Here is a 71106-nt window from a genome sequence, read left to right as displayed (position 1 = left end):
TTTCATAACTCCACCTGGAAGCAGCACAGCCCAGGAGCTCAGGCTGCAGCTCTTGGCCAGGCTGGCTCACCTCGCTGTGGGGAGGGTGATTCGGGGGGCCAGGGTGGGCACTGGCACCCACTTGCTGTGGGAGCACCTCCTGGGGCTCCTCGGAGTGTAAGAGGTGGCTGTGGAAGGCCATGGGAAGGGATATTCTCCTCCTGTACAACTTTTAACACCAGGCAGCCACTTCTCCACATAACAAACAACCCACTGCTCACTGGAGGCCAAAGAACTAGTTTGAAGAATGGGCTGGAAACAGGGATGTTCCAGTCTGGGATGATAATGACCCTTTGTCCATGGAGCTGGGAAATAAATGGAGCCCTGGGTGCCCGTGCAGGAACTGCCTTGTGCCCTGCAGTAAATAACTGGCCTGAGCTCAGAGGATCTTCCCTCATGTGAACACTCCAGCCGGGATACAGCGGCCCAGGGAATGGATTTTCCATCTTCCCTGATCTATGGAGTGCCCCAGACGACGGCAACGACTGCACACCTCAGCCAAAGGCTTCCAAAGGCTCTGCAAACCGACAGCCGGGCTCCAGGAAGCTCATCCCGAAAGTGCTGGGGCCGTGGGAGGGGCCGTGGGATCCATCCCGGGTGGGATCCATCCCATATCCCGTCCCCGTGGCTGTGCTGGCCACCCGCCTGGCACAAAAACCGCGTGCCGGGATCCGGCGGTGGCACGTGGGAGCGCTGAATTCATTTCCATTTATGATCTGTTATGATGATACCCCTGAAGGATAAAAGTCTATACATAATAATCTCCCTCTTCAGCTTTGTTAACAACTTCAATTAACAGGGAGCTGTGTAATGCTTCATCAGCCGCTCGGATTACAGATGAAATTAAGCCATCATATTTATGAACTGCGCAGCGAGTTCGAGGAGGACTCCACATATTTTACATTTAATAACTTGCCCTCTCATTTTATTTATAACGTTAATAATGATTTGGTGGCTGCTTTGGGGGGAAAAACAGAAACGATGGAGGCGGCTGGGCGGGAGGGAAGCGGCGCTGGGCTCTCTGGGCAGCGCTGCCCCTGCCCGGCCATGCACCTCCTGCCTCGGCTCCCTCCTCTTTGATTTTCCATTAAAGCCCCCTCTGAACACCGGGAGTTCTCCGTGGGATTGCTTTCCACTCAGCACTTTTAAACCTAGGATGAGGATTAATGATTGAATCCTGCAACCATCAGCTGCAGCATCGACAGTGGGCACACGCCAGCAAGCCCTGCATCCAGGGTGGCACCAGGTTTTGGGGGCATTCCACAGAGACACGAAGGAGGAGGGATGTCCAGTGCTTCAGATGAAGGGACAGTGCTTAACCATGGGAAAAAATAGGAATATCATCCTCTAAATTGGGGAGAGGCAGCGAGAGCTGGTGGGAGAGCTCCTCCTGCACACTCTGCTTCTTCCCATCCTCCCCATCCCACCAGGCTGCAGGCTGGTTTCGGGGTGCAGCTCCCTGCCACCCTTCTCTGATTGACCTGCAGGCTGGAAACACAGCCCTGGCTGGAGCCCCAGCACAGTGAGGCTGAGCAAGGTTAATTAATTTGAGCAAAAGCTGAAGGCCCAAAGATGGGGAGCAGCACGTTGAAAGATGATGGCTGGCAAAAATCATTAGAAGCATCTTTCAACAATCTATACACCGTTATCGATCCTGTTATAGATCATGTTCCTTTCCCCTTTTTTGCAGGATCTTCTGGATCGATACAGCAAGTGCATTGAGACTGTAGCAACACATTTAAAACCTTATAAAAGGTTATTTAGTTGCTAACAGTGCAGCAGTTTCTGCAAAGCCTGCCAAAAGGTTACAGCTTTTTGGGCATCATAAATTACAGACGACAGGGAAAAAAAGTAAGTGCGGTTTTCTTTATTGTCTGGGTGATGGATGGGCTCCTGAACAAGACACAAAATACATCATATCACCTTTAATGGGACCACATTTCTGTAGCCATAACTCACAATTTTAAAATAGAAAATGGTGAAATATGGCGTTGTATATTCCAGTCCTGACATATTTATGAGTCCTTCCCTTCTTATAAATACAGTGATTGCTATTTCAAAGCAGCACGTCAGGTATGAGCAGAGCACAAACAGCTGGTGCGAGTGAAAAATTATGGCCAGAGTTGGACATTTTCAAAAACTCTCTCTAGCAGCAGTAAATTTACAATGTTTGCACTAACTGTTATTAAAACCAAATCCATATCTTGGCAACAGGACTCCAGCTGGAGTGACGGTGCCGCTGACAGCTGGGGCGAGCCCGGGGGCTGCTCCTGGGGAAGCATTAAAGGGCACCTGGAGGGCTGGGGGTCCCCAGGGGAAAAACCTGTGATGGGTGTGCAGGGCTGGAGCTGGGTTTGACCCCGGCTCTGAACGGTGTGGAGAGGTGGGGAAGCAAGGGTGGAGCTGGGGATGGAGCTGGGGATGGAGCTGGGGATGGAGGTGAGGTTGGAGCTGAGAATGGAGAGGATGGAGCTGAGGATGGAGAGGATGGAGGTGAGGATGGAGGTGAGGATGGAAGTGAGGATGGAGCATCCTCACTCCCAGCACGGCCGCCCCTCGCTCTCCCCGCTCTCCCCGTGGCATGGACGTGGCGGGTCAGCTGCACCCGAGACCATCGCCCTCCAGCTCCGGCCTCTCTCAGTTTATCCTTCAGTTTGATGCGAGTCCAACCCACTCCTGGGCTCCGCGGCCGTTCCTGGATCATTATTTCCATTCACTCGGCGAGAGCCTTTCACTAACAAATACCTCGCGAAGAACTAATCCTGCCAAGAGCCCTCCCGAGCACCCCTCACCCCTGGGAGCAGGGGGAACTCCCCGGCCTCATTTAGGCACACAAAAGGCCTCTAATTAGCTTTTTGTTTAGTCCGATTATGACTGTGAGTTTTGACCTTTCAAAGTGATTAGCTTTTGAGGCGAACTCATTTGCATAACATCGGTTTCCAAACTACATCTACAATCTGGGATCAGACTTTTTGTTGTTGCTGTTCCGTTGTTCACTCATTTTTCCTCTTTTTTTTTTTTTTTTTTAAGCAGCAGCCAGGCCCCGGATGAGGTTCTGCTCCTGCCCTTCGGCATCTCCAGCGCTCCACGGGGCTCCGGTGCACCCAGTTTTAGGTCACATGAGCTTTCCCCAGCCCTTTTCCAAAGCTCTGGCTCTGCCATCGCTGGAAAATCGCGTCCTCCTGGAAGATGTCCACCTGCATCCTGCTGCCACCACCCAAGCACGGCTCACCCCAGCTTCCTGGGACCCCCAAGGAAAGCCTGGAGTCCCTCCAGTTGAGAAGCCAAGCCATCCTGGCACAGACACGGCCAAGGTCACCGGCAGAGCCCGGGGGGAACAAAGGGCTTTAAACACGTTCTTTGTGGCAGCTAAATTCAAAACTCTTTATCACCATAAACATTCCTTTATCTGGGCAAAGCCCTCCAGAGGTGCGTTTTATTACCCAGGGTTATTCAACAAAAACTTTCCGATAATGAGGCACGTTGATCTCCGCGTTTGCCTTCGGCGGGGGAGACCCAACGTGCCGGTTTATCGGCTCTGGACGGGGCTGCCTCTATCTCTGCCGGTGATTAACCTGTCCCGCTGAGAGGGTTTGCATCTCCCCGGCCCATGAATAATACAAATTGTTGCTTCGGATGAGTCTTCTTGGAAAGCGTCTCCTGGCACGATAGCTCAGGGCCTGGGGGGCTTCATGAGGATCAAAGGTTTTGGAGGTAACAGCCCCTCCTCACCTTTCCTCGCCTTGCAGAGAGGGGAACAAGGGCTCAATGCAGGTCTAAGACCAGGGAAACCCTGACTTTACCCTGGGAGAAACCCCCGTGTGATTGGAGACTGGGCTGTATCCCCTCTGCCCATTTTGGTGCAGCTGCCCCTGCCAGACCCCCCCAAACCCACCTCCCCCCTCCTGCCCAGGCTGCAGCACCCCGGGCAGCAGCTGAGCACCCCCAATTCCCCCTCCACATCCCTGTGGGACACAGACACACCACCCCCAGTGCTGGCACACGAGCCCCCTTCCCCCTCCTTTCCCCCCTTCCCAAACCAGGTCTGTAATATTTTGTTCCCTGCTCACAGACGAGGAGCTCTGCGCTGGCTGCTTGGCTTTATAACATCCCTGTTTCCTGGCCTGGCTTTATTACATCTGTTCTTTGGGGTATGGGGTTATAAATTGGGCATGTGATGACGTGTAATCACTAACTGCAAAGCCAATACATTTTCGCTGCAACAGCAGCAAGACAAATAAAGGTGAACAGGAGAGGCTGGCGAGGCTCTGACAAAGGGAGAGACACAGCTGAGAGCTTGAAAACCTGACTGGGGATTGAATGTTGTCCTAATGGAGCTGGTTTTGCTTCCTGGGAGAACCTCCTTAGTGTTTGGGAAGGGGGTTGACTTTCACTGTGCAGCCCAGCTGCACCTCCTGCTCGTTTTTGGGATGCTTGGGGCCTGGCACTGGGAATGCCCCCCACCCATCCTGCTCCAGCAGCAAGTTCCTGGGGGCATTTCTTGGGCAAGAGCCAAAGCCAAATGAAGGCAGTTTCATGTCCATACCAACCCAGCTGCTGTGGGTGGGATCCCAGGAAAAATTCCTGCATGGAAAGGTTGGTCTGGCGCTGGCACAGGGTGCCCAGGGCAGCAGTGGAGCACCATCCCTGGGAGTGGCCAAAGAATGTGTGGCACCTGGGGACATGGTTTACTGGTGAAGATGGCAGTGCTGGGTTAGTGGTTGGGCTTGGTGATCTTAGAGGGCTTTTCCAACCTAAATGATTCCATGATTCCACGATCTCCAGAGGGAAGAGGCCTGCCTGCAGCAATGGGAGCAGTCAGGCATCCTCGCTCACCAAGCTCTGCTAGGAAGGACTAGGAGGGACCTGGCCCATCCCTGCCCCTTCCCCTGGCACAGCAGGACCCTCCAGCTCCTCACCCGTGTCCAGCTCAGCTGCTCCAGGCACTTCATCCGGGGAGGTTTCTCCAGCACCCGGGGCTGGGATGTGGCTTAAACCAACTCAGCCCCAGCCTGTTTTTTGATCTGCAATTTGGAGGTACTTTGTGTCCACCCAGACATAGTTTCCACGGCTCAGGAGCCTGACTGTGCTTGGTGAGCCACGAGCCTCCTCACCCTCCCACTGCAGCTGGGGCCTGAGCCAGGGCAGGGTGAGAGGCAAACCCAGCCCCGACCTCGCTCAGAGGGAGCTGAAACCGGCCCCAGGACTGTTGTCCTGAGCAGCAACAGCCACTTGTGCAACTGTGCAAATGTGGCCAGCAAAGATGGGAAGGGTGATAAATGGGAGGGAGTCAACCAGCTGCAGCTTAAGATGTGCCTGTATGCTGCTGTACCGGTTTATCATGATAAATGTCATCGGAAAATCAATTCTCTGTGTACTTTTGGGAATTACAACTATCATTTTGGGGTGATTTATTTGCTGTATAACATGGACAAGGGCTCTTTGTTCATCATTTTGAAAGTTCATTTAAAATTGCTCTGAGTTCTCGGTTTTCCGCCGTGACACGGCCGATGGGTATCTGCTCTCCTGTGAAATATGGGCTGGGGTACAGGGAGGCTGGGCTGGGAGCTCTGCCCCTCCTTGTCCTGCTCCTGTGGCCATGGGGGTCATGGAGAGCCCTGCCAGAAAGCGATGCCTCTGGGGACAGAGCAGAGGATGGCTGGTGATCGCCCCAGTGCTGGGCTGGGACTCTCTTATCCAACCTTCCCTATTTCTTTTCCATGCCACCCACCAAACCTGTTTGTCCTGCCATGCTGCTGCTTGTTGGGGAGGCTGAGAGACTTCCCATGCTCCGAGCATGGAACTTCCCATCTCCCTCCTGTCTGTCTTTGTGCCAGTGCTCGCAGTGGTAGGAGCCAGCACAGCCCTCCTGGGTGTCCTTCCCACCCCAAACCTGTCCCCCCTTTGCTGCTGGAGCCAGAGGGATGAGGGCTGGAGGCCCAGGAGATGCAGAGATGGGGTCTTGTCCCACGTCAGGGTGGTGGGGCTGGAGGTGGGATCAGCAGGGCTGGGGGCAGCAGGACAGTGGCTGCCAGTGCCAGGAAAAGAGCAACTGCAAATCATCCAAGCTCAGGTTGTTTATCTGTGAGCACAGAGGCTGAGCAGGGAAATGATGGCTCCTATAAACACATGGGGGTAAACAACAGGCATGGGATGAGCTGTTTAAGTTAAAGGACAATGCTGGCACAAGGACAAAGGGGGTAAATTAGCCATGAAAAAGATTTAGGCTGGAAATGAGAAGAAAGCTGAAGATCACCAGAGGAGGGGTTCTGGAAGAGTCTCCTGAGCAGGGGGATGAAGGGATGGAGCTGCCAGTGCTTCCAGGATGGAGCCTGGTTCCTTTACAGATGGGTGACCTGCACCCCCAGAGCTGCCACTCTCCTTCTCTACAACCACCCAACTGAGGGGCTTTCACCATCCCTGGGCTCTTCCCCTCCATCCCCACTGTGGCTCCTCAGCGAGGGGTTCTCACTGATCCAACAACATGTGCTTTAGTATTCCCACTGCCTTCACCCCGTGGTATTTGGGTAAAGTTCAGGGAAACCATTGCTGTGTAAATCTCCCAACCACGGGGCAGTTCAAACCTCTCAGACATTAATCATTTGTCTTTAAAGCCCGGAACTGAGCCCTGGAATTATTGCCCTTCGAGGAAAATATCCCTGGGATGTCCAGGAGGGATGGGTGAGGAAGGGCTCCCTATTTCTGCCTGAAAATGCATCCCAGAAACCCTGGGGAAACGGGAACTCAGCTTTGAAGGCTGCACAGGGTCCGACCCGGCCGTGTCCCCGCTGTGTCCCCAGCCCCCAGCCCGGCACTGCAGATGTGTTTTTATGGCTCTTTGTACCAGGTGTGCAGCTTTGGCAGGGTGGGGGTGGAACTATGAGGAGGAAGAAATGTGCTCCGTGGTTTTGCCTTACAGATTGGAGCCAAAACCTCCCATAAATCACACGGAAGCAGCTGACAGGGAGCAGAGGCTGCGGGCGGGGGGAACTCGGGCCACGGCAGCTTCCCCACAGATCTGGGGGGGTGGTGTGGGGGTCCCACGTCCCTCATGCTGCAAGTGCCCAGGGTGGAGGGTTCTCTTGCCACCAGGAGCTCCCACTGGAGCATGGAGGGGAGGAGAGGAGCAGTGCCACCGTGTCCTTGCATGCTGGACCCCCCCAGCAGCACGGCCTGAGGGGTGTCCCTGCGCCCTGTGCACACCCGGGGTCCTCCAGTGCCAAGCTCTCCCTACTCCCTTCTGGTTTTCATTACCTTCCTCCAAGCCCAACACCAACAGCCTAATTTGGAATAACAGGCGAGTGAGTGTGAAGGGGAAAAATCCTGCACTCTGTTCCTAAGTTAATCCCCTGACAAGTTCTGCAGCCCTGGCCAGTGGTCTGGTTCCAGAGATGCTCCTGATTGAAATGGAAATACTCCCCGCTCCTCTCCCTTAAAGGAGAAGCTTCCCTCTGTTTATAAACCCTTCCAGAGGGGGTTTTATGACTCTCTTTTACTGGCTGGCCGGCCCAAGGAATGTGGCAGCCTCAATAGCTGCAGGAAACATCGCTGCCCATAAACCCCCCCAGCCAGAGCCACGGGCTGACATTGTCATGAAACAAAAATATTCCTGATGCTTATCAGGGGCCCATATCAAAGGCGCCCTGGCCATAAATCTCCAGGGGACTGTGCCATGGAGCCCAAATAAATGAGCTCTCTGGGCTAATGGGTGTCCAGAGAGGGTTTCCTGACCCCCGTAGGAAGGGCAGGGGGGCTCAGGCTGGGGTCATCCCCCAGCACAAACCAGCACAGGGCAGCCAGTGAAGGTTTTTGGGTGTGGGGAGAGCCCCAAGCTCGTTTCTTGGTGCAGATTTGTAAGAAATCTTGGAAATGCTTTTGGGGTGCTCCATCTCCTCCTGCCTTCCCTCTCCTACCAAGACTTCATCCCTGGGCAAAACTTCATTGGTTCTTTGCTTGGCATATACAAGGAGACAGATCCCACCTGTCCAGGCTGCCTCCAGGCTCCCAGAATTCAGAGGTGGCAGCAGACAACCCAGCTCTTCCCGGCGCTCCCTGCCCCAAAAATGCTCATTATTTCAACCCGAACCAGGGCAAAATCAAACTTAAAAAATAAATAAATAAAATATCAGGCGTGCATGTGCGTGGGTGGGGAAGGCCCTGTGGGAAGCTGGGGTGGTGGGAGAGCTGAAGTGCCACTTCCCAGGCAGCTGGATGCCAGAGCAGCAGCCCGGGATGGTGAGCAGGGAGTGGGGTGTGTCTCGGGGTGACCCTGCTGTCCCCAGGACAGGCTGACAGCACATAATGCATCTCGCCTATCTTCTGTTGCCAGTTGGAGCCAGGAGTATTCCTGCAGATCATTTAGATTCAGGTAAATCAGCGTTTTCCAGTCCCGGGAGGGTTTTTCCCACCGCTTGGGCCGCGGGGTCACCTCCAGGAGCTTTCAGCAGGGTATCGCTTGCTCCGTAAAGACCTTGAGTGATGGATGCTTTGTCTCACAGGTAAGTTGTTCCAAAAGTTAATTATCTCCCTGGTTGCTCACTTGGGAATTTAATCATGCTCTGCTGAGCTGCCGCCCTCACCAACAATTACAGAAGTGCCCAAAGGGGAAGTTTCTATCTCGCCCTCTCAGCCTCGTCATGCCCTGATGGCAGCAGGATTTACAGCCTCCGAGGCGCCCAGGTGCCCCAGCCAGAGCACTCCTGCAGCTCTCTCCAGGCAGGACCATCCCAGGGCTGCCCCAAAGCCTCTCCTGTGCAGGAGGTGAGTTCTTTGTATGTGGCCTCTCTTCCCTCCCCACAGAGCAGGGCCCTGGAGTCGAAGCCTTGAGGAACAAGGTTTGAAATGCAGAAGCTCTGGGAGAGCCAGACACTAATGTGACATCTCTCTCCAGCACTTGCCATTCCCCTCCTTCCACGGCTTTGATGTTAACTTCTTACAAGCTGGGAGACTGTTGGAGGATTGGATCAGGAAATCATGCATGTTAATGGGGAGAAACGACAGGAATGCAGGAGGTTCCTCCTCTCCCCAGAAACACAAGGGGTAAGGGCAGGCTGTGTCCTCTGGGCCACCCTCTTCTCTCCTGGGTGCCTTGTCCAGATCTTCTGGGATGATGTGAACCTTTGGCCTGGTGTATTAGGTGTATCTGCACCGATACAAGTGGGTTATTCCCGGGTCACGAGTCCTTGACAGGGACTGAAACCAGTTTGGCCACAATTTTAGCACGTGGCTCCTGTCTCTCTTTTCCTCCTTCCAAACTAGGTTAGTTTCCCCTTGGTTATCAAGGGAGTGCTGAAGATGCTCAGGCAGGTTTGATATTTAGTGCTGCACCTGTGTTGGATGGGTCTTAATTATTTATAGCTTTCCTATCCTGTTTTTTCAAGTCAGTGGGGAAGAGGTGACAGGTGAAGACTTCTTGTAGCAGATGCTTATGAGGCGGGTGAGGTGCCTGCCGCTCAGATGAGAAGAAAAGAAAGTGTCTTCAGCAGGAGAAAAATGACAAAGCTACATAGGAGCTGCCTCATTTAGTAGTCAAGGAGGAGATGAAAAAAAAAAAAACCTCCTTAGGTCTCCAGGAAAGAAACACATTCCTGCTCAGGAGATGGATGCTCTGGGGAACAGATGCCTCCTCTCTTTGTTCAGGGGACGTGCTGGGGGTGCTGGGGGTGCTGGGGGCAGGGCTGAGCCAGCACTGCCGTGCCATGAGCCCAGTCCTGCCGAGGGCTCTCCCCACTTTGCCTGGCTGGCCCTGGCAATGCCAAAAAACACTGAGGCATCCCAACCCATGGATGCATCTCACCCTCCATCGGGCAGACTTGGCTGGAGGCTGTCACATGTGATGCTGGGGTGAGCTCAGCTCAGCTTCGGCTGCTTCAAGGTCCGTGAAACCCATACCCCGTACCTGCACCACCTCTCTGCACCACCTCTCTGCACCCTTGGGTGGGTCAGGAGCAGGACAGAGCCCTGCTGGGTCCACAGTGTCCCCCTGGCCACTGTCCCCACTGTGCACACACGGGGTCGGTGCCCGTGCTCGTGTCTCCTGTTGCCGCTGCCCCCGCGGCTCCGCTGCTTTCTCACACCTGAGGGAGATGTTCCTTTAGCTCAAGTGCCTGGTACCTCCTGCTCTCTGGTGACAGAGGACTTAATCTCTGATGACAGCCAGACTGCTCCTCTTCAGGGCCGCATTTGTCACCGTCACGCCGACCTGTCCCTGGGCTGCTCAGCGAAGGGCTGGGGCAGGGAGGAGAGCGGTGCCAGAGCCTGGCAGACGCTGCTGCCCGTGTCCCCAGGACATGGTGGTAGATGAAGATTCTCACAATAATGCGATGATTGTGTCACCACTAACAGGGTTTGTGCTTCCCCACAAGGGTGGGCTGCTCTGGCTGGGGCTGTGGCAGCGAGGGGCTTCGCTCCGCCCGTAATTCCAAGTCCTGCTCCCGGCCAGTCCTGCCACTGCAGATGTCAAGTTGATTATTTTAACCACATTAGATCCCTGTTAATTAATATGAATTAACCACCTAAATATTCCTGGGTAAACAAACTATTAGGTATAGAGAGGAGAGGAAAACCACCTTTAAACCATCACTAATCGATCCCTGCCAGATCCGGGGCTCCGTGACAGCCTGTGCAGCCCAGCCCGAGCCCAGGGCACCCCCTCCCCAGTGCCATGGCTCCCAAGGTGGGTGTGGGGTGGCGGTGAACTCCTGGCACCTCCTGGCTGCCGCCGTTCCAGGTATGACACACACACACAAAGGTACCTTTTTATAGTTAGGAAATTATAGGTGCCATGACTTCAAAGGCTTTTGCAACAAGAGCTTTCCCTTTGATAAGTGACAGCATCATTAATGGTGATTTATTACCAGGGCTATTTCACAAACAGAAATAACCAGTTTCTTTTCATTTGGCTTGGTGGGTTTTTTTGCTCTGGGCTACCCAGACAAACAAGGTGGCTGGTAACAGCTGTTTTACTGCTGGTAAGACATCTCATTTATTAACTTGTCATCATGTGTCATAAAGTTTAGCAAAATACGAGATGATTGTGTACTTAAGCTGTGTAATTACCCCATTATTAAAGCTGCCTTCTTTATTTATTTGCTTTTCTGGTGGTTTGCTCCTACCTTTGCTCTACATGTTGCCTTAGTCACAGGGCACGGAGATGCGCTTGCCTTGTAATTATCCATGTGCTGACTTCCACTCTTGGAGACATGAAAGGTGTCTCTGCCAGGTGCCACTGGCTCGCCAGTGACAGGGAACAAGCCACCTCACCGCTGGCTGGTGTCTGGAGAGCTGGGATGGTGCTCAGGAGGTGTCCTGGGGCTGTATCTGACCCGGTCTCAACACCAGCAAAGCCTCACTGCGATAGCAGCTGGAGAGGGGAATATTGCACATGCCAAAGGTATCCCAAGACCTTCTCTCCAGGGTAGGAAGCACTGGGGCAGTGTGGGGTTCCCGGCCTCGCTGGTGGGGACAGCTGCACAAGCACTGCTGTTGTAGCCACACTCTGGGTGCCAAGTTGTTAATTAAACTCCCGGAGCGTCACTGCCAGCACCCAGACAGGGCAGATCCACCCCTGATGGAGGAGCTGCCTAGACAGAGCAGAGAGCCACTGTTAGCACAGAGACACTAATTGCCTTGGGAACTCCCAGAACTCAGGTGCACAGTCTCCCAGGAATGTCTGGGTCCCTGCCCAGACACGTCGGTGCCCTCCCCGGGGAGGGTGAGGCTCCGTGGGCACCGGCCCGGACGGCGGCACCGCGTTCCCAGGCCAAGGGAGACGCTCCAGCGTCGCTCCCTCCTCTGCTCCCCTCCACCCCGGCAGCCTGCCCGTGCTCTGCTGACGCTGAGCTAAATCCAGTTAACAAAGCTCTTGTAAGAGGTTAAACACCTGAAACCGCCCAATACCCCACTATTATCTGGGCAAACAGGAGCTGCACCGCAGGAGCTGCTGCGGCGGCTCAGCCCCGACAGCCTCTGTGCCCCAGCCCTGCAGCAGAACTCCAGTGGGTCTGTGAGGGAGGATGCCAAGCCCGTGGAGGCGAATGCCAGAGGGCTGCCCCGCTGGGAGTCTTTCTTCCCAACCTCTTCTCCTAAATCCAGCCTTGCAATGCAGCAATTGCCGTCCTTCCTGGAGAGGGAATGGGGCAACATCATGTGCTGCCTCTGGGCCCTGGAGCTGCCCTGTACTGGCCACTCTCCCACAGCCCCATCTACTTGGGAAACAAGAGAGGATTTTGAGGTGCCACAAGGGAATTTTGGTGTCTCGCTCCTGCACAGGCAACCGGTGTCTCCATCAGCACGTTCCCGAGGGACGGACTCCATGTTCAGCCTTTCTGTTTTCCTTTCATGTTCTCTGAGGCCAGCCAATGTTAAACCAGAAAGAAATAATTACCAAAAAAAAATTAAAAAAAACCTCCCTGATACCCCGCACGTTTCTTCCCGGTGCTGCTGTGAGTGTTGGTCAGGGAATTTCATCCATAAATTCGCCTCTCACATTGGTGAGAGGTTTTACGTTGTAATTAACAAGTGGCTATTGCACAGCAATTACAGAGAGGTGAAGATTCCATTTCCAGCACTGCCCAGGGTGCAGTGAAGGAGTTTTTTCCTTCCTTTGGAAGCAGGAATTTTGTTTAGGGCCATCCCCCCTTGGTGCACCTCATTCATGGGGTCAGGACCCACATGGAAAGGAAGGGGAAAGCTGGTGGGATCAGAGGGAATACACCCCACCCTGCACCACGGGCTGACACCTACACGTCTGTGCACGGTGCTAATTCCCTGCTCCAAGGGATTGGGAGCCAGTTTGGAAACACGGAGGCTTCGCAAGGGGGTAATTGCACCAGGAGCTGCCTCAGAGCATCAGTGGGAGCCAAGGCTGCTCCAGCCAGTCTGGGACAGGGTGATAGGTGGCTCTGGCTCCACGCAGAGGGACAGAGGATGAAATGGAAGAGTTCAGCCTCACCCAGGGCATGGATCTTCACTGGCAGAGCTCAGGGAGCGGCGGCAGGAATGACAAAACCCCAGCGCCGCCGAAACGCGCCGAGGCCCAGCAGTGAATCTCCCCATTTCCATTTATTAAAATAGCGTTTTTATTACAAAGAGATGTTAAAAGCGAAAATGGACGAAATACATTTTCCATCCCCATTGATTTCCCGGGATATTTACAACTGCAGAGGTATCGATCTCCCCGGAGTGCCGGCTGCCCTCGCTCCCTGCGTGGCACACTCGCAGTGATCGAGCATTTTCGGCGAATAAACCACCAAAAACCTGCCCTGTAAATCGATCCAGAGAGGCTGGGGGGTGGTGCCACTGCTGTGCCCACCACCCACCCTCACTGCTCTCTGAGCTTTCCACCCTTTGCTCCCACGACCCCACTGTGCTGAGCGAGGAGAGGTAGGTGGTGTCCAACACCCCACCAGCCTTCCTCCTCTGCCTGGGTGGGCATGGGAAAGGAGACCTTAAATTCCCCACCTAGGGGGCAATTTCCTTGGGAGCACTGAGACAATGGAGTTTTAGAGGAGTTGAATGTGCCCAGGGTTGTTGTGGCTGGAGGGGAGTGTGCCTGCCAGCCCCGAGGGCGGGGAGGAGGGAGCAGGGAGACCTCAGCCTCGGTGTTCTCCATGCCACAGAAACTCGCAGGTGACTCAAGCCCCCTTTTTTATCTTCCTCTCCTGCCCCCCAGATCCATTCCCATAGCCCCTGCCAGTCCCTAGCCCATGTGGCTCCAACTGCAGTCAGCCAGGAGGCCCTGAGGGCAGTGGGAAGCCCCTGGGCCATGGTGCCCAGCACAGCTGGAGGGGCTTTTCCCCCACCTCCCTTTGCCACACACATGGGACCCAGCCCAGAACCCAGTCCCTTTCTTCCTCCCTCCAGCAAATTCCTTGCTGAGGCCGTTTTGGAGCTGCCCAGGCTCTGACTCGATGCCGTGGCACAGGGCTGCAAAAGAGGTGTGAGGGATGGTCGTCCCTCTTCCCAGCCACTGGAATCACCCCAAATCCCCCCGTTTCCAGCCCTGCAGACAGGCTGGCAGCCCCACGTGTGGCGCAGACGGTGCGTCAGGTGCTGCCGGGGCCAAAACGCCGCCAGCGAGCAAAGCAAGAGCTCCAGCTCCGGCTTCAAAGGGCACCCGGCACCCGCCTGCCTGGCACTGCCAGCCGGGCACCCCCGGGCTCTGCCTGCACCTTCCCTCTGAGCCAGCAGGGGTTTGGCAGAGTCCAGCCCAGCCCGGCCCTGCCAAAGAGCCCCGGGCTGATCCGACATCCCTGTTTTCGGGGGCAGCCCGGGGTTCATGGAGCAGCGCATGGCATCGCCGTGTCCTGACCCCGTCCTGCGCGCCGGGCACAGCGTCACCTTCCAGGAAGGAGGGCGGGCTGGGAAACCGCGCGGTGTAAAGTTTCCAGAGCCCCCTCCGCCGGTGTGTCGGCCCCGATTACATCAGTCAGGTCGCGTTACCCGCCTGACGGGCACTAACGAGAAGTGACAGACATGACAGGGAGCGGGCAGGCTCCGGGAGTGACACCACGGTCCCCAAGGACACGTCCCCCCCTTCCTGGGACGGCTCGGCGCCAGCTCCGTCCTCTGGCTGGCTGAGTGCAGAGGGCTTTGCCAGGGCCGCTGCTCAGCCCCTGCTCTGTGCCGGGGTGATGGCACCGACCTGGGGACTGGGGACAGCCCCAGTGGACCCGAGCCCGCAGGGAGCCGCCTGCTTCTCTCCTCAGAGCTTGGAACCACAGCCAAAGCCAGGAAACCCTCCCATGGCCAAGCCGGGGCTTCCCATGGTGGTGAAGGACCTGTGGGTCCTGCCTGAGAAATCCCACAGGGGCACAGAATGGTGGGGGCTGCCAAGCATCTCTCCCCAAAACCCACCCTGAGCCCCTCTGCATCCCGCTGAGTGCCAGGTACCGCAGAGCCCTGCCAAAGGCTCTGGAGAGCTGAAATAAAGGCATGGGGGTGGGGACAGCACCAAATTTGGCTCAAACACCTTCCCTGCAGTCTGTAAAACCGGGGGGTTGCTCCTCACAGGGTCACTTTGCCCCCCAGCATGGCGGGGTGCGAGGGTGAGCACGGCACTGCCCCCCTGCCAACTCCCCCTGCCAGCTCCCAGCAGTGCCCCCCTGCCAGCTCCAGGCAGTGCCCCCCTGCCAGCTCCAGGCAGTGCCCCCCTGCCAGCTCCCGCAGGGATCTGTGCTTGGCGGGATGAATAGGAAGGAGGCTGGGACGCGTTTGAAGTCCTGTTGCTTTGTTGTGATCCCTGTGGCGGAAATCTGGGAAATCTGGCAGGGGGATGCCTGGTGCTGGGGCAGCACTGACAGCAGGGCAACGCGGAGGAGTGGGTGGGGAAGGAGCAGGCTGGTGGGCTGAAGGGAAGGAGTGAAGTTTTCACCCCAAATCCCGCTGGTTTGGTGGCCTGTGTCAAGCTGAGTCTCTGTGGGAGGGCTGTGAGTTTGGGGACAGCCTCCTAGGGCAGGGGATTGATGTCCTTGTCCCCTTGTCCCACACAGCTCTGGGAGAAGAGGGGCAGAAACAGCTCGTGCTGGTGATTCACCTGGGGGAGGTTTTGCTGCTTCTCTGAAACAGCCAAGGAAGGCCAAGAGGATGATTCCTGGGCTCCAGCATGGCAAAGACCTCCCTGCCTGAACCTCTTCCACTGGGGGCTGCCTCTCTCCCACCACAGCTCAGCTCTGCCCCAGCCCACCCCCGTGGCCGGGGGGGTTTAATTGGTATCCATCTCCCCAACCTTCAAGGGCTGTGGTTATTGACATTTTGTTCTGGCCAAGTCAATACCAACTTCTCGGGCCAATAGACAATAAATAGAAAATAATAAGCAATGCAGAGTTAATATTGATTTATGATTATTTGGGTCTTTCTCATGAGTTTCTCCCAGGCACAGCAGCTCCGTGGCCATGAGGCTCTTGTGTTCATTAGTGCTGAGAGACACAAACAGTGGGGAGAGAGGTTTGCTGCAAGGTCCAAAATGCTGTGGTACCTGGCAGGGCCCTCTGACCGCTTGGACAGCGCTGGGACCATCCTCCAGCTCCTAAAACAGGCTAAAATCTTTAAATCAAATGAAATTCACCACTTCTCCACAAGCGTGGGGATTAGGAAGAGCTTGAAAAACAGCATCAAGTCAAGTTCATGGGGTGGGGATTTTATATACACTGGGGTTTTGAACCAGCTTTTTAAGGCATTAAAAAGAATTGCGAAGAAAATCAGGAAAATGAAGGAGAAATATTTGGAAAAAAACCCCCGAAGAGTAGGAACATGACATTTTGGGGCCAGACTGGTGGGGACCAGTGAGCAGCACCCACAGCTCTGGGGGTGGCTTTGAGGGGACACGGAGGGGCTGGGGGAGCCCTCTCAGTGGGGATGGAGCCCACCACCATCCATCCCATCACCACTCCGTGGCGAGGGCTCGTTTTCCCCCCTTTTCTCCCTTCCCAGCCCCGACGTCAGGATGTTTATAAAACTCGGAATCAATTTGAGGCCGGGAGACGCTCAGCCGGGGAAGCACAGCGCTGAGAGGGTCAGAGGCCCGTCGCCAGCGCGGATCACACACCCTGACGTATTAATTCGAGCTGTCAGGACCAATCTGCGCGCGAGAGCCCGGGGAGGCGCAGGCAGCGCTTCCCAAAAAACTGAGGCTGACACTTCCCACCCCCCACGCCGCCAACCAGGGGAGCACCCACATCCCAGCCCGAGAGCTGGGCAATGCCCACGGCCCCCCATGACCCCCTGCAGCCCCCCGGGCCGGGGGCTGGACCCCGCCGTGGTGGGAGCGCTGCTCCTCGGGCGTCCCCGCTCCCTGGCACCGAGGCAGATCTGAGGAGCTGCAGGAAGTACATTTGTTACTGGGAACGCTTTGATATTTCGCATGTGAAACGTCTGCGTGCCGGAGGAGCTCAGGCATCTGGCAGGAAATTACCATGAATCCTGTTTCTCTGAACAGTCACACACACGCCTCCTCGCTCTTTTCCTTCCCCCCCTTCTCCCCGCTCACCCCCTCTGGTCGCCTTCCCCTCTCCCCACGCCAGAACCCAGAATCTGGAGAGGATCCCAGCACCTCCATGAAACCCTCTGTCCCTCTCCCTGCCCTCTCCACTCTGCAGCATCCCTGGAGCCGTGGGGCAGCCACGTCTTTCAGGCTTGTGCTAAATCCTTCCCCCTTCATGGTAGGACTCCACAGGGTCAAGGGTGCCCAGAGCACCCACGTGCCCTCTGCTCTACCAGACAAACAAATGCCTGGTGAGGGATCTGGGGGCATTTTGGGTTCCAGGCTGGGATCAGGTCACCCTCTGCCTCTGCGGCCTCATCACTCTTGGAGATCACCTTTGGTTTGGCTCATGGAAGTGTGGAACAACCCTCACGCTGGGTGCAAGGCTGATTTTGGGGCACAGGTACCCCCACCCTGCCCCTGGGGTTGCTGAGGGGCACAGACCTCACCTCACTCCACACCAACAGCCCCAGGCAGCACGAGGAGCCAGCCTGGGAGAGCCGACTCCCACATGACTCCCACATCCCTGATGGTGGCTCCGGATAGCAGAGCCCACAGGCTCTCCCGGCAGGATCCATCACCCGGAGGGTGCTGGTGAGCACCCAAGCAGCAGGAGGGAGCCCACGACCTCCCACCCAGGAAGCTTGGCCGTGGATCAGAGGAGCTGCCTGCCTTCTCACAGCGCCGGAGCGGGAGCTCCAGACTGGATTTTCATGTTGCCTCCTGCTTGGAGCAGCCCTGTCAGGAGTTATCGGGTCCATCGGGCTGCCATCAGCCAGCTCGGCTCCCCTTGCCAAAAAAATTATGACTGTATTAAATGATTTTATTACAGTAAACTGCAGCTCCCAAAGTGTAAACACAGGTGGTGCAGGGCACCTCTCTGCAGCCATGCTGCTGTGGGGAGAGCAGGAGGTGGCCCCTGTCTCCCTGTTCCCCGGGTTCCAGGGGGATTTGCAGACCCCAGGCGTGGGAATCCAGCTGGGACACCCTGGAGGCTGAGCCCTCAGGCTGCTGCCCAAGCAAGGGGGCACTGAGCAGGGCAGAGGTTCCTGAGAACCCCTGGAGGATCCAGGGAGGGTTGGAGGGGCTGCAGGGTGTGGAGCAGGAGCCCGTGCAGCAGCAGAGCCCTCTGGAAATATATCCTCGCTTTATCTGCAACGATACAAATCCGTGGAGCACAGGCTCCCTTCTCCCCCTCCTGCTCTCACAGGTTTTGGTTTGGCCTCGATTCCAGCGAGTTTACTGACAGATTACTTCATTTTAACTCTATGGCTTTCCCGTCTTGGGGGAGGCATATTTCTAAGTATCATATTTATCAAAAGGCCTGTGCAAAAACAAGGGCCAGAATTACTCTTTTGATGGTTCCCCCAATAACTACAACCACAATAAATTTTTCAGGCAAGAAAGCTCAACCAGGGACCTTTTGCAGGAGGGTTTGGGAGCGGGGTCCAGGCCCTGGGCTGTGGAGCCCCCCGGCCTGGCCGTGCTCCCCCCACCCTGCACCAGCACATCTGGTCTCGTTTGCGAGGCTGGTCTTCCAGTTCCCAGGGGTGACATATTTCCCCTGCCTATAACTCTAAATCAGAGCAGCATTTCAATAAATCACAGCGAACACTTATTTATTGGACATAGTTTTGGGGCTCTTAAAGCACGGAAAATAAATTTAATGGAGCGTTTGGAGCATTTCTCCAATCTTTTGAGGGATTACTTGGGGAATTTGTCAACGGAGCCAAGCACAGCAGCTTGATCCAGAGAGATGGGAAAGAAATTATGGGAGATACTCTACAAAGGCCCAGGTGTACCCTAAATCACATCAAAAAAGATTAATGTCAGAGGATTGCTTGCCAGCAGAGTTGATTGGCAGCGCTGCAGTTTATTTAATAAACTATCAGTTTAGCCAGAGGGTGACTTTAATCTGAATTACATTTTCTTGTTTTGGCCTACGCCATGCCAAGCCATTTATTGAATCCTGTAGCATTCTTCTTAACCTCAAACACTGAGAGGGAAAAAAAAAAAAGAAGGAAAGCTTTGAGAGCCCCTGGAAAACCTTGAGACAGCAAAAGCTGCTCAGCTAAGATGGCAGGAGCTCGGGACATGCTTTGGGCTCGCCAGGAAGAGGTGGGAGCAGGGCTGGGTTGTTGGGTTTTGTACCCATAAAGCCCAGGGTTGAGGTTGGTGACCGTTTGCTGGCTGGCATCCAAGCCCAGTTCCAAAGCTGTCCTGACTTCCAAGACCCCCAAGGCTAGGATGGAGAGGGAATTAGGATGGGCAGGGGACTGGAATAGAGGCAGAGAAGCGTCCAGGGGCATTTGCAGAACTAGAGAGATGTGGGAAGAAATGAGCACATCCCTGCAGGTCCCCTGTGCTTTACCCAGTCTGAATCCACCCCTTGGGAATGCCAGTGTGGGCCAGCACAGGACCCCCTCCTCCCTGACACCTGCTGTGCCTGCACCCATCATGGACCTGCCCAGAGAGAAACCCCTCAGCCACATGGCACTACCCAGATCCTGCTTCCTGAAGAGCTGAATGGCTGGGCAAAGGCTTAAGAAACCTTGGAAAGGTTTTAGGCTTCCCCTGGCTAAGGGGGGAAGAGCCCCCCCAGCCTGCCCTTGCTGTGCCCTGCATGCACTGGCACCGCCTGCCTCCCTCCTGGATGGACAGACAGACAGCAGAGACCAGCACCAGGGGCTGGATCCCAAGAGCCAGGGCCCTGCTGACCTGCTGGGCTCTTAAATAATGTGTTTGTGCAAACAGACAAAGAGATCCCAACTAATAATAATCCTCGTTCCAAGATTATGATTGAGTTTTTCCCCTGTTCTGCTTGATATTTCTGCCAAAGCAAGAAAAATCCTCGCTGAAGTCTAGCAGGAAATCCAATAAAATTTCTTCAAAAGATGGGTCTGACATTGAAAAATAGCAAAATTATAAAAGTAGGCCTCAGAAAAGAAAAGGGGAGAGTTATTATATCTGGCACCTACCGAGGGCCCAGAGCTCCCTCTCCAAATGAGCCATCACAGATTGAAAGTGTTTAGCTTCCCGTTGATTAAACACGGTGAAGGACCCGCGGCGTGCCAAGCCTCGGGGATCGAAAGTTTGTTTTCAGTCAGAATGTGTTTTCAGTCAATGGAAAAAATGGTCGGGCTGTGCCGGGGTATGTAACTGAGAAGCCTCAGGTTTGGAGTGAGTAATGACTGCGATGCCGAAATGCGGGAGGGTTGTTAATCATCCGACCCCAGCCCCCGTAATTCAACTCAGCAACTCCTTGGAAGCCTGGTCCTTTTTCTTTTCTTTTTTTTCTTCCCTCCCCCCCCCTTTGCTCTTTTTAACATATTAAAAAACCCAAATGTTTTTCCTCCTCTTTCTTTTTGAATTTTCCCCCCTGAAGGAGCTGCACTGGCTGTGTGTGTGTGTGTGTGTGTGTATCACTGGTGCCTGTCTTTTTTTCTTTCTCCAAGGTGACTGGGGGTGGCACAGCCGGGCCAGCAGCACCACTGGGCTGGTGCTCAGTGCTGGGTCTGGGGCACAATGGGGTGGATGAGGGCAAGGGCTGGTGAAACAGGGCAGGATGGCGGGGATCAGGCACTGACTGGCTCCGGGCACACGCTCCCCACCGACAGGAACCGCTGGCAAAGGTTTGGTGGAAAGGGCTCTCCAGGAGAGCTGCGGGAAACCGCACGTCCTGGCAGGACAGAGGAGGCCATTGAGCACAACCCGCCCTGGAGTTTGGCAGGGGAAGAGCCGTTCCAGGGCTGGGCTGAGCGCCCGGCTCCGGGCAGAGGCTACGAGCTCGTAACCTGCGAGCAGACACGCGGAGCACGGCGATGCCCCACCACCACCCCACAGCCCAGCACGGGGGATGGCAGTGGGGACCCTCCCGCCCACCCACGTCCGCTGGGACCTCGGGCACAGCCACTCCTCAGCACCCTCAGGGCAGGCAGCAGCTCGGCATGGCCACGGGGCTGCCCTGGAGAGCAAACATCCCCTTTCATAGGGAAAACTCAGGCAGATGGCAAGGATCAAACACACCTCTGGAGGCAGGGGCGGGAGGGACGAGGTCTGGGCTGAGCCCGAGTTCAGCGCTGGGTCAGGAGGTTGCTGCAGGGACCATGGGGACACAGGGATGCAGCTGCCCAACGAGGAGTCCATGTCGATGGTCCTACAAACCCCTCCCTCGGTCCTCACAGTCTCCTGTACCCATCCCTCCCTCACCCCTCGTGAGACGCCTGACTTGGTTCATTAGCTGGCTTTGCCAGGCTGCTTCTCATTAGATAGCCAACAAATTCCAGGAAGACAGGACACCCACTGGGCCTAAATGAAATTAGAGAACAGAGCGCTGCTACAAGTGGTTTAATTCAAATTACAGCAAGATATTATCGCCAACTGCAAGTGCTCAGAGCCATGAGTCAGACCCCCACAAGGAACGAGACGGGTTTAAAAAAAATCATGACTTGTTAAGTATATAATTAACTTTGGGGTTATTTTTATTTACCTTCCAGTTTTTAGCCTTCAGGAGTCAAATTTTTGAGCCTGCCTCAGTAAGGGTTGGGAACAGCTTAAAATTAAGGAGGGGAGGAGGAAGAAAAAAGAAGGAAAGAGGAATGTGCCCACATTCCCCTGATGCCCAGAGCCAGGGACTTAAAGTGACACTACAGGGATTGTGGGAGCCATCCCAGAGCCAGGGACTTTGGGGTACAGAAGCATCCCCATATCTCACTGTGGTTCCAGTCAGCTGGGAGCTCCTCAGGAGGCACAAGAAGCTGGAAGGAGATTTTACACATGACCTGGAGACACGTCAGCCCCACACCCCTGACAAACACCAAACGCTCGCCTGTGCTTGCTCCTCACAGACCTCTGCAGCTTCATCTTCCTCCTCTCTTCCACCAGAGCCCACCTTGCACGGTTCCGAGGGGCACTGGGTGAAATAGTTCCCTCAGACACTGTAGATCAGAATTGCTGAGACCAAGTCAGTGCAAGTTCACCAACTTCTGCCTGCTGAGCTCTTGCCCGGGCTGCAGGAGAGCCAGCACCTGAGCGAGCCCCGTCTTGCACAAGCACCACGCTAGCGACAGGATTTGCTCCCCAAAGCACCTCCTTCTGGGACGAGAGGGGTTTTGTGGGAGACAAATCAGCACAGAACACACCGAGATAGCTGGAGCTGGCACAGCTTTACGAGGCTCTTGGGAGGGCACATGGCAGTGGGGAGCAAATGCTTAGGGAGCCCAAGCAGGGACACTGTGTGATCTTGGCTCCACCAGGGGAGCAAGAGGACACAGCTGAGCAGTTTGCCTGGTGAGGGATGAGTTTCTCAGTGTCCCCAAGCCACTCACACAGCCTCAGAGCCATCATCCTCAGCTGATTCTTGTGGAGCTGAATTGGCCAACCTTCCTCTGCTCCCTGCCTCAGGTCCTGTCTTCCCCAGTTTCCGCTGAGCAGACAGTGCCCTGCTATCTTTCATTGAAACATCATGTCCAATTTCTCCCTTGATTAAACCCATATTTTGCTTGGCTATAAGTCAAATATAAGAGGGCCGCACTCAAGTGAACTAATCTCGGTTTACTTGCCAGTAGGTAATTTGATAGACAATTTGGCAGACATCCACTCTAGAATTAAGCCAACCTGAGCAATAAAGATGTAGGAAAACAATCCTGAAAAGCCATAATGAGACGTCTAGTTCCATTCACTAGCAACTTGTTCCACTCAGGTTTGTGCTGACACCCAGGACGGTGGTGCTGCCAGTGCCCTGGCCAGGAGGGCACACTGGGCTGGACCTCCCTCAGCCAGAAAGGTGTGAGGGAAGCCAAGAGCAGCAGTCCAAGCTCTCCTGATGGTCCTTGGTGGAGAATGAGCCTGGGTTTGGCAGCCCCAGCCCTGGGACCAGGTGAGCTCATGAGGGGACACCAGGAGGGTTTGCTGAATCACAGACTCACGGGATCCTTTAGGTTGGAAAAGACCTCTGAAATCATCGAGTCCAACCTTCGAAGTCTCAGCTGGGAATGCCTCGGAGGAAGGAGCAGCTCAAGCACCCACAGCACAGAACCTTTGCTTGCCCTCTGTAAGCACCTCCATCACCACGTTCTGCTGTCACAACACCGACCCTCAGAGCCCCTCAGCCCTGTCCTGGAGCAGCAGCAACACCGGGGCTGGTGCTGCTGAGCTCCTGTTTATGGGCCTCCAGCTCCCCATCACTGCCCGAGTGCCCAGACCTGCAGCATCACCTCACTGGGGTGGGGGAGAGCAGAAGTGGTTGGCCACCCCTGGGGGTCACTCCTTTGGGCAAACCCTGCCAGGGGCTGTGAGGTGCCCGGTGAGGGGTGGTGGGTACCCCCTGTGTTGGAGGGTCCGTGCTCCAGGGCGATGGCCGGAGCAGAGGGGCTGTCAGCCCGCTGCTGCACCGCTCCATCCCTCATAATGCCATTATGCACTGCTGGCATTAATCACCCCGCTAGGTAAGCATTATGGCACTTTTATGGTAGCTTTGAAGCTAATCTGTCACTAATGCCTGCTGGATTATCATGATTTCTTACAGTTGTGATTCATTAACTCAGATGCCTAATAGAATTAGTATTAAACATCTTCCATAGATTTCTGCCTCAACATGTTGAGTTTTTGAAAGCCTTTTCAATATTTCATTGTGTTGTATTAAATGGCATGTCAGGCACATTGTGTGGTCTCCTGGAGAACCTGGAGCAGCCGGAGCTGTGGTGGGGGCTGGGGCAGGGGAGCGGGTCAGCTCTGAGGGGGCTGGGGTGGCTGGAGGAGCTGATGGCTCCCGGGCACCCTCACAGTGATCCAGAGGCTGTCTTAAGGTTTGGAGAGTTCTCCAGGTAAAAGGTATTCCAGTGGCACAGCCGCTGCCTCCAACCACGTGAGCCCGGCTCCAGGTAATTAAGGTGGTACAGAAGAGGATAATCAGCTTTGAGGACACAAAGGGAACTGCAGATACTAAATATGATCATGATCATCACCTGGCCCTGAAGGAATCCCTTCCCTAGACACTGCTATGCCATTCCTAGTAGGGATATTATTCCTAATAATCAATATTAATTCTCAATGCATTCTCCAGGGCTTAGAATGATTTTCTTGTTTAGGATAAGATCTGGATCTTGAAACAGGCTAAGAAGAGGAATTATTACTATTATTATTATTAGCATTATCGTTATTATCTTGGGTTTTGAAAAAACAATTTTATTTAGATAAGAATCTCCCCCAGCAGCAGGTTGTGGTGCTCACAGGCCTTTATCTGGCTCCTTCAATCCACAGTGTGGGTAACAGAATTTTACAGTTATTATTATGAACAGTGTAAGGCCAAGACCAGAACAACATTGCATTAGGCTGTGTGTGTGTGTGTGTGAGGCCTGGCTTGGTTTCCCCAGCTTTTTTTAGCAGCTGAGCCCCGCTGCCTGAACTTCCCAGCATCTTTGCTGGTGTGGATCCATGGCAGGAGCCCTGGTGGGGAGGATGCTCATGCTGGGAAACCGGGAAGAGCCTGAACTCTCGGATGCTGCCCCGAACCCGACGGCGAACCCTTTCTGGTGCCCTGACCCCGGGAACCCCGCGTCGAGGCCGTCACCGGGAAAACAGAGAGGGGGGACTTCAAAGCGGGGATTAGAAGCAGCTGTGCAAATTGACAAATCCTCTCGAGGAGGAGCCATGCGGGCTGAGGACCCGCGTCCCTGCCGGAGCCAGCCGGGGGCTCGCCGGAGCCCTGTGGAGCACGGCCGGCACCGGCAGCACCGTGACATTCCCGTGGTGGGCTTCAGGGGAGAAACGCTGCTTTTGGAAAGGCCCCTGTGGAAAAAAGAGAAGGTCAGGCTTGGGGCAGGCGCCTGAGCGGGCGTGGAGCGGGAGGGTGGGCGCGGGGAGGCCGCAGAAGAGGGTTTGTCCCGGTGCCAGGGTCAACCTGTGCCGGCGGTCGCTGCCCACGTCCTGCCCCACGTCATCGCCATCGGTCACGGCCCCGCTCCCCGTGAGGAGGAACAAACCCCGAGTTCAAAAGCGAGGGAAGGCTCCCCAGGGCCAGGACAGTGACCCACCGGTGAGCACCCCTGGGTGGCACCAACCAAGGGAGACCCGTCCCTCCGGACCCGGAATGGGAGGTGTGGGTGAGGGTCCCCCCGCTCTCTCCATGGGGACACACCCCCGGCACAGACAGGGATGAGCCCTGGCCACGTCGGGGCTGTTTTGAACATTTTTTGCCATGGAAATGATTGATTTCCCAACTGTGAGCGGCCTCTCCATGGAACCCTGGGCTTTTCCCCTTTCTTCTCCCCCCTGCGTGAGCGAACTAATGTGCACACTGAAGGGGAAAGGGAACTTGAAAACTTTTTCATTACGTGACGTGTCTAAAATGTGCATTTACCACCCCCTCCCCGCTCGAGTTTTTGGTTACAGAAACAGTTTGGTTCTCCCCTGGATTGCTTTTATGCAGCCCTGAAGCACATCAAAGCAAAGCCTTGCTGGAGAGGGGCATTTCCTTTGCTCCCCATCAAAATGCCGCTATTGATGTTGCGGCAAGAGAAGAACCTCGGGAAGGGGGATGGAGAGGAGCTGGGAGCACGAGGTCCCACCGCTGCTCCATGGGTTCTGAAAACATTTGGAATGACGCCTTTCAGCTGATTCTCCCGGCTTAGGGGGAGGAAAAATGGGGGGGTTCCAGAACTGGAATAGATACACTCGGAATTTAAGGGAATGCCAAGGTGGGAGAGGCGGCCCTGGCCGTGCTGGGGTGCCTGGGTGGGCGCAGGGCCCGGTGCCATGGGGAAGGGTCCCCTGCCAGGCTTTGGCTTTGCGGCAGCTCCAGAAGAAAGGGCTGGTGAAACATGGCCAGGGCCGGGCGCTCCGTCTGCCCGGAGCTCCTCACTGCAGCCTTTGTTTTAGGGAGTGAAAGGGGCGGTCATGGGACAGCAGTCAGCCGGGCAAGCACGGGGGAGGCCAGGGGAAAACTTTAATTAGGGTAACTTGAAGGCAGGCTTTAACCAGCAGCCCCAGGAGGGCCGGTTTGATCTCCTTGTGGGATAGACCCTGTGATTAATCGCGGCCCTGTCGAGGGGACGGACACCTGCCTGTCACATGCTTTGATTCCCGGCGCAGGCTTTGATCTCGCCGCCCGTGTGGGAGGGTGTTGGAGCAGTCCCTGGGCCCGGGTCACTTTTATGCTGCCTGCAGGGGGTCTGTGGGGCAGGGAAGGGGGGTCTCGGCCGCCGGCCCCGGGGTCAGCCCAGGAGGTGCAGGGGCCAACCCGAGTTCGTCCAAAGGGGAAAGTTCATCCCCAGTCTGGGGGCGTGAGGGGCTTGCTGTTGTCCTGGGGGGGAAGTGTCCAAGAGAGCAGGGGGGATGCAGAATCATCGAGGTTGGAAGAGACCTCCAAGATCACCTAGTCCGACCATCAGCCCAGCACCACCATAATCACCCCTAAACCATGTCCCTAAGTGCCACATCCTATCCCCAAGTGCCACGTGCATGGCACCAGGAGGAGAGCAGGCTGTTGCCCAGGATGTTGCCCAGGCAGCAGCACTAAAGGGTGTCCTCTGTGGGGACAAGGGTCACCCAGCCCCTCCCCAGCAGGATTACAAACCAAACCCACCAGAAAACATGAGGGGGATTGGATCAGGCTCAGATGGACCCCTGTGGGTCCCACCCTGCAGGGACCCTGTTGCAGCACCCCCAGGATCCCTTGCCTGCCCTGGCTCTGCCTGATCCTCCCCATGGGCTGTGGTGATTCCCTGTTGGCGTTGCCTGGCACGCCGCTGCCTCTGCCTCTGATTGATGTGGGCACTTTCGCCCCTGGGCCTGGCCCAGGTTATTCTCAGCCCTGACATTTGTGCCAGGCAGGCAGAGCACGTCCCATTTACTGGAGCAGGGCTGGGTGTCCCTGCGTGGAGTGAAAGAGGATCCCAAAGTCTCCGCTTTCAGCCTGACCTTGAAAACGGAGCAGGGAGCTGAGCCCCCCTGGATCACACTGCTGGCGTGGGGGAAACACCAGGCATGGACAAAAAGCACTGGCATCAGTGCTGGGTGCCAGCAGGGGCAGCTGGGGTGATGCTCACACCAGGCCCAAGAACCTGCTCTGTGGGGGATTCGCTGGGCAAGGGATAACGGGTGCAGGATGCCCAAATGATGGTGGGCAAAGGGGTTCTCATTGCTGCTGGCTCCAAGGGGCTCTGGGAGCCTCCCTGGGCCTGGTGGTATTTCCACCACTTTTCCTCCCACCTTCGCATAGGGAGGGTTTTCACGATGCCTCAGTAGACGGTTTGACTCATACAAGCAGTAAATGTCCTGATTTTGGGGAGAGAAAAGGTCTAATGAAGCAGAGACAAGCATGGGAAAGCCCTTCTCCGTGCTGCATGGATATAACAAAAACAAATCTCCAAAAGCCCCGGACAAGCGCAGTAAGGCTGTAATGTGGTGTCCTGTTTCCTAATCTCCCCAGTAAGGAAGCAGTGTGTTGAATTTAAAATATCCCTCTGGTAAATGCTAACTATTTAAAGAGTGCTAGGGTCTTAGAAATGCAAAACAAAGATTTGTTGATTAAAAACACATGGTTTGTTCTGGAGGCACGAGTAGCCAGAAAAATCAGTTCTGACAGTATTTTGGCTTTTTCAATCCCACAAGACATGATGGTGATTTATTACAGTGATGTCAGCTGCGGTCGAGAAAAAAAAGTTCTCTGTGTTGTCTTAATAAAAGAGCTTTACCTTGAAATCATTAAACTCTCAGGCTGTTTATTTGAAGCGATGACTGTGAATGTGAATGGTCCCCTCTAAATCACCCGGGCCCGTGTGGGAGCATATCCCTGATTCCTGAGCGCGCGGTGCGGTGACAGCCCGGAGCCCGCCCTGCTAATGCGAGTCGTGTGATGGATATGATTAGTGGGGCTTTGAAACCTGGACGGGAGATAAGCACACCAGGAGAGGAGGGGAGCCCCCACATCACAAAGGGAAGGGGAATTAGAAAGGCAACGGGGTCTATCTGTCTTCTCCTGCCACCCCTGCAGATGTGCAGAGCCCCTGCCTGCGGGTCTCTGCTCGCCCTCCCGGTCACCTCTGCAGCCTCCTGTGCTCCCTCTGCTCCACGCTGAGGTAAAGCCCAATGTAAATTCTGCTGGAAGTGTTTGTACAGGGGAGGCTGCAAATGTTCCCCACTGAAGGTCCACCTTGGGTGCCCCCATCATTGCAGTTGAGGAGGTCTGGTGGCTTCAGAGCAGCACCAGAGCTGAGTGCCGGATCTGGTATTTCGACCTGATTTTCCAGCTGTACAGAGCTTTACCCAGAAACCTCTGGGCATATCAGAGAATCCCAGAAAGGTTTGGGTTGGGTGTCCCTGCTCTGCCAAGCCCTGCAGGAAAACGGGGTTGTCCCTATTTCTGACAGGTGTGTGACACCGTTCCCGGGGTGCAGAGGGGCCAGAGTGCTGCAGGGTCCCCAACAGCCCAGCCCTGCTGCTGCAAGCCCTTTCCCTGGTATCTGGCAGCAGTTAAGCACTGAGCAGTATTTACTTCTTGGGTAAACAGTCCTAATCTCCCTAACCAGAGTTTATCACAGACAAGTGAGTTAAATTCCTCTTGGATAATCCCCGCGTGTTGTGGTTTTCCCAGCAAGAGATTTTGGGATGCCATTCAATGTAAATGGGCTGCTCTGGGCTGCAGAGTGATGAAGGCTGGATGGGGCCCTAGGGAGAGGGGTGCAGGTCCCACTTCTCCAGAGGTTGCTCAGACTGGGACAGAGTCCCAGTGAGAGATGGCCGAGGGCTCCGGCACAGCTCCGGGAGCTGGGACAGAGGACAACGAGCACACCCAGAAATTGCTGGAAGGCAATTCCTCACACAGCCCCTCTCCCTGGGGCCTCCTCTCCAGGTGAAAGAGCTGCAGGTGAGACTTGTCCCCAAAGCCAGCAGCCAGTGCCCATCTGCAGGGTGCCCACCCCGGAGCCAGGCGGGCGCAGGTACCGGTGCCAGAGGTGTGCAAGAGCAGAGCCCTCACTGTCCCACCCTCATCACAGCAGAGCCTTAAAGTAGGAATTACATTAGAAATTATACAGATGTTGAAAGAAGCCCCTCAGTGGATTGTTTACACCGAACCCCCCAGTATCTGATGGCTGGGATAGAACAGCGTGAGCCGAACTCTGACCCTGCTGGACTGCACGGGAATGTTACCAGAGACGAGATGCTTGGCAGGTACTCACATCTCATATGTTGTCTGCTGCAGCTACAAGAAATATATTTTCCCATCAGCGTGATTATTTTTATTTGACTTTTCAGTGGAGCAGGAAGCCAGCATGGCTCACATCCATCAGCGCTGCGGCTATTAGAAAATTAACCGAGCTTAATAAACTTCCTGCACGGCTCACTCCCGCAGCTGCACATCTCCAGGAAAACAAATATATTGACCGGCTCCCCATGGAAGCACGTCGCTAAATAAGACTCGTTGGAAGTGAGGAATGGCCCAGGATGATCCCAGCCCGGCTGTTACTTGTGCAGAGCTGAGGTTTCAGAAACCTCAGAGAGATTCACGGCGCTGAGGGATGCTCCGGTGGTCAGGGGGATGAGGAATGGGATTTACTAGTTGGGTGGTAATTGCTTCATACCGGGGAAATGCCAGTCTGCAAAATGGGAGAGGTCCTGCTGAATTCTCCGGGAGCAGGACCAAAAAAGGGGTCTGGGGGTGGGGGTGCAAGCACATCCTTGTTGGGTGAGGCAGCAACAGTGCAGGCTGGGGAGAAGGCAGGGAGTCTCGGTGGATGGGAATCAAGAGGAAAGAGCTCACACTCCAGTCTCCTCTGTAATCAAAGGAGATGGGCAAGTTCTAACCAAAGCAGCTGTCATAAATCATCAGCTCTGAGCTTCCTTCAGTCATTAGATCCACCTGAAGACACTCTCAGTGCTGCAGACGAGGCTACAGGAGTTTCATGCAATGTGCCACTTCCAAATCAATCTCCTTCCAGCAGGCACAATGAACTGGCTGCTCATGTCTGTGTGTCTCAAAGAGGAGATGCAATAAAAAAGGGAGTTCAGCCGGGTGCAAGACTGCCTCTCCTTCCCTTGGAGTGCCTGGATGCTGTTTCCAATCTCCTCTTCAAACACCCATCAAAAAGTTTCAATCAGGGTGTCCAAGTCCCCAGATCTGAGGTGGGGGAATGGGAAGGGTTTGTTTTTCCCTCCCTGCAAACCCACTGCTGCCTCTGCACAGGCCCTGCAGAGATAGAGCTCCACAGGGAAGCCCTTGCTCTGCTCTGCTGTGAGTGTTCACAGCCTTCTGGGAAAACAAACCACAAACAGGGAAGAAAGTTGAGCAGAGAAAGTTTCAGGGTTGTAGATGGGGGGAAAGTCTGGCGAAGGCAGCGCATTTCCCACGTGTCTCGGGCTCCTGGCACAGGCGGGTAACCAGTGGGAGCAGAAGAAAATACCAGCAAAAACCAGGAAACTACCAGCAAAAAAAGAGAAAAAGGAAAATACCAGCAAATTGCAGCAAAACACCAGCAAACCCAGGAGAGCTGGGGGTGATGCATCACAGCGGGCTCAGGCCACGGAGGGGATTTCACCAAGAGGGTTTTGTGGCCGGATCCAGTGGGATGGCACCGAGTCCCGGGGCCTCAACAGGTGCTGCAGCCTTGGGAGCACCTGCACCAGCACGTCCCCATGTTGTCATAACCACAGAGAGGAGCCAGCGAGTGTGGGGGGGGGCCCAAAACCCCGAGACCTCATGCTGGGGCTGACCGAGGGCTGGGGGTGTTCTGGGAGCAGGGAGGGTCGTCACTCCCTTCCTCGCGCGTCTACAAGCAAATTAAAAAATAAATAAATAAATTTGCTAGTTTACAAATAGAACTGTTACTTGTTACTCACAGTATTAACAGTCTCCTTTTATTTTTTTTCCCCCATTTTTTTTTCAGGGCTGTGAAAGACGTTTGTTTCAGTTGCCAACATCTCTACAGAACTAATGTGGGTGGATTGTGACAGATATAATTTCTCCATCCTACAGTTTCATCAACTTGAGTTCTGTTAAACTATACCCGCTGGGCTTAGCTCCTTTTAAAGTTTCCGCTTTGACAGGTAGATTTATTAGTCTTGAAATTTGTACAAATCAGATGTCACTCGTGGCAACTTGTCAAAATGTCAGTCTGGTGAGGGAGGCATGAAAGGATTTTCTGGAGAGAGACGGGAGGCAGGCTTGAAAGAGCTCGAGCAAGGCAGAAGAAAGGAGCTGGGAGGGATTGCAGCCTGCTTGATCCTGGGGGTTTTACTTTATTAAATATCTAGCGCCATACAGTGGGAGATGCTGCTGGATCCTGCCAGCCAAGGCATCAAGGCTGTCAACATCCGCTGACGGCTCCGCGCGCACCCGGACGCCTTCTGCAGCTTGTTATGGATATTTAGGGCACGGGTGAGGCACGGGGAGGGGAAAGTTCAGCCCGTTTCTAATGGTGCTGTGTTTGAAATGCTCCATTATCGCCCTAACAAGGCGAGATGCCTCGCACGGTCCCCGGCTGGGTAAGCGGCAGCTCCGTGTGCCTGTGCTGGGGGAGAGGGGACCTGCCAGCAGCACCCCTTCCAGTCCAGCAGCCTCCAGAGAGCCTCCAGCGTTTTATTGGGCAGGAGGAACCCCAGAAGAAGAGTCCTTGGGCTGCCTCGCGCCAGGCAATGACATTTATCCGTGTATTTTTCCTCATGGCACCGGCAGCTTGTTTGTGTGAACTGCCGCTCCGGCCTGAGCCCTGCCAGCGTATCCTCACAACTTTTCCTTGGATGTGGATGTGGACATGGATGTGAGCCAGGCCCTGATGCTGCCCAGAGCATGGAGTCCTCCATGGATCCTGGGGGTGAAAATCCCACCGGGTGGGATTCAGCCTGTGAACCTCGCTCTGCACCCCGAGACTGCTCGGGTGGCACACCCCTGTGCTGGGAGGAGACGGAGCAGGACTGGCACGTGTGTGCCCAAATGCACAGACACACATTGCTTAATCAGCCCTGGGAAGCTGCAATTAACAGCCCTGACCTTCCAGCCTTCGGGGGCTCTGTGGGTGACGGCGCAGCAGCTCCTGAAGGCCCCACGTGCTGGAAGTGGTTAAAGAGGAGCAGCCATCTCCTTTAACGAGCCGACCCAATAATTTTGACTGAAGCTTTCTCGTGGAATAAATTTAGAGTTGTTGAAATGAGAACTCGAAAGAAGCCTTTAAAAAAAAAAAAAAAAAGGCAATTTAAAAAACATTATTTTGATTATGGGTTCCAAGAAGATCGGGAAAATCTCCACCGAAACCAACATTTTTTCATGAATATTTACACTTTGTTTGAAAAATCTGTTTTGGCTGAAAAGACACTTGTTGATGTTTGCTTGGCGGGCGATGTCGCTCCCCAGTGACGTGGGGACCTGGTGTGGGGACCTGGTGTGGGGGCCTGGCGTGGGGTGGAACTGGTGCTGCTGGCCCTGCTGGGATCCTGGGAACAGAGCTGGGTAGTTCCCCACTGTGCTCTCCTGATGTGCCTCCTCACATACATCAGAGCCACAAAAAGGGGCAGAAAATGTCCTGTCCTGGCAGCCTTCCTCCTCTGGAGATGCTGGGGTTGATCTCAATCCAGAAGGTTCCAAGCAGAGACAGTCCTTCCTGCAGGCTCGCAGTGCCGGTGCATCTCGGCGTTTTCCCACCCCTCTCCATCGTGTCCTGCTGCTTTCACACCAGCTGCAGGAGTTGAAGAGCCTGTTGGCACTGCAGGGAGGTGCTGCCCCAGCCCAGGGCTCAGTCACTCACCACTGTGATCTAAGAAAACTCATTTCCCTTCCCGAGCTGGGCAGAGCTCAGGCAGCACCAGCACCTGGGCCACCCTCTCCCTGATCCAGAGCTCATCCCCGGGCTTGTTTCCATTCCACCCTTTACACCTCGCCCTTATTCTGCTTGTTACACGTGCCCAGTCGAGGTGCAGAATGAAGAGTGAGTGAAAGCTGGTGTTTGCCCCTCGGTCCTGAGGTGGGACAGGTCCCCAGCACAGGACAGGATCCAGGCCAGCCCTCCCTGCCATCTGCTTCCGCACCGTCTGTGATTAATGAGTGTTTTGTCAGGCAAAAGGGAGGAGAGAGGCCAGGACATTGTTTCCTGGCCCTGCTATCCACCATGTCCTTGGACAGCAGCACGTTGCCACTGAGTCCTTGTCTCCCCTATCCCATCCCCTCCCGGGGATCGGGTGCTGCTCCAGCACCGTGGTCCCCCCACACCCTCAGCTGCTCTGGCTGTAGGTTTGGGGTTGTTTTCAGCAGGATTCCTGTAACGAGGATGAGACTGGATGAGACTGCACATTACAGAGAGGAAAATTAAGCTGAGAGGCTTTGCTTAATTAATTGGTACATAAATGTTTCCCTCTTCAAGCGGCTCAGAGCGATCGTTGCATGAAAAGAGAAGGGGAAAACCCACTTCACACAGGAGGATTTTCTTTCAAAGAAATCACTTTGTGTCACATCCAGCCTTGATTTCCTTTCATGTGGCAAACGAATGGTGGCAGCTTGATTTCCACATCCCGGCAGGTACACGGGGACTGGCAGCTCAGCCCCTCTCCTGGCCAGGGCAGGACCATCCTGGGCAGAAAAACATCACCTGGGCTAGGGCAGGAGGGGGAAGAGGGTCTGTCCATCCATCTAACTGGGTTTTTCCATGTGCTCTGAGTGCCTGCAGAGCAATTTCAGTGCAGGGAAAGGGAGAGGAGAGGGAAAGAGAAGAGGAAAAAAATGCCTGGCATGAGTTCAGAAAGCTCTCCAGCTCACACATCTGGTTCTTATATTTCAAAGTTAATTAGTCATATTGAGGCTGTCTGAAGATAAATTTATCATCCAGAAAAAACACAAACAGTTTGAAAAATGAAAGGAAGTGAGGTGACATGGCTTGACGTTTAAATAAATCATTTTAACATGATTAAAAAACTTGTCCTCCCTGACACCCGGCGCCGGATACTTTGTAAAGACTTTTTGACAAAGACAAGCCCCTGTTTGGTGCACAAAGCCTCTGCCATTCAACTGCACACACTAATCTTTGGCCAATTACTTCTCCCAGTGACTACTGGGGGCTGCAGGGCTGGAGCAGTCGGAGAGGGGGGTCCTGGATGGCCAGAGGGGCTGGGGGGTCCAGCTCAGCAGGACATGATGGGAATGGAAAGAGAAAACAGGACTTGCACAGTGTCTGCTGGCAAAACCAAGGACACCAGAAGCTCAGAGCACCCCGGGGTGCACCTGGAGATGGGGCTTGGCCCCTGGTAAGAAGCAGGGATATCCCAGGGCATCACCTTGCTGTGTTCACCCCATCAGGGCACAGGCAGGGCTGATCTAACACCGCCCAGAAGTTCTCTCCCATCAGCAATTCTGCCTTCCCAGCTTTCCTAATGGGATAACGAGGTGCTGGTTCTGCTGCTGGAGTCTTGTCATCCCACTAATTCTCACCCAGGTACGTTGGTGAAGTGTCACTGAGTGTCCCTGCTAATTCCACCCAAAAGTCTTATTAAATCAGAGGCTTTAGTTTTACCTCCACATTATCAAATTTCCTTCTCGCTGGTTTGAGTGATGGAAGGTTTGTGATTAAATGAAATGCTCTCCCTGTACATCAGCTGGAGAACAGCCCTGTGTGGCTGCTTGACAATGTGTCTATAGGCTGAACATCAATCAATATTAGGGGAAATCAGCATCTCAGATGACCCAGAGGAAGAGCTCAGATGGCTTTCATGCGGATTCACCCGCTCTGTCGGATGCTTTCAAGGGATATTTAAGTTTTACCAATCCCTGCTGAATTTCTGATATTTTTCCTTTCCCAAGTCCAGCCCCATCCCTCAGAAGTCATTCAGGATTTTTTTCTCTTGACCTGACTCAGCCCATGGCCTTGCTGCCGTGGCTCCAGGAGGGTTTGCAGAGGCCTTGGGGCTTTTTGGTTTCTTAAAAATATGCAAGATGAGGACCCACTGGAGTGGGGATGTGCCTGAGCAGCAGCAGACAGACATGGGAGACAGCAGAGCTCCGAAAGCCATCGCCTGCTCGGAGCTGAGGAAGTTCAAGAAGGTGGGAAGATTCACATCTTGTAACAAGAAAAGAGCTCTCCCGGGCATGAAGGAAGCAAAGTGACATAAAAAGCATGGAATGAAAATAAATAAATAAATAAAGTGACGCCTAATGGATAAAATGAATATTCAAGTTGTTTCCAGGGAAGAATCTCTGACTTTGGTGCCGGTTACAGTTACAAGGTTTGTGCGTTTTCTTGCTGTCAAAGCTTTCACCGTAATTGTCCAAAAGTTCCTTGATTATTTCTAACAAAACTGTCAGGTGCCTTTGAAGTATCAGAACAGTCTCATCACATCTTATTAAATAGTAAACATCATTTGCAAGCGCGCAGGAGACACAGACACGGCGTCAGGCGCCTCCTCGAAGTGGGTCGGTGAGGTTTGCAGGCAGGCACTGCTCCCCTAAACCCGGGGGGTCCCACCCTGGCACCATCCCGGGGCACTGGGACACCACCAAAAGCAGAGGGATGGGCCCTGGGAGCTCGGATTGTCCTTCCTGAGGAGCAGGGAGCAGGGGCAGTGCTCCTGGGGACACAGCTCAGCCCTCCCCTTCGGAGATTACTGGAGAAACCATCCCTGTCAGCATTTTGAACTGCGTTTGGAAGGAATTGCTGGATTTCAAAAGAAAAGGATGCTCTGGATCCAGCCTAACACTCCTTAAAGCCAGATTCAGAGAAACTTATTTCATGTGTTGGAGTGTCTTTCGAGAGCTTCGTAGGAGAGTAATTGTGCAATTAGCTATGAATGAGTAAAAATTCATTCTAATTACTTGCAGGTGTGACACATTTCGTGCTTAAAACCAAGGAGGGGGCTCACAGTGCCCCATCAGTGTCTGCCTTTGGATAGATGGGAACACACTCAGCCCTCCAGCTCGTGCTCCTGGAAGCTGTAACTGCAGAGGGAGCGTGAACAGACCCCGAGGAAATTCTTGGATGGGGAGCCAGGAACGGGTGTCCCTTTGCAAACCTGCCATGAGCTGATTGATGCAGGCTGCTGGCTGGTGCAAACTGGTGAACCCCCAGTAACACCCAGTGCCTTCGATCAGCAGCAAAGGCTGCGGTTCAGACTGACTCTGCAGCACAGTTACAACCATGCCCTGCCAGTTCACTGCTGGCTGGAGAGGAAAATCCAGGTGGAGCCTATTGCTCCTGGTACATCATTAAAACCACTGGAAATCGCACAATAAAGCCTGCAAGATTTCTAGCTCTAATTCCAGATCAAAGAGGCTTTGGGAAGGAGCATCCCAGGTTTGAATGCTTATCTCAGCCAGACCCCGTGAGCTTTTGAAGTTGCCCCATCAGTCACTAATCAAAGATCTCCTTTTAGATGGGGAAATCAAATCCCTTTCAGCAGGACCTGTGGTTATCAGTTTCTAAACATCACTTGTCTTTTGAATGACCTTCTCTTTGTGAGCTGACCCTGGAGCAGGAAAACCCTGCGAGAACCGGCCCTGGAGTTTGCAGAGCATTGGCACACACATAGCTGGGCTTTCAGGATGTTCAAATCAGTAAAGAATGTGTGTGTGGAAGCAATAAAACCCTTTAGAGGTAAATAAATACTTGCAGTAGTCCCTGGTTAACACATCGCAATTGCCTTCAACAGCAAGTACTAACAAAGACCCAGCATTCCCAGTCAAAGGAGGAATTCACGGAACTATTAGTCTCTGCTTTTCCTCATCATATACAAACCACGCTGAGAAGACAATACAGGATCAAGTTCTTAAAGACAAAGCATTTTGCAGCTCATGGTACCAGGAAAGGCTGCAGGACTCAGCAGCACAGGAGCAGGGAAGGGGCAATCCCGGGAGCTGCCGCCTCCCTACAGCCAGCCTGGCCCCTCTCCCGTGGGTAAAACTGAGTGACAAATGCCAAACCGAACTAAGGAGCTCACAAAACCTTCCCTGTTACCCTTTTGCCATCAAAACTTCCAGGAAACCTGCCTTATGCTGTTTGAATCCCTCTAGGATTTAGCAGCACCAGTGTGCGGCAGAGCGCTGCTCTCTCCCGTGCCCGCTGCCAGGAATATTCCCCTGGACTTAGTGACGGTGACCCCACCGTGCCTGCGTGATCCCTGCTTGTAACTGGGCTGTGCAGAGATCAGATGACATGTTTCTCCTTTCAGCCGGTTCCCTGATGGGAATTTACACCTTGAAACCCGATGTGGAACATGAGTGGAGCCGCAGCCCATCTGCGCGGCGCGTTCCGAGCCCCCGGCGCGGGGCTGGCGCAGCACGAGTGTGTCCCCCCTGCTGCGAGGCTGGGCCTGCTCTCTGCCTCTGAGATTCATGACCCACTATTTTGGTCCTGCCTTCTATTTTTGGAAGCTGCCTCACGGTTCCATGTCATTCCCTGTAACTGGATTCTTCACGTCCCCTGTCTCGATGGCTCCACGCTTGCGGTTAAACCTCCAGGCTCGCACGGGGGGGGGGTGCCTGGGCCAAGGATCCTGCAAGGACTGGCTGGCAGCAACACAGAGGGGCTGGAAATCAGGCAGAGGGACCCTCTGGTCGCTAGGAAGTGTCTGAGCAGTGACATGTGAGACTGGAAGGAGACAGGAGCATCTGGGCACCCCCAGCAGCTCTGGGGTTCAACACTCCATATATATCCCTGCTGCTTCCCAAAGCCAAGTGGGTCCTTCTGGAGACACTTATACCCCATACAGGTGACTTCCATGGCACCCCACACACTCAGAGAGGCAAGGGAAGAACAAAACCCCCAAAACCATGATGTGTTTGAGCTCTACTGGGGTTTAAGGGACCCTGTGAAAGAGCTGCTGAGGGCAGAGGACAATCCCTTCCCAGGAACGACCGTCCTTGTGACCCCATCCCTGCTGCTGGGGGGACACCGGTGCTCCTCACCTCTGTCACCCTAACGTGGCATTTCACTGCAGGATGGTGAACTACCTCCTCTTCAGAAACACAAATGGAGCCAAAGGAAAAACGAGGCCACGGTGGATAGTGAGGCCTGTGGATCACCAGCACCTCGACGGCGTGGCTTTTATTGGGTTATACCTGATTTCTTGCACACTTGCTTGGGCAATTTCGAATAATTAAAAATAAACTCCCTTATAAAACCCAAACAAACGGTGTCACTGTCCCAGGCAGCCCCAGCCCCAGGGCAAGGCTTCCTGGCTGGGGTGAAGCACTCGGGAGCGGCCGAGCCCAACTCCCAGGACTCCTTTGAAAACCCCGAGTCTGAGCGCAGGAGACGGGAAGGTGCTGAACACCAAACCGCCGCTGCCAAAAACCGGAGAGCACTTTTTTAATAAGGGCTCAAACAAACCAATAAAAAAAACCCCCATCAGCAGGGCAAATTTCGTTCCAGCTGGGAGCTGGATTCCTGTTTAAAGAAAGTGCCAGCAGGCCCTTTAGCTCCAATGGCACTACCAGACACAGCTATAATTACGAGCTCTCGATTGCTGCGTGAGAGCTGTTATGAATTTCGGTGGGCAGAGGGGCACAGAGGAACAGTAAATCACCCAAACAAAAGGTACGGGCAGCGGGGAGCAGGCTCCGGCCTTAACCAAGCACCGCTGTAAAGAGCTTAAATTATGAACATGTGCCACAGTTAAACCAGGATCTGCAAACTGGGAGCTAATTGTCCCCCAGGAGCCCAAGCATCTCTGCAAGCGCGGGAGGAGTCAGGCCATGCTGACTTGGTCCTTTGTCCCTGGGAATCCCAGTGCTCCTTTTGGAGGAGTGGAGGGCACAGGCAGCAGCACTGAGCACACAGCCCTGGCCTTGCACAGGGAGAGAGCCCACGTCTCTCCCCTTCCTGCTTCCCCCCTTCCCCAGGGATTAGTTTCTGTTTAACCAGCCGCTTCCTGGCCCATTGTCCCCAGGTCTCCACAGCCAGGATCATCCTGCCCAGGGAGACGGAGCCTGAGCAAACACCAGCATTGCCCAACGACACCGGGAGAATTCCAATGTTTGCCGAGGTGGTGCTTTCCCCCTCCCCTTGATGGATTTTCCTTCTCGGGGAGATTTGTCTGCAGAGCACAACTTCTGTGCACCTTGAGAAAGTCAGGCTCTGCCCGAGACAGCTGCAGGATTAATATCCCAAAGTGGGGAGCGAGGAGGGAGAGCGTGTGAGTGAGGAAGCAAGTCTGCTCCAAACCACATCAGTAAAATGAGAAAGCCAAAGATTGCGCCATAAATAAGGACCAGTTGACACTTCTTAAATTCATAGCTTTAGCACACAGCAAAGTGTCTCCTTTTTATCAGGAATTTGTTGACAAGGGTTGCAAAAAGATCTACAAATAATACTGAGTGGGGCTATGAAAATGTATTTGTGGAACATTTCAGTATCAGGGATCACCATTATATCGGAAGAATTCATCTTCCTGGAACATTTTATTAGTATCTAGATTTTATAGCTGCTCCCTTTTAATTTTTTTTAAAATTTATTATTTTTTTTCATTCCTCCAGCAAATATAGCTTTGGCTGAGAAGAGGGGGGACCAGCATCCTGCACCTCTCCATGCTGCCTCCCTGATTTATTCCCCGCATTTCCAGCACAGCAGCAGCCATCAGGGGTTCAGCTTTCCAGATTCCCTTCCTGGGGCTGCTTTTCCCCATGGGCTTTCTGGGTGACCTTGGGCCTCGGTGTCCTCTCAGTCCTGTTGGCTGCTCACAGCCCATCAGCACCAGGCTGGGGAGCAAGGGCTGCACACACCCCTTCAATGAACAGCCACAGCTGCCCCAGGGCTGCTCTCGGGGGTGTCACACTTCCAGGGCCTGGAAAGGCACCCACGCCCCAAGCCCTGGCTGCACCCCCTTTTCCCTGCCCCAAGGAAAAGCTCATCCAGGCTCTGCCAACCCCCTGGACTCGCTCACTCAGTCGCTCTGCTCCGGTTCCCTGCGTGCCCCCGAGTGCCCATCCCGCCCTCTCCCCTCCACGTTCCCCTTCCTCCCTGGCCGTGCCGCAGCTCCAGCCTGCCCGGCAGAAGCGATAATAAATCCCCAGCAGTGGCATTACAGACAGTCATAAATAACGCCTCGCTCCGCGGTGCCGGCACTTTCCATTAGGGCTGTCTGGATCGGGCTGTTGATACCCCCGGTCTGTGCTGGGCCCGGCCGTAAAATTTATCAGTGCGCTTTCCTCACCCCATAAATCATCCCAACTGGGAGCCATATGGCAGATAAGGCCTTAAAAACGCACGGGGGCCAGCAGGCAGCTCCACCAGGGAGCAGGGCACGGGGAGAAGGGCACCTTTGCTTTGCGGTCGCACCTCTCAGAGCCGGGCACATCCCACACCCACTCCCCTCGGCGGGGTCTCTGCTGGCTGGGAGCTGCAGGAAAGGGCCATTTCGTGGTCTTCCAGACCCACACCAGCAGCTCAGAAGCGGGAATTATCCCCCTAAGGAGTACAGCCCAGATTGTGCATCCCTGGGGATTTCACTCTTTAAATCAAACCTCTGACAGAAACAGCCACGTTGGTGGGGAAACTGAGGCAGCATCACAGGGGACACTGGGGACGCAGACACAGCTCAGGAGCACCAGCCTTGCTCATTAAGGACCAGTATGTACCAGTTTGCCACCCAGACTGCAGGCAGGTGCACTGGGCAGGGACCCAGCACCACCCCAGTTTGTCTCCCCACCGCTCACCCCCCAGCCCTCACCAACACCCAGCTCTGGAGGAATTTAGTGTTGGACAGCAAATATCAGCAGTTCCTAAACAACCCCAGCACCCTGAACAGAGATTTGTCAATAGAATAAGCTCAGAAGTAAGATCACATTTTAAATGCAAAGACTTTTGAACTAAAAGAGCCTCGCAGTAAAGGAACTCGAGCTTCTTTCTTCTCCCCACCATTGCAAACCATGAAAAATGTCATTCTTTCACTCTTGCTGGGGCTGTGATTGGCAGCCAAGAGCGCCAATAATGGGTTAACCACGAGCCAATGGAGCCATGTGGCTGTGGAGGAAAGAGCAATTCCAGGAATTCTGTGCTACCTACATAGAGGCCTGTCTTGGAGAATCTGCCACAATGAACTCTTGGGAACACATTAAATTAAGTGTCCTAAATTCGCCTAACTATGCATTTAATTTGGCAGTAATAGGACACTCTCTGTGTAATAGCAGAGTTGCTGTGCAATGGAAGAGGAGCTGCATATTAATATTTTGATTATTAAGGACATGTGTATTGGAGGCTTGATAACTATGTAATATATTATTGCTTAATTGCTCAGACTCTTAAGTATGTTTTCATAATTAGCTGCTATTTAGTTAACGTAAATATCCAGCTTATTAAATATAGAAATGCATTTCTGCTGGAGCAGTTATTTGCATGAGGAGAAACCACACAAGCGGAGCCCTGGGCTGGTGCCCGCCCTGGGAGCTGGGCAGAGGGTGGGAGGGCAGGGACCCCCCATGGGGGGGTGCCCATGGTGGGCCCCCATCCCTGAGCAACCCCTCGGTGCATGCCCTGCTTTTGGGCAGCGAGCAAGTGCTCAAAATCCCATCTCTGCTGCCCAAAGGCAGAGTTAAAAAAGCTGATGCCTGAGGAAACCTTCAGCCAGGGCTCGCTCTGGAGATGCCTCATGTGCAGCCGAGCCCTGGGCGCGCTCTGGGGGCACAGGAGCTATTCTAGGGTGTTTCTGTTTGCTGGGATGCAGGAGGAGAAGCAGCTCTGCACCCTGGCACCTCTGAGGTCTCGCTCTGGGCCCCCCGGGCTGCCCTGCTCTCTGCTCGGGGGGCTTTGCCTCAAATTCTGGGATCACAGAGTCATGGAATCATTAAAGTTGGAGAAGAACTCGCAGAGCATTGAGTCCAACCTGTGACCAATCCCCACCTTGTCAACCAGCCCAGGGCACTGAGTGCCAGGTCCAGTCATTCCTTGAACACCTCTGGGGATGTGGACTCCACCACCTCCCTGGGCAGCCCCTTCCACGGCCTGATCACCCTTCCCAGGCAGAAATTCCTCCTGATGAAGGAAGATGAAAGAGTCCAAAGGCCTTTGAGCTTGTTTTTCAAGCTCACAGATTCTGGGCAGGTCTCTTGTTTTGGCTCCTAAATGCCACATTTCGCTGCGCTCATCGTCCCACTGCCTAACGGGGAGGAAGGTGAACGAGCGAACAACTTCGCCAACCTGTTTATTTGAATTTCTTTTAAAGAGCTTTAGCAAATACAGCATGTGCAGGGAAAGAAAAAAAAAACACCCCGGTGCCAACGTGTATAATTCCTCTAGGAGCAAGCCTGATAGGAACACAAAAGCGTGCAGGCTTCCAAACTGTAACCAATATTTGCACATCGGAGTGACTAATTCTCCGCTCTGCGCCGCAGAACAATGGGCATAATAGCGGAGTGCATTAATGCAGAGCGGGCCTGTCTGCTGCCGTGGGGATGTGACACGTAAACAAGGGGAGGAGGAGGGGTTTTATCTACCTGTGTAACTCTCCGCCGAGCAGCGGGTTACAAATGCGCTCAGAAAATGCTGACCCAGGGCTGCTCCTGCACCTCCTGTGCTGGATTGGCACATGATTTGCAGCACTGCGGGAGTTCTATAGCTGACCTCATTAGCAGTGCATTTCCTGGCTTGTTAGCATCATATTTGTATAATTTACGGCACCTTCGTTTTTATGGAATGTGTTCCTTGTAGAGTGTAATGGCAGCAATATATTTAACCTCTCCTATTTAGGAATGCTGTTGCTGAAGGCAGCCTGGAGATATAAAAGGGTGGTTTTTTTTTTTCCCATCCCTTCTTTCTCTCCCGCATGCGTATTTTTTTTCCCACCCCGTTGCTACATACCCAAATATACGTGTGGCTGCAAAGTGTTCATAAAAGGCAACGTGAAGCTGTGCTCAGGAAACCGCAGCTTCTCAGGAGCGTTCCCAAGGTCAAGCCCCTAAATCAGTGCAGTGTCATCTTTCCAAAGCCATTACTCAGCTGCTGGAAGAGGAATGAGAGCTGCACCAGCAGAAGGAGAGGACAGCTCTGCGGCGAAGGCGGCACGTGGAGGTGGGACGGGTCCAGGCTCAACTCCTGGCTTGGCCACAGCTCCTTGGCCAAGGCTCTGGGGGACAAAGTGACCCAATTTCACACTGGGGATGCTCCTTTGCTGCTCCAGGGGTCTGGTGTGATGGGAATCTCCACACTCCAGCGTCAGAAGCTCTAAGCAGGGGAGTGTCTGTGCTGGGGAAGGGGCTGCTCGCCTGACGAGGTTTGTGAGCTGGGCTGGGACCACTGTCCCCCTCCTCCAGCCTGGCTGAGCTGCTCCTGGCAGGCAGCAACGCTCCCTGGGACAGGAGTGTGTCACTGACTGGACACAGAGGACCAGCCTTTGTCAGCCTGTGCCTCCCACAGCCCCTGGAGCCGAGCAGGAGCGCCCGTGGTTTGCCAGAGGGAAGCTCTGTGCCACAGCCGGCACCATTTTTAGCACAAGAGCCTTCAGGAATACGATCCTATTTCTGTCCCAGGCATCACAGTTGTTTTGTTGCGCTCTGGCAAATTAGAGCATTGATTTTTGTGAGCACAAGGAGGAGATGAGAAGGTGACCTGCAGAGACCCCTCCAAGTGACATTGAGCTAAACAGGACCCTGCCCAGCTCCATTCCGGAGCAAACAGCCCCAGAAACTGGGAACCAGCCAGGCCCGTGGTGCTCTCCAGCTGGAAGCACAGAGGTTGTTGCCACTGGTTTCACATCCCTCCCTTGCAGAGATCTCCAAGGACACGGCATCAAGGTGACCAAATGTGGTCACCTACAGCACTGCCCCACTCTTGGCCCTGAGCTCCCTGTGTGACCCTGAAGAACACCAATGCTGTAGGCTCTGAGTCTGAAACAGGGCACACACAGCCCTGCAAACCCTTGTTTTCCTCCATCCAAGGTGATGGACACCTCTGGAGATGTCTCCTGGTGATGCCTGAACTCAGGCAGGGTGATCCCTGTGTCTGCTATGTCAAGCACTTCTCCCCGTGGGAAGTGGACTGAGAACACACAAACTCATGTCATGCAGGTGACTGAGGAAACCCTGCAGGAAAATTCAGAGCAGCTCAGCAGAGCTCAAAGGTCCCCCAAGTCACTCTCTCCTCCCTGTTCCTTGTTTTTCATTAATTCCTCTGCACCCCTTGAGGCTGTATTTCCAAATAAGCATCATTCCAATATTATGGGATAATTGCTGACCAGATGGGCATGGTGGCTGCTCCCCTGTCCAAGCCTTGTCACTGCAGTCAGCTCCAAACTCCACCCTCAAGTCCCCATGCTAGACTGCTGGTCTGAAGAGGATGAGGTGAGAATTAAGCAGCTTTTCCTCAGGAGATGGAGCCCTCCAAGCCTGGATAACTCGTCCCTCTGGTGCAGGAGCCATTCGCAAGGTTAAGAAGGGCCTGCGGCTCTCGCCGCGGCCAAGCTCATCCTCCATCTGCTCCCACAGAGCCTGGCGGGAGCTGCTCCTCGCTTTTTTCCTTCCCTAAAGTCACAGAGTCGCTCCTGACACAGCTATCTCTCTATTATGGGATGAGACAACTGCTCTAGGTCAGCGCAGGCACACGTGATCCCAGACCAAGGATGTCCCTGGGCAGGACTGAGCGCCTGGGAAGGTGTGGGAGTCCCTCCACCTCCACTTGCTGCTTTCTGGCTGCACTTCCACCTGCTTTTCTCCATCAGGATTTCAAAATCCAGGATCCCACCTTGGGGGCGAGGGGAGCCCCGGGAACATGCCCTGGGGACCGAGTGCTGCAGCTGGCAGAGCCTCCTGCCTCCACTCACCCGCAGTTTGCTTAAGCCTTAAACCAAGACAGGGACCCCTCACAGCTCAGTTTAAATAGAACCTGTCTCATTAAACGGCTCCATACCTGCTTCTTGTCTCAACATCCCATTTTCACGCTGCTCAGGGCACCCGTGGTACCTCGCAGTGATGAATTCCATGGGTTAGCCAACAGCTGCATGAAAATACATCTTTTTGTGATGCTTTTCAGCCTGTTTGCACCTGACACGGCTCTTGTGCTGTGACAGCAGTTCCAGATTACTCGCCTTCTCCCTCCATTTAGATTCGCTCGGCTCGCTTTCCTCTCTTGCTTAAGCCCACCCTAATTCCATTCCGGATCAAGCTGAGGAGCCAGGAGGATCAAAAATTAGTTTCTCTGGCAGAGGGGGAAACTCGGCTTCAGCTGCTCCCACGGCTGCTCACAGGCCCACATGTGGAGAACCTAAAAGGGTTCATGTGGACTTATGAGGGGAACCTTTGTGTGGACCTATGAGGGGCACCTTCATGCTGGGCTTGCAGGAACAGAACTCTGATCTGGCTTTCCAGCTCTGCCCTGGCTGTGGAGCCCCAGCTTGGGCAGGGATGTGCCCTCCTCTCCCTGGAGCCTGCAGCTGGATCTGCCCCTCTGGCCAGGTGTCAGAGGCTGATTCCAGAGAGGAGAAAGCCAGCTGGAGGTGGGATTTGCCCTGGGAGCCATGAGCCAGGGGTCCTGGCCCCGGGGGACTGCAGGTGGGTGTGGAGGAGAGCATCACCCAGGGCTGCTGGCAGGGCAGACCCCTGAGGGGCTGGGCACCCCATCACCACTCCCATCAGCTCCTGCCTGGACAACACACATCTCCACCCTGCCCAAATAACTGTGGAGAGCAAACAACAGAGCACTGATCTGGCTGCGTGCAGCAGAGGCCACTGCCAGCAGCCCTGAGCCCCCTCCTCCCTGCACCAGCCCCCCAGGGATCCCAGCACGGGGATCCCAGCCGGGCAGTGGGTCGGGACGGGCATCATGCCAGCAGCAAGAGCCCAGGGAATGCTCCTCTGCACGTCCTGGCTGGCAAATGGCTCCGCAGCAGCCCCGGGAGCGCGTGGCAGCCCCGGTAATGTCTCCATGGCTTCTTGTTAGCTGCACTCTAAGCAGGAAAGTGACTGGCCCTGACAATATAATTTACATTGCTGTATAAAACTATCTGTGGAAGCCAAGCTAATTTGTGCCAGATTAGGCTATTTGTCTCAGCCACTGTCTAACGGCACAATCTATCAGAGGGCTGTTTTCAAATATCGCTTTTCAAGCGTGCCCTTGAGAGGCGGGAATTGATTGGGATCTTAGAAAGCAAAATTACAGCAATAACTTAAAAGAAACAATAATTACTGAATCATACCAGTGTCAGCACTCTGCAAAACACGAAATAGCCATCAAACCCCAATCCAATATATTCTGAAGCAAATTTATTGAATGGAAAAAGCAGTTGAGTGAGGCTTTTTTTCTGCCGGTTCCCCTCGCCCCCTCTCTCTCCCTGTACATATGGTTATCTCCAAACCGCAAGTGAATGAGTCGATAATTCTTGTCATTGACTGCTCCATTTTCAGAGAGTCAAGAAAAGATCCATTAGCTACCTCCCGACTCGGTGTCTTTCCCCTTCCCCTCCAGTCATTTGCCAGTCTGCGCTCCTCAGGCAAACAAACATATATAACTAATCATCTGTTAAAACGCCGAGGCCCCTAATAAATCTCTGCAGCTGAAATACTTTAATGGGTAATTAATTGATCCTGTTCCAGAGGAGTAATAAGATAATAAATTAGACAATATTTCACTCAGTTGTGTCAGTGTACTGCTAATGGTGCTGGAGGGCTAAGCCGAAGGATAATAAATTAGCCAGAAATTAACTGCTAAGAGCTTTCTGCAGAGAAATGGGCTGACAGCGAGGGGCTGTGATTCAGGGCCCCGCTGCCATCCCCAGCACGGTTATTTATTTTTTGGTGCTTGCAAACATTTCCTCTGGCTGGAGCTGGCCGGGGGCGGTGGCAGAGGGGATGGTGAGGGGCACAGGACCCCCAGCTCCGGGCGGGCACCGCGTTTCTGGGACCGCAGAGCGGCAGATTTATCGCAATCTGGGTGCGCTGCATGTAGGTAAATTACTTTTGTGCTGACTATAAAGACTGTCTCCCAGGCAAGTTATTACCCATCCAGCAAACAAAAAGGAAATATTTTCTAGTGCATCTGTCATATTTCACGGGCAGGTTCGGCGGAGGCATCAGGGAAGATGACACCGGGGGACTGCTCCTGTGCGGTGCGGAGCGGCACAGCCCCGCTGAGGGCTGGTCCTTCCTCCAGCTCTCTTAAGGAGAAGCTTAAGAGCTTTTAAAGCCTGGCCCACACACAGGTCATGTCTTCAGCAGGGGCTGTTGTGTGGCCTTGGCTTTGATCACGCCAGACACAGCCAGGCTGGAGAGATGCCAGAGGGAGGTGGGAGGCAAAGGTGGGCTCAGGGGAGCCAAAGGTCTCCCACATCGCATCAGACCTGGGACTGGCAGGGTTGGGCCACCTCAGGAAGACCAAAGACAAGCTCAAGGTGGCTTTAAAAAGCCACAAACCCACTCACAATCTCAGAAACCCAGGCTGGGGCTGCAGTGGGAGCAAACCCTCATCTGCATCGAGTCCAGGGAGCAACAAGAGGATGGAAGTCACGTTCCAGAGGCACTGGGGGAGATGTAGGTCAGGGGAAGGACGGGCTGGAGAAGTGCCACGGGGAGCTCCCCACTGCAGGGAAATCCTGCAGATGCTCCACAGTATCCTGCATCCCCATACAGTGGCAGCACCTGCATCCTGCCACATCCCACAGGCGTCGGGAACACCGAGTGGCTCAGCAGAGCCAGCACGGCCAAGCCCCTCTCCTTGGGTTTGCCCTCTCCCGCTCCCCTGTTCTCCTTCCCGCTGCCTTTGCTTCCTGAGAGGAGGTGAAGAGAGTGATAATCAGCCAGGGCACCAGGAGAGCTCACGGACGAGATTAAAAGCAAATCAAAGAAGAAAAATCGTGGCATGGTTTATGTCTTCCTAATTAAAACCCCGCCAGTCTCCCTTCCCTCCCCCCCCTTTCCCAGCTAATGTTACACTAACGAGCTGAGTTTAGTGGCATTTATGTAGATAAAAGTCCTGATGATTGATCTCAATGGCTTGTTAAAATTAGTTTCAGTCCACCATATTGATTTAATTCCATTGCTTGAAAGTGCTAATTAATAATGATAATAAAAGTGTCTGGGCTCATTATTATCAGGAGGCAGGTTGGGAAGGGGATGAGGGGCACAGCGGCTGGTGCATCGCTCACTCCTCCTGAAAATGGCCTTTGGAAAGGAGGTGTGGAGTGGAAAGGAAACCAGGAGAGAGAGAGTGGGGCAGGGGAGGTGCAGGGGAGGGGGCAGAGGGGTTTGGGTTTGCCCTCAGCCAGGCCCAGGGAACTCTGCAGGGGGATTTTGGGGAATGAGAATGACTTCGTGACACTGCAGGAACCAAAGACACCAGGGGACAATTCCCAGTCCGCTCCCAGCACCTCCACCTTGGGGACACAAGTGTTGACGGGCTCAGGGGACCACCAGGTATTTGTCACATCACCCCCTGAGTCTTTAACCTCGGTGCCCACCCTGTGCCCTGGTCCCTGAAGGACCCCCACGACCCAGAGCTGAGCTGGGTGGGCTCTGCTTCCAGACCCCTCCATAACGAGGCTCCTGTTGGACCTCTTCATGTCTCCTAAAACGTTTTGCACTGAGATCTTTCCCTTTGGGGCTGGATCCTTGACCCAAGCAGGGTGGTGGGAACAGCCCTAATTGGGGAATTTGCTGCCTGCAAAGTGGTGCTCCTGCTCTCCTGCAGATACCTGCTGTCTCCAGCTACTGAAGCCTCTTTCCCGGGGAAAGCAATTAGTGTAATTAATATATTTATGCAATCATTCAAAGCGCTGATCACAGACAAGTGCAGAGAAAACTTTTAACGGTGGCAGCCACCTCTTCCCGGGGCTCAGTGCTGGCATTTCACTGCTCTATCTCTGCTCTTGGCCAGCTGCTTTGATACCAGCATGCCCCCCATTCCCTCCCAGCACATTGCCAGGCTCCCTGGCAGGGATCACCCTCATTCCAGCAGCACCCAAAGCTGACTGAGCTCCCTGAGCCTGCGGTGAAGGTGCTGAGCAAAGTCAGGCAAGTGAGGAGAGGCACGGGAGGGTCCCTGTCACAGACACATCTCCACCTAATTCACTTCAAATGTTTAAAGCCACAAATCCAGAACTGCCAGCAGGACTAGGGAGCCCTCAGGGGAGCCTCTACCTGCCCTTGGCAGCTCCACACGCTGTGCTGCTCCTGCTGCAAGGTCTGAGCCTCTGGAGTGATTCAGAACCCACCCAGCACTGTGGCTCAGGAGCCTCTCTGGCAAGGAGAAAGCAGGTCAGGGAAGGGCCCTTCTCTCCCCCCTCTGCCCCTTCTTCCTCTCATTTCATTCCCTTTTATTTTTAAAATTTCTCTCTGTCTTTCTCATCCATCATTTTCTCATTCCCTCTCTCCCATCCACAGCGAGCCGGCTAATGGAGTCTGCAGTAATTCAGTCCTCCTCGACAGGGGCTGTAATTTCAATAAATAATTACAGGACTTGATTTCATCTCCCTCCTTCCTGAAATGTGACTGCACAAACCCATCCCATGGGGCCGAGAGGTTAAGGGGCTCCAGGGTGGGGCTCCAGGGTGGCCCCCGGGGCTGCAGGGCACAGACCCCACTCTCCTCTGGGGTCATTGACTCTGTTTTTCGAGTTCCCAGACCCTGTGCCCCGGGTGGGTTTGGGGATGCTTTCGCATCCAAGCAGCAGCTCTGGTGTCCTGGGGGTGAGAATTTTATTGCCTGTCCACAGAGGGTTCCCAGCTGTGTCACTGCCCATCCTCCTGCCCTGGGGGTTTCCAGAGTGGATCCCACCACCTGCACACAGGGAATGGAGTGACTGACCCAACCGTGGCAAAGACAAACCCAAGGCCAGCCAAGGCCCATAATTCCCCAGAGTCTGCAGCAGTGAGCCCGTCAATAGCCATTTCCAGTGCCTTTGGTCTTGGCTGAAAACAAAGTGAAGGTCCCTGAGTTCTCCTATAAATGGTAATGATAACACAATTATCATGCAAAACAAAAATTAAGTTTAATGGTGCAAAGCCAGGGTGTACTGTGGAGGTAATTCATATTAATTATGTTTGGATTAAAAGCTTATTTCTTTTGTTAGCATCTGCAAGTAGGAACTTAGCAGTAAAAAAAGCTGCATATAATTACTGCATCTTATGGAGGAGCAGTGTCGAACTTAATGGAGCATCCCCGCTCTCTCTGGGCCCCCGACGAGCCGCAATATTTCACATTTTATGAAATACAGGAGAAATAAATTACAGGTTTAATGATAAGCATTACTCGGGCTCGTAACGCAGCGCGATTGGCTACCTGAAGTGCTCGGGCCTGCAGGCTGCGGCGGGGCCAGAGGGATGCCCTGCACAGAGCACCCCAAAAAAACAGGCGGGTCAGACAGACAGACAGACAGACAGACCGACAGACAGACCGCTGCTTGGGGGACACAGAGCACCCCAAAACTCGGCTTCAGACCCCGCCTGATGGACGCAGTGCCACGTCACCTCTGGATGTGACCTCTGTGCCACAGTGCAATGCCACCCCTTGCTGTCACCCCCCGTGTCACGGTGTGATGCCACCCCTGGCTGTGACCCCCGTCCCTGATGCCACCCCTTGCTGTCACCCCCCGTGTCACGGTGTGATGTCACCCCTGGCTGTGACCCCCGTCCCTGCGTCTCTCCCGGGAGAGCTGCGGGCACAGCTGAGGGTTTGCTTTCAGGGTTCCTGTCTCCGTGCTAAACCCACCCCGTGACGGTGCCGGCGCCGCGGGAGGCGGGTCCTGCTGACCCCCCTGCAGTGGGACAGGGGGCACGAGGCTAATCCTGCTGCCATCACCACCCTATCCACCCTGGAACTCCCTGGGAGTGCCCCTGCTCCTTATTCCTGGGAGCTGTGGCGCTGATGGGAGCTCTGGTGCCAGCTGCTCTTTCCGTACATTTGTGCTGCTGACAACAGCCAAGTGATCCCTGTGGTCCTTTTAAGCACAAGCCAGTCTGGGACTGGTCTGGGGGACTTCAGCTTTTATATATAAGACTGAAATGGTCGTTTTTTACAACCTTATCTTCTTTTTTTTTTTTTTTTTTGAACCAGAAAAGCCTCCAGCTCTGCCCCCCCATCCCAGGCTGGCCCTGGGTCCTGGCAGACCACGGGTGGGTGTTCAGAGGAAGGTGGGAGGTGGTTTCAGGGCTTCAGGTGTGCTTCAACCAAAGGTTCTGTATTTTCCCCATTTCCCAGCTACTCCAGGAGCTGCGAATCGCTGCCCCCACCACACCACGAGGGGTTTGAGTTGCATTGACACCATCATTAGTATTATCTGGTTATTGATCTGCAAATTAAAAACTCTATAGCTGGGCCTTAAGGTCTTGCTCTGACAGACCACAATGACCTGCAGCAGCCGCCCCTCTCACAGGCTGGACTGCAGCCCCCTCCAGGGACCAGCACCCATGGGGAGCCCTGGGCTGACAGGAGGGGGGACCCAACTGTTCCACACCTCTGTGACCCTCTGGCTGTGCCAGACCTGGTGCCATGGCTGTGCCACCCCCCTGCCTCCCCCAGGGCCACAGGAGTGTGCTCAGAGCAGTGACAGACTCACCCCGAGGGATGTGCCGCGGTCTTTAGTCACAGCCCAGGTGACTGAACGCCTCAGTCCACTCCTTCCAGTCGGAACCTGGCGGAGGAGGAGAGAAAGACATTCGGTAAATGGTCCCTGCACGGGCAGGAATTGGCTTTTAAATGGAGGGATGTGGCATCAGAGGGGAAAGCTGACTGACTCGGCTTCCCAGCCAGTGTTTAACAGAACACCCGGCATGAAACTGTCCCCGTGGGTGATCCTGGGCAGGACTGGGAGCACACGGCCCTGGCCAAATCCAGCCCAGAGCTCTGGCTGTGGGGCTGGTGGGTGTGTGAGGTTGGTTTCTGTGCTATTATTGGGCATTGCTGAGGTGTCTGCTCGGATCCAATGTGCCAAGTGCCTCTGAGAGGCAGCGAGCAGGAGCTGCCCACACACAGTCAATCCCCCACAGCTCTCCTGTATTAGGACATCCTCAGCCCGGGGGAAAGCCGAGGTCTCCAACTCCTGAAATAGCAGGCAGGACCCTCCTGAGTCAGCCCTGGCAGGATGGGGAGGACCTGGAGGGAGGAGAGGGCTGGCTCCTTTGGTCTCAGTGCTTTAAATTCAGGGATATGGCTATCTTTGTATCTCCATATGTCAAGCATTGCCATATCTGACACCTCACCGTGACATGGACACCAGGGCATTCCCAGGGAAGGGCTTTCTCTCCTTACACCCCCCATTCCCTATTTTGCCTCCCCTCATCATCTCTGCCAGCCCACCAGATTGACTGAAAATCCTTGTGGCTCCTGCTCTGTCTCACTAGAGGGAAATCTGTGAGCTCCTTTCACCTGGACACCATCCCAGCACTCTGAGAGCCCAAGGAATCCTCCTGGGGGTTTGCTCTGAAAAGCTCCTCCTGGGAAGCAGGAGCCTGATCCCAGCCAGGGCTGGGGAGAGGACCAGGGGGGACCCCCTGGGCCCTGGAGCAGGGGCAGGGGAGCAGTAACTCCAGGCTGCTGCCCACGGCCTGGCTGGAGGAACGATGGGGTAGTGGTGGGTGAGGGAGGTCGGGACCCCTGGGGGGCCCCATGTCAGTGAATCAAACCAGGGCCAAACCCTGGGACCTGCTGCTCAGGGGGAGCTGGGAATGGGCAAACACATATATGTGTGTGTGTACACACACACACATAAACAGACACACACACACACAGAGCAGATTCCATAAATCAGCACTATTCCTGGCTTTCCTGTTTTTTTTTTTTTTTTTGGTTTTTTGGTTTTTTTTTTGACACAATAAATCTCTTTCTTGTGTTTTTTTTCTTGAACTCGTGGTAGCGATTGCATCATCTCCCCTCGCTTCCTTCCCCACCCCGCCCCTGGAACAGCACAGATTAAGATAAAGTGATAGTGCTGTGTCAAAGAGTGCTTTACTGCCACACTTGGGATAGAAGAGGAGAGGTTAATTTATCATCACTGGGGAGAACTGACAGAAGAGAGATATACTACCGAAGGGGGATTTAGCACAGGGCCAAGAAACTTCACACTATTTTTACCATCTGTCACATGCTCTAATAAAGCAGGACAAAATATGAAGAAAGGAAAAATGAACTATCAAACACTGATGTAATGCAGCCCATAAATCTAATTTAATTACTTTGCATGGAGACAGGTCCTCGAGTCCGTGTGAATATACTGGATTTTCTTGGCAACTTAACAACTAAGTGTTTTAATAACATCACACTATAATTTATTCTGCTTGAAACACAAAACCTCTTTTGTGCAAGTTTCTTTGTGTGTGTGTGTGTGTGTGTGTGTGAGAACTGTTAATTTTTCCTGCTAATGTCAAAACTGGCATAAATTCACATGTGAACTTGAAGCCTGGCTGTGAAAAGAGGCGGAGGGGAGCGAAGGCCTTTTCTTGTTGCTGGGGTTGGTGTGTGCACACACCAGGAGCTGGGGCTGCTCCTGCCTCAGGTGAACAGAGCTGTCTGGGTAATCAGATTTTAATGCCATGGCAGGAGCAGAGGAGGAAGCAGGGGGGTGTTGGCCCAAAACAAAAATAAAGGAACCAAAGGAAAACAAAAGGCTGGTTGTGCCCGAGGAAGAAGAAGAGGAGGATGAAGGGCTGGGGCTGCCCAGGCCAAGGGGCTTCAGGAACCCACAGGATGGGGACAAATCAACACGAGGAGAATTATTATTCAATATGTGTTCCCATGAATCCGGATGCAGTTACAGAAATTATTGCTAATAATGAAAGCTATATATCAAAGGTTATAAAATCCCTGTGTGCTGGGACACAATTTTTCTAGGCTTTGTTCTGAACCATTAAAGATGACATATTGAGTTTGTGTGCCTCTGTGTTTAGTAAGAGATGTTTAAACCTGATTTTAACCTAAACTGGCAATTCTGACATTTGTCTCTGGTCTTTAAAGCAGGAGCTGTGATGGCACCGAGCGGGGGGTTGGTGGGCGGCCCCCACCCAGCTCTGTGACCTCACACAGGAGGGAAGGAGGGAGCAGGTAATTAATTTGTTAGATCATCAGTGATTCATGTAAAATAAAACCATCAGTCTCTGCACAGTTCTCCCTGGGAGGAGAAAAAAAAAAAAAAAAAAAAGGAAAAGAGGGAGGAAAAGAAAGGTCTGGTGCTGGAGAGGCCAGGGAAAGCACATGGGAAGCAGGGGGAGTGTGGGCTGGGGGTGCAGAGCCCCAGAGTTTTAATGTCAAATAAACTTCACCCCAAAGTCGCCTGAACTGAGAACACTTCTTGTGCAATCATTGGTTTTTCAGCCCTGGATGTTTTAACTAATGCAAAGAGGTTTCCCCCTCCGGAGCTCTTGCTGCAGCAAATCCATCTGATGCTGTTGTAGAACCCCAAGGGAGGGAAATGAGGGTTTAAAAGCAAGCAAGAGCAGCAGCAGATTCTGCTTTGGGGCATGGAAAGGAACCACTTGCACAGTATTTGCTCAAAGAGGAGAAAACCAAAAATTTGGGAATCTGCAGGCCCTGTGACCCCTGGTACCAGACACCACATAAATGCAGAAGAAACCACAGATCCTTTTAAGTCCAAACAATCTTCTCCAAACCCCGATCCCACCAGCTACACTGAAGGAGAAAGACTGTGGCTGAAAACTCAATATCCCCAAAGCAGGGGTTTGCTGGGAGACAGGAGATGTTTGTTCAGTGAGCAGAGAGACCAGTGTTCAGCCCCTGAGGGCGCTGAGCGGGGCAGAGGGTCCCTTGGGGCCCTCAGGAGACCCCCAGGATGCTCACAGGTCTCCTGGGGGGGCCCTTCTTCCAACTGCAGAAGGAGATTTGGTAAAATACACTCAGCATCACAAGGCTGCGGGGATCTGCACACCTTCAGATATATTGTTGGAGAGATTGGAATTTATTCCCCTCTATTTTCAATGTCCCTCTCCCCCCTTTCTCTTCCCTGTGTTGAAGAAAATGAAAACCCCGGTATTTAAATTCAGTTGCAGCTCCTCGCCGCACAGATTGATTGCTCAGGGAAAAAAACATATATATATATATATATATATCTCTAAAAAACCCCTCAGAGCATGTGTGCATAAAGTAGATGGTAGATGAGGTGACTGGGAGAGGAAACGTCCCCCCTGCTCCGGGAGTGCACCGTTTGCAGGAAGATGAACTGACGGGAGCAGCGAGTTGCTGATGGAGGCAGTTTGTGTGAGAGCAGCCCCTGACGATGGAGCCTCATCAGTCACAGCTGCCAGGGGCTGCTCGTGGCACGGGGGGCACGGGGGGCACCCACAGGGCAGCTGGTGCTGGTGAGGCTCTTCCCCGAGTCTGTCCTGGGTTCCAGGGTGGGTCCTGCCAGGGAGGTGATGCCTGTGATGGCACAGGAGGCTGCTGTGCTCTGAGCCCGGCAAACAAAGGGTTACTGGGCTGAGCCAGGGCATAAATCTTGGTTTCCCTTGCAGCACCCCGGCCCCAAACCTGCCAGAGCTCAAGGAGTGTTTGGACAAGGCTCTCAGGGGGATTGTTGGGGCTGTGCAGGGCCAGGAGATGGACTCGATGATCCCTTCCAGCTCAGGATATTCCATGATTCCATGGTTCAGTGTGTGGATTTCCACCACCGTCGGAGGGGAACACGGGGACATTTACAGATGGAGGCCTCGAATCTGGGTTTGACGAAATCTCCTCCTTCTCCTGCCTTTCCCATGGTGGAGGGTCTGCAGTCACTGGCTGCTCCCTGCTGGGGACACTGCTGGGGACACTGCCATCCAACCTGCTGGGGACACTGCCATCCAACCTGCTGGGGACACTGCCATCCAACCTGCTGGGGACATTGCCATCCAACCTGCTGGGGACACTGCCATCCAACCTGCTGGGGACACTGCCATCCAACCTGCTGCTTCTTGGCCACCAACCCGGGGGAAAGGAGCTGGTTTTGGTCAAGGAGGTGCAGAAGGAGCCAGAGGGAGAAGGCTGTCCTGGCTGTTCCCTCAGCTCTGAGGTCAGATGGTGCTTTAGAAGCCTGACCGTCCCCTGGTCCCTCCCATGTACCGTCCCTGCTGTTCCTTGAGACCCGCAGAAGGGGCGTCTCCGGGTGCTGGGAATGCGCTGAAGCCAAAGGAACATAATTTATGGGCTTGCCAAGAGCAGAGCTGGAAAATGCCTCTGAGCTCACGCCTGAGCTGAGGCCGACTGGCTGCTGTTGTAACAACATTGGCATCCTCAGCTGAGCAGCCTTCCGAGCAAAGACACCCCAAAGGCGTCAAGCCCGAGGCTTGAGCCCAGCAGAGCTGACACCTCTGGCAGGGACCAGGCAGGCACGGCCAAGGTGCTGCGAGAGGGAGTGAGACACGAGGCTGGAACGACGGGATCTGCAGGTGGATGGAGCCCAGAGCTGCCGGGAAAGCCACTGGCAGCAGGAAATTGGGAGGCTGTGGAGGTCCTTGGGGAAAGCTTTCCCCCTCCAGCAGCTCCCCCGGCCCCAGCACCTGACTTGGGGTGTCTGTGCAGTGCTGGGGGACAGAGATCTGCACACAATTCCCACGTTTCATGGCCTGTCCCCGTGGCAGGGCCGTGTCCTGCTGTCCCAGAGCGATTCCCAAGGTGCCGGTGCTGAGCTGGGGCGGGAGAGCAGCCGCCTGCCAGAGCTGCTCCCACGCATGTCCCAAGACACAGACCCCCTCCAGCCCCGGGCTCTGCTCTGGAGTCAAACAGCAGCCACAGCACACTGTGATTTGGCTGGGGAATATTCCCAGTTTTCCTTGCGTTTTGCTACCCTGTGCCTGTGCCTTTTCCTTAACCAGGCGAGACATTTTGCTACACACACACACACACACACACACACATACAAGTTTTTACATGAGTTTCCTGAGTTCATGGATAAAGTCCAGAGCTGCCAAGCTCCCAGTGCTTTGCCATGTCACACTAATAGCTTCCAGATCCCATCACATATTAAATTCATGCGGTTTCAGCGGAGCCATCTATTTAATGCAATTCGCTAAATGCCTGCGTAGCTCCGCTGACAGTGACATATTAGGTTTGCAGTCTTTTGCAATCTGATATCTCTGAATTTGCCACTGTACTAAAGATTTGATTAATGTGGTTCCATTTCAGTGCAGTAATTGGCTGCGACTGTTGTAGAAAATAATCAGGCTTTCATTCCTTACAACTGCATGGACATGCTAATGAGAGAGTGGGTTAATTAAGCCCCAGGCAGAAAGCGACAGTTACTGATGACTGTTATGACAAACCACCGACTCGGCATTTGGGAGCAGGACAGCAAATTTGCACTTTATGAAATTACAGGAAAACTGGGACATAAGGAATAAATAGTTACATCTGTTTGGTGAAAGGAAAAGAGCGAGAGAGAGAAGAGAGCGAGCGAGATTGTGGCGCTTCCTGAAATCAGGGCACAGGCACACAGGAGGAAAGTTGGGAGCCCAGAAGAGCGGGGAAGGGAATAAACTTTCAGTTGCTCTGCAAGCACTTCACGGCTTCCCAGAGGGTTTAATCCACTGGCAGGGTGTGAAACATGGACACCCAGCGAAAGATTTGTGTCGCAGCCGAGAGACGCAGCGACGGCTCCTGTGGCAGGGAATGGATCCCATTTCCCCAGGGAACAGCCAGTCCTCCTGTGGGGACACCCCCGGGGGCCTGAGCTCCCCCTTCCCTCTATCCTTAGGGAGGAATTCCCCCCAGCTCCTGCTGGGGGTCACAAGCCACAGGGGTGGGGTGCAGCAGGGCCATTGGAATGGCTGGGAGGAGGGGGAGGCTCTGGCAGAGCGGGAGGGATGAAGCCAGAGCTGTGCCATGACATCAGCGCTGATGTCACGCTTTGGAAGAGCATCAATGCCTTCACAGAGCCCAGCAAATCAAAGCCAGCCCCAACTGCTCCTCACAGAGCCCGGCAAGAAGAGCCCAAGCAGCCTGGCCTTCCTCAGAAGGCTCCTCCAGCTCCAGCTCTGCAGCACTAATAAGTAATTTATAAGGATTAACAGGCAATTTTTTAAAGTTTCCCTTTCATGCCAGGGATATTTTGCAACATAAGCACTGCCACCATATAACCAATGATTTAGCTGAGGGGTTTTATAGGCTGAAATGGCTTTAAAATTTGTTTGGAATTACCTTGAGTACATTTTAAACACTTAAATTGTCATCTTTGCATTTTGGACTATTCATGTTGCACTATAGGAGACTTTTTTTTTACTCCATTAAATTGCACAATAACTCCTGCATTGTTTTACCAGACTCTCCTGGAAACAAGCTGACAGCACACCCAAAACACACTTTATGATATGAGGCAGGGTAAGGGGACCAGGGGGGATGGAGGGGCTTTGAGCTGTCCCCGTGCCTGTCCATTGGCACAGGGTTGTCCATGGGAGCTGCTCCTGCCCTGGGCCTGGCCCAGGGAAAGGCTGTTTGGCACAGCAGGTACCACCAGCAGACCCTCCCCGTGGCTGCTGGGCTTGGGGTTTTGGCAGCTGGGACACGGGACATGAAAATTCCCCCTGCAGACCTGAACGTGGGGACTGTGAGCTGGTGCTCCCAGCAGAGGAAAAGGGGTGGGAATCCTCCATCCCACTGCCACAGTCAGCAGCTGAGCAAGAGGTGTGAACATCCTCCACCCATTCCAGCCTCTTGGGTGTCTTTGGGATGTTCAAATAGGGCCTTGGCAAACCCACCCCAGGTGGGAGTTGGGCACATCCAGGGCCAGGAAGGCACGTACAGTCAGGGGTTCCTCGTTTCATCAGGGTTTGAGGGTTAGTTTGTGTTCTCTCCTTCCTCTTAGAAGCTGTTGGGTTTAATGGGGGGTCTGGCTTCCACATTCCCAAGACCACTCCTCACCTCAGCCTTCCTCCCTCTGCCCCCTGTGCTGTCTCCTGCCAGGGGATCCCGGGGGTCCCCAGCTGGCCCCGCCGGCTGCTGGGGGTCCTGCACATCTTTATACCTGCCAGGACCTGGCCAAGGAGCCCCTGGAGAAGAAGCTGTAAAGATGTTTTATGCAGGAATAGGTTGGTTTGTGTGCAATAAAACCCGGAGCCATTGCAAAGCAGCTCCTGTGTAATTACAGAGACAGAGGAGATCACTTCCATATGTCGGAGTGGGTGTGAGGGGCCCCGAGCCCGCATCTGCTCCCTTTGTTCTGTGGGGGGAAAAGAGAGAGAAAGAAAGAGAAAACAGAGACAGAAGAGGGAACTGAAAAGGGTCTGATGGGGAGAATGACCCCTCACTAAAGCCTGCTCAGGGCCCGGCTCGGAGGATCAAGGCACTGCAACATCTGGCCCGGCCGAAAGCGCTTGATCAATAAATTGTGCTACCAGGCACAAAACCAGAGAGATCTGAGAGCCATTCATTAACGAGCTCGTTAAGTGATTGATATGCTTAATTTTCCTGTCAAATGCGGACTTCCCTTGTAAACATGTCAATTGAGAAAAGTTCAAGCTGGTCACCGGGATTTATGGCTGGAATAACATGTAGGTGGAAAGGAGCGACGCGTCCCCTGTGGCCTCTGTTGTTTCCTATTACACGTAGGGCCAACCAGCCCAGGTGCTGCGTCCTCCTTCTGCCTCCTCCTCCTCCTCCTCCTCCCTCCTGCCCACAGCTGAGATAACAAAAACAGAGCATCCTGCTGGAAACACACCAGAACTTGGCTGCAGCAACAATTAGCCGGTGGATTTGTTCACCTTGATAAAGTGGAAGCCTTGAGCTTCAGAGAGCCTTTGATGGGCTGGGGTGGAGACCCCAATGCCCCCGTTTTCCCTGCCTGCAAGAGCTGCATGTTTGACCTGGCGCAATAACCATGGTGGATGGTTTCAGCCAGGATATTTAATTTACCACCAGACCCATGGCTGACATTTTTAGCCATTACAGCAAAGGTTGGCCTTTTTTTCCCCGTGTTCTGCCCTTTTCTCTTGCTCGAACTAGGGCTGCATCCCTTGGGGGCTGGGACTTTGGTCACCACAGCTGAGCTCAGTACGGGGTCCCAGGTCCACCTGGAGCCCAGTACATGATCCCAGCTCAGCCCAGAGCCCAGCACAGGATCCCAGCTCCATGCAGAGCCCATCCCCACAGTGATGTATAAACACAGGCAACACTGAAACATTTCGCTCAAAATATTTGGGTTTCGGCCAAACACGGGAAGTGTTTTGTTTTGTAAGCACTGTGCAAGGGGATGAGGTGCTGTTTGCTGAGGCACAGAGTGGGAAGGAGAACGGGTGCATGGATCCAGGGGATGCTGCCCTGTTTGGTCTGCTCTGGGGGGCACTTTTGGGGTGCAGCCTGTTCCTCCCAGGAACGTGAGAACCACTGCCCTGCCTTTCCCAGGGATCTCCTTCTGGTCCAGGCCCTGCTATAAATAAGCTGTTTTGTGACTGATTCATTTTTATTTCTGTTAACTTTTATCACGAAATAGCAGTCATCGAATCGACACCTCGGCTCCCTTGAGCATATTCCCTCTGGTGTCATTTTTTGATAAATGCCAAGAACAGCCTAGCAGCAGGAGACCATTATCCTGTGACATGCTCCACTCTGCTCGCATTATCTCTAAAATAACACGGATGCTCGCACAAATCCCCGCAGCAGTTGTGACAGGGACCAGAGACAGACCCAGCCTGGCTGGACCGGGGCCGCCTCGTGCTTCTCCCAGCCAGGGTCCGTCTCAGAGCTGCCTGGCACCAGCAGTTCTGCCTGACGTGAGAGGGAGAGAGAGAGGGAAAATCCCAATTCCTTCCTGGAGAGGGGGGGGAAAAGTTTTTTTTTAGGTTTTCTATTTTCCACTTTCTAATTTCTTTTAGGGATGTTCCTGCCTCCCCAGGGGCCGGAGGAGCCCGAAGCATCGTGGGAGAAGATCAGCATCTCACTGCCAAAGCCACTTACAACACTCACAGATTTTGAAGCAATCTCTCTTTCACTTTTCCTTATTTTTTTTCCCCAATGACATGTCAAAGACCCCTCAAACATGGGAACAAAGAGCAAGAGGAGGGAGCAGAACACCAAAACCAACCCTAGCACCATTCAGGCTTCACCCGATCCCCCAAATCAAGATTTTTCTTTGTGTTTCTTAACAAGAAAGAGGAAAGCTCGGAACTTAATTTGCTATGGAAATGTAATTTTCTGGGAAAATTGTGGGGGAATTTTTACAGCAGAATCATCAAAAAGCCTGTTAAAGCCAGCTGGAGTTTGGAGTGAGGGGCGAGGAGCTGGGAGTGAGTGGATCGTGGGGATGCAGCCTCCTTCCATCCTCACTGTTGTCTCCCAGGAACTGGGGGCTGGCTGAGGAGAGGGAGCTGGGCTGGGGGCTTCAGGGACACTGAAGGAAAGCCAGGGCAGAGATTCCCCTCCTGTGTTTCCCCCAGGAACACACGAGCCTGGGCACTCTCCGGGCGACACGAGTCCGATCCCGCTGCCGGGGATTTGCCATCGTTTCGTGTCAGCCCCGCGCTGGATCACTGTTTATTTTCGCTAATATGACACAATTAAAGGGTAATCGTATCTGTACCTCTCAGCTCGTGTCAGGCACAGGCAATGCTGTTAGAGGGCTGAGACTAACGGGACACGAAAGGACGCAGTTAACGCCACGCAACGCTCAGATCAAATTAGTGTAAGAGGAGAAGGGCGGGGGAGCTCTGGTGTCTCTCACCCTTCCCGGGTGGTTTGCTGCGGTGCCCGGGAGCCCGGGGCTCAGCCCTGGACACTTGGCTGCTTCCCACCTCAGCTGGTGCCTCTGCAACACCCCGTGGGTGGCTGGGGTTGGGATGCTCGTGGGTGATGGAAGGGGGAAAAAGCTTCACAAAGCACAACTCCCACAGGCCTCTGTGACGGCTCCTGTGTCTCTGGCTGCTTCCCCTCCCTCCAGCCAGCCTCAACTCTCAGCACCTCTGACACCCTGCGCCCTCAGCAACCCTTCCCACCTGAAACTTTGAGATATGGTGGCAAAACTTGGAGGAAATAATTAACAATTATTTCACAGGAGAAGGTTCCAGCTGGAGCAGTATCTGGTGGGGGAACATATATCTAACAAAGGCTTGTTATTTAAGCAATAACCCTTGAGAAATTGGTCGTTACCAGCATTAAACGACTCAGCCCATTGCCAAGGATGGTTAACGCTCTAATAAACTGGTCATTAACTGCAGTAACAATGAATTTCGAGGGGATTATTGCTATTATAAACCTTAATCAATGGTTTATAACAGCAATAATGTGGTCCTTTCTTTTAATGGTGAGTAGTGCAGCATGAGCCGCCTGCTTGGGAATATTTTCAATGTGGCTGATAAGACAAAAGCAGGCGTTAAAGTCCTCCAAGTCCAAACACTCTTGGGGAGGACACGAGGGCCAGTGAGACCTGCAGGGAGCAGTGGTGGGTGGCTGTGGCCTGTGCAGTGGGTGACTGTGCCATGGACTCATGCGCCAGTGGGTGCACATGCTGCCCACCCCTTTGGCAAATGCACCTTGCCCAGTCTGGGGGCACTGGGGTGCCCCCAGCCATGAACCCACCAGTTCCATGGATGGGGACTCCCTCACACACAGAGACTCCCATATCCTGAAGGATGAGATCCATCTCTGCCTCCACACAAAGAACCACAAACGTCATTATGGGTCATAAATTACCTCATCTCCTGAAACCCAACTGCTGCTCGGTGCTTGACCTGCAACCTTCTGCTGCATCCCCACAGCCTGAAAATGTCACAGGGGGCCCCTTTCCCCCTCCTTCCCCTGCTGCTTGTTTGGAGACTCCCACTGCCACCTTTTGTTTGCCCTGGGAGACGGAAGCTGCTTGTTTACAGTGTGGAGAAGGTGGGGAACAGGAAAGGTTCATATTCACCTCGAGGTGGGCAAAGAACATGTTTGTAATTAAAGGTTAACTAAGGGGATGAGGAAGAAGTCAGCAGTGCTGGGAAGGGGGGCAGAGAACCCCGGAGCTGGTGGATTTTCTGGAAGAGGTTTAGGGGAGAAGGAAGAGCCCTTTGCTCCTGCTCTGGGGGTGGTGGGTGTGGGCACCCGGGAGCCAGGAACATGGGGCTTTGCTCCATGGAGCACCCTCTGCAGAGGGGTGAAAACAAAGCTCTGGCACACTCCCATGCTCTGTCATGCCCTGTATCCCTTAAAAAATAATATATGGCAATATAATAAGGTAACAACCTGATACCTGTGTCTTCCAGGGGGTTTAGAAGCATCCTCCTGTCTGGCACGAGCGGAGCTGTGCTGAAGGTCAGTGCCTGCCCAGCCTGTGCTTCCTTCCCCGACAGGCTCCTGAGAAGTCCCTCCTCGGATTGAAACTCGTCCTGCTGCCCCCATCCAGGGAATTATCTGCACTTCTGTGTCGAGCAAGAGGGGCTCAGGCACCTTCAAAGCTCTGGCAGATCCCGGGAGCTCCCAGGGGAGGGCAGGGCCTTCTCCAGCAGCTCAGGCTGCAAAGCCCCTGGCCAGCGAGAGAGTTATAATTATGTTCTGACTTTAATGGAGATTTTCTCTCTTCTGTGCCTGTGATTTTTATGGCTCTTTGGAGCTGGTTCTCCAGCCCTGCTCTTATCTCTGTGCTCCCTCAGCTGAGCTGGCTGTGGCTGCAGGAGCACGGCATCATCCCGTGTTAACCAGGCTGAAACCAGGAGCTATTTGGGGGCTTTGGCTGGTTTTGGCCAGTCCTCTGACATCTTTTCTGACATGGTCCTGCTCATCCCTCCTTTGCTTTGCTTGTCAGTGTCTCTCAGAGCGGAGGGGGTGGTTGGTGACTCTCCTCTCCACACTTTTTTCTTTTTTCAGAAGAAGAGCTGCAATGGAATAAATTGGAAAGTTTACTTCATGTAGCATGGAAATAAAAAAGCTCATTCAGAAAGTTAATGATTTATTTTATAGTTTCATTATCAGGGTCACATTACTCAATAGCATTTCAAACATGTCATTTGTACAAACTATGGTAATTAAAATTTATAACGTACTTCATCAGCGGCATATGAATCTTTTAGCCAGCACTCTGCTGTCATATAAACAGTGTAATTTCAGCTGCAATTCACCCTTTATTGGCTCTCATTTGTGATTTAACAGCCATCAATGACTGTGCTATAAAGAATAAATTAACCATCCGTAAACCTTATGATGACAGGGACAGTCAAACAGCCCCAAACTGCTCCACCAGGCCCTGCTTGGCCCACAGGGACCAGACCTGGCACGGCTGCTCCTGTCATCAGGGTGCTGGGCACGACACACGTCACCAGGAGCTCCCAAAATGGCCATGAAAAAAGGGTTTTTATGGCCATTGCCTGCAGGGCCCAGCCAAAGGATCCCTTTCCTCCTGGAGGGAGGAATTCCAGCCACCAACAGCTCTGAAATCTGCCCCAGGTCCCTCTTGCTGCGGCACCGGCCCAAGATCTGTTCACAAGATCCTTGCAGTGGCATCCTCGCTGCAGCCCCACATTTCCTGCACCTCCCCTGGCCAAACAGCAGCTTCCAGGGTCACCAGATCCTCATCCAGCACCTGGGGGATCTAGGAGGAGACTCTGTCCCCACCTCTGTCACCTCTGTCCCCACCTCTGCCCCCGTGGCCAGCCCAGCGGGCAAAGGGCTGATGGCCAAAGCCAAAGCCAGCACTTCCAGCCTGGAAAGCTGCACGGACACGGGAGCAAATTCCTCAGTGGGGGGCTCCTCGCAGCCGACAATTATCCAACAGCTTATTTGTGCCCACGGTTGGCAGAGGGAGCAATAGGATTTAATGGGATCCCTCCCGTGCTCCGAGCTGACACTGTGCAAAGCTAATAAATGATATGGATTGGATTTGTTACTGAGACATCTCCAAGGAGCCTGGGTCATACAGGCCAATAAAATTGGCCTCATAAATTTACCCTGACACACAGGATTACTCCAGCATTGCTGAGGTCACCTTCTCACACTGATTTATTGCCAGCCCATGGGTTAATAATACTGTTTACGGGGTTGTTGTTTTCCCCTACACGTAGCAGATATTAATCAGCCCGTCCGTGCCTTTTCAGTGCTCCGGGGGCGGGGTGAGGACGGGGTGGGGAGGGCCTGCCTGATTTATCTCTGAGCCAAGAGTTTTTGTGTTTAAAATACCTCCTGAAAGACCTCTGTGGGAAGAGGGAAATTCTTCCCCGTGAGGGTGGCGAGGCCCTGGCGCAGGTTGCCCAGAGAAGCTGCGGCTGCCCCTGGATCCCTGGAAGTGTCCCAGGCCAGGTTGGGTGAGGCTTGGAGCACCCTGGGCTGGTGGAAGGTGTCACACCTTTTAAACTGGTGCTTAAAGCCCTGCGGCAAGAACCGCCTGTGTGAAGCAGCAGGAAGGTGGGGCAGGGCTGTGGGGCTGTGTGTCTGTCCTGTCTCTCTGTCCCTGCTCAGGTGATGTTTTTGGAAGTCCTCCCTGTCCCTGAGCAGCACTGTGTGTTTCCCATCCCACAGCCAGGACCGGGGGCAGCCAACCTCGCTCCTGCTGCTTCGCGTTATTTTCATCCCGCCCTAATCGGAGGGGACAGGTGAGATGTGCTTCAAAACACTGTAATCATATTTTAAGTGGAAATGAAATGTGTGAATTAAATGTAAATTACAGCAGAATGGAAGGACAATCACTATTAGTTAAGGTCTGACACCTATTTTTGCAGACCTTTCCTAAATGCCACAACTTGTTTCTCTGCACTCGTGACGAGGACTTGTAATTCCGTGGCAGCTGCTCCCGCAGCCGGGCGGGCTGTGGGTGCTCAGGGGGGCCTGTGGGCTTCAAATAGCTGTGGGCTGCTCGTTGGCTCTGGGGAATCACTAACAGCACTGATATTTTTATTCAGGAGCCACGAAAATAAACCTCGGCGTTTTCCCCCTGCAAAGGTGAGCCGGTAATACAAAGGGACGTTTTTACGGAGCCAGTTTATTTAAGGGTTCCCCCATTTGCTTTTATATTGGAAAAATATGTGTTGTGCCAACGAGGTGAAATTTCTTCTTTAATCCCTGCCCCACCTCCTGAAGCCACTGGCTATCCCCATGGCCTTGCTGTGTCTCAAAGCCTCCCAACAAATCTCACTCCATTTTTCACACTGGGAGACACCCACAGTCATGGCACTGGTGTGTTAAACGTGGTACAAGCCACAGGCACAGACAGCCCCATCCCCTGCCCTGTAGATGCTGCTGAACAGATTGTCCTGCTGCTCTGATGTCCCAGGTTTCAAATCAGAAGGATATTTGGGCTTAATTTCATGTAGTATTGCACTGGGGAAAATGTATCATCACATGTTGGGATAATCACAACATTTCATTCCTGCTTCAGCAGTTCTTACAGATATATATATATATTATATATATATAACATTGAAACAAAATGCTTTTTGAAATGGAAAAAAAAAAACCCTGTGCCATTTAATTCCTAAAAGGTCAAACTGAAATGCTTTGGCCTTATCGAAATGATTTTCTGCTTTGATTTTTCTTTCCAAATGCAATTTCATCAAAATCAGCACATTTCCGCAAATGTTTCACCTTTGGTGAAATGGCATCTCCTGACAGGGAAGAGTTTTGGGGGGAAATTTCTGACCAGCTCCTGCCAGGCACGACCCCCTCTGGCCAAGGCTGGCCTGGAGGACGAGGGCTCTCCCCAGTGCCCCCCCAGCAGCTCCCGGGGTGCAGAGCTGCTCCAGGTGGGACTTCCCAACCTGAGCTGTTACAGCTGGAGGTTGAATGCCCAAGACCAGCACAAGGTCCCTCCTGCTGCCATTCCTACCATCCCCACACTGCCAAGAGGAGGCAGCCAGGATCGGGCCCTCTGGCACTGCTGGAGCAGCCACGTGTTTGTGTTTTCCCAGTCCCTGACCGGGATTTGATGGAGGGGGAAATGTCTCTCATTCCTATCAGGTGATTCACTGCCCTGGCCCTGTGCTGAATCCTCCCTCCTCCCCGAGTGAGCTCTCTGGGAGGATCCAGAGCCTTCCTTCCTATTTTTACAAAGCTTGCAGCATTGTCAGAAAGGAAAGGGTACCATCTGGTTAGCCCTTGTTTACTGCACACCCTGCCAGTTTGAGCTTATTAATCATATTTACCCAAGTATCTTAATTACTCCCTGTCTAGCGACTTGCCTTGCACTCAGCTGTTGACCCGCTCCCCTCCCCTCTCCCTCACTCTTTTTTTTTTTTTCTCCTCCTTGTCTTTAATTCCTTTCCATCATTAATCAGGGGAGCAGCGTGGGCAGAGGAATCCACGGCTTGGCTCTGGCTGACGGCAGCGTTGCTCTCACAGCCAAAGGGCTGGAGTTCACCACCAGCTCCTGCCAAACTTTGGAACGTGTCCACTGGGCTCAGAGGAGGGTGAGTGGGCAGCGAGGGCAGCACAGGGGTCACTCCTGCCCGCAACTGCCCCGTCCAGCTGCCGTGGCAGTGCTGGGAACTGCATGGATTCCCTGGCACCGAGGGCTGCCCAGGCTCCTTGGGTGCCGTGCCAGGGCTGGGGGCTGTTCCAGGCTCCAGGGCTGGCCATCTCAGGGCTGTTCCCGCCGGGACACGCTGGAGGGCAGGCGCTTGCACGAGGAGACACCATTAAAGATGGTAATTTGTTGATCCAGGCTCTCCCGGCGCTCCGGTGCGAGAGTGGCACCGTTTTCTTTACGACCTCATAAAGTCACAGCCGAGAGGCCGATTTGGAAAACAAACTGCCTCAGGTTGACAGATAATTAGATACAGGGGACATATTATACGCCTTTGCATATAAATGCGCTCGGAAGCGCGTTGGTTCATCAGAAGTTTAGGCTTCGGGAGGCGCAGGTACCCCCGGCACACCAGGATATATGTGCTGGCGCAGCCTTCAGCGACGGCTCCATTTTATGGCCCTTTCATCTCCTGCTCTCCGTGTGCTGTGCACAGGCTGCACTCCAGAGCGGGGCTGCCTCTCCTCGGTTCACTTTGGTTCCGTTTGGCGATTTTTTTTTTTTCACCCCAGCAGCCTCTTGAGCGTCTTCTTTGGCACGAGCCGGGGCTCGCGTTCGGCACCTTGGATTCCTGCTCCTGCGCTTGCGGCGGGAGGAGGAGCGGCTGAGCCGGGGATTCATTACTATTATTACTATTTTTGTGCTCCTATATCACGTCCCAGCCCCGCTCCTCCCGAGCGCGAGCCCGCTGAGAGCAGCGGAGCAATTCTAGCTCTGACACGGCCCCGGTATTTATACGGCAATTCAGCCTCCCGCGCTCCCAGCCCCCAAACCACGAGGTTCCAGATATTAAAACAAAACAAAACAGTTGGGTTTCTTTTTATGCACTTCAAGATTTAAGGTGTCAGCCAGCGCGTTGTCAAGCTCTCAGGGTTTGCTTTTCCAGGCGAAAGCCAAGATCCCTGTACGACCACGGCTCCTGCTGGGGGTGTTTTCAGAGCATAAGCCCCGGCTTGCAGGATTTGCCCACATTTTGCATGGATAGCTGCATCCCCCCTGCTCACCTGTCAGTGGTTTCCTCCCCCTCGGAATCAGACCTGCACCTCACTGAGATAACCTCTCCTTCCAGCTCCCCCCCCCCGCATATCCCGCTATTTCGGGGGTGAGGCAGAAAATGTCAGTTAAATGTCCCTATTCCCAAGGAAAGCTTCACTATCAGTCCTTCTCCCCCAGAAAGGGAAAATTAAAACGTGTGTGGGAAAGATAAAGCTGTCAAAAAAGGAAAGGGAGAAAAATCCCCAAACCTAAACCCCCAGCAGCCCCCATGGAAGGAGGTGATATAAATAGAGTTGCTGTCACTTTGATGAATTAGATCTTTTGTTAATTAGGATACATTGATTTAAGGGTTGTCCAACCAGATAGGCCTCTTTCCTTCCCCTTCCCTCGCAAATCACAGCCCAGGGTGGTGGTGGTGCTGCTGCCTCCTGCCTTTCCTTCTCCTCCTTCCAGAATCACGTCTCCCCTTCCAGGAGTCAGGAGGGAGCCCTGGTGAGGTGGCAGCACTGGCACCTCTGTGACTCCACGTGCCCCTAGTGGGGAACACGCTGGAAAGCCAAACATGCCTCTGGCACATCTGATGTTTGTTTGCACCCACTTCACCCACGGCAGGACTTAACCTGGTTCCACTGACAGAGCCCCCAGAGGGACACTGGAGGGCCGAGCTGGGGGATGTGGTGCTGCCCAGCTCCCACCAGCCAGCACTCAGAGCACACACACCAGGCAAGCCAACAGAGCAAAGGCCAAGACTTCCATCTACCACCTGGGAAAACAGGCTGGGGAGGCTTCCACAGGGAGAGTCAGGATCAGGGCTCCCCAAAGAGCCCTGCACCCACAGCTGGGTCACCTCACACGGGCCCTGTGCTGGCAGCACATGGACAAGGAAGATTTGCCCAGGCTGCAGGGAAGCCTGGCCCCACGTGCCCGACTGGGATGCTGCAGAGCCCAGGGGCTGGCATCGTTCCCAGCACCGTCCCACCTTGCAGCTGCCCCGGCTCCATCCTCCTCGGGCAGTGGCAGGTGAAAATCGTTGCCATTTGGGATCAAATTATTTGGAAATGGTCCCCTCTCAGCCAGGGAGGACTCACCCTGCTCGGCACCCCCTCCCTCTGGCCTCTGGAAAGATGTCCCCGTAACTCTCATCCCTCCACAGCCTGTGGTTCCCGTGCAGTCTGGGGCAGAGACCGCCCCTGCTCCTTCCCGCGGTCCCGCAGGACACATCCAGGCTTTCCAGCTTTCCTCGCCGCCTCTTGTCGTCACTTGAGCACCAGCGAGCGGAGGGAGAGAGAGAGAGAGAGGGGAGAAAAAGTGCTGTGCTGTGTGGATTATTGTGTGTTTGTCACGGGGAATGGTGTAAGCTGTAGGTACAGCATCTCCCAGCGGTGATTTATGGCCCCTGTCAGCGGCCCCGGCGCGCTGTCCGCTGTGCTGTGGAGGATGGATGCGGCGCTGTCAGCCCGCGCCCGCGCCCGCTCCCCATTTCACGCCGCTGAACATAAACAATCTTTTGTAAACCTGACAGTCACACTCGCTCCTTCGGAAGCGGAACGCGGGAATGGATGACTCGGCTTTCGCTGCCCCGTTTCCCGGGCTGTGCGGGGGCTCCCCGGGAAGACGGGGAAGGGGAGTCCCCAGAGGACCGGGGAGATCCCAAAAAAGCTGGAGGGAAGGAGGGATGCACCTACACCACACCCGTACACCAACGCCAGCTGCGGCCACACCTGGTCCCCCCAACACTGCAACACCTATTTCCCACTGCAGTTCTGACACACAACACGCCCTCCACAGCCAGAGCTCCACAGCCAGAGCTCCGTGGTGCTCCAGAGCCATGCACCTTTCCCACCTCAGTTATTTCCATACATCTTCCTTCCCCAGGCAGAAAATCCAACGGCAGCATAACACCAGGATCACGGCCTGCTTGGGAATGGGCTCTCATGTGCCACCAGAGATAACAGAGCATCTTACAAAAGCCAACATGCTTTTATGACTGTTGATAGTCATTGGAATAATCCTGTGTACAGAAAGTGCTGCAGGGCAACGCCTCAGCTACAAGGGAAACCGGGACCTGCTGGAGGGAAGAACATCTTGGCTGAGGCCTTCTGATGCTGGGAACTGCTGAACAACAAATGACTTTCCCATTCGGGGGCTAAAGTTACCAGCTCCCCTTAACGTGGGAGGAAGGCAGGAGAAAAGGCAAAGAGGGAGAAGCTCCAGCTCCCACGTGTCCTCCTGGCTCCCGCTGCCCCCAGCACCATGGGACAAAGCAGCTGGGGGTGCCTTGCCAGCTCTGGGCTGTGCTGAGGAGCTGGGCTGCCTTGCCTTGTTTCCCAAGAACAGCTGCAGCCTTGCTGGGAACGTTGCTCCACTGACACACTCCTTCCGTTCCACTCTCCGTCCCCTTCCCTGTGACTTTGAGATCGGGGACGCCGGGCGGGGGGTGCAGAGAGGGAGGAGGGAAAGAGCTTGCAAAATAGTTTGCTGTTTTCTCTTCCAGATGGTTTGTTTTGGAAGTTCCTCCGTGTTAAGCCTGAGTGCTGAGTCTTGAACATCTGCTGAGGAGGAGCCCGCTCGGGATAAATGGGAAGAGGCTGCTGGAAGGGCATATTTGGGAAGGTCCCGCTGCTCCCAGCAGGGCTCAGCCTGGTGGCACTGGTCGCCCTTGATCCCAAGGTGCCCTGCCTGGCACCCTGCACTCTGGTAAAATCCACAGCTGCACTTTGGGTGGGATTTGGGATGTTCTAGTGTGTATCAAGGACACCTAGAACTCAGGGAAATACACCCTTTGGAAAACTTGCATAAATCTTAATA

The sequence above is a fragment of the Pipra filicauda genome, unplaced genomic scaffold (assembly GCF_003945595.2).
Source record: "Pipra filicauda isolate LSUMZ 115617 unplaced genomic scaffold, ASM394559v2 scaffold446_size559374_pilon, whole genome shotgun sequence".
Lineage (NCBI taxonomy): Eukaryota > Metazoa > Chordata > Aves > Passeriformes > Pipridae > Pipra > Pipra filicauda.
Note: the sequence above shows the minus strand (reverse complement) of the source record.